Source organism: Trachemys scripta, chromosome 15, assembly GCF_013100865.1.
Source record: "Trachemys scripta elegans isolate TJP31775 chromosome 15, CAS_Tse_1.0, whole genome shotgun sequence".
In the NCBI taxonomy this organism is placed as follows: domain Eukaryota; kingdom Metazoa; phylum Chordata; order Testudines; family Emydidae; genus Trachemys; species Trachemys scripta.
In genome coordinates this window covers 22,616,313-22,687,723 of record NC_048312.1, presented here as the reverse complement: position 1 = coordinate 22,687,723, position 71,411 = coordinate 22,616,313, and the positions used below count along the sequence as shown (strand labels likewise).

Sequence of the window (71,411 nt, the reverse complement as noted above, 5' to 3'; positions counted from 1 at the left end):
TCCTGGCTAGTAGCCATTAATGGACTTAACCACCATGAATTGATCCAGTTCTCTTTTAAACGCTGTTATAGTCCTAGCCTTCACAACCTCCTCAGGTAAGGAGTTCCACAAGTTGACTGTGCGCTGCGTGAAGAAGAACTTCCTTGTATTTGTTTTAAACCTGCTGCCTATTAATTTCATTTGGTGACCCCTAGTTCTTGTATTATGGGAATAAGTAAATAACTTTTCCTTATCCACTTTCTCCACATCACTCATGATTCTATAGACCTTTATCATATCCCCACTTAGTCTCCTCTTTTCCAAGCTGAAGAGTCCTAGCCTCTTGAATCTCTCCTCATATGGGACCCGTTCCAAACCCCTAATCATTTTAGTTGCCCTTTTCTGAACCTTTTCTAGTGCCAGTATATCTTTTTTGAGATGAGGAGACCACATCTGTACGCAGTATTCGAGATGAGGGCGTACCATCGATTTATATAAGGGTAATAATATATTCTCAGTCTTATTCTCTATCCCCTTTTTAATGATTCCTAACATCCTGTTTGCTTTTTTGACCACCTCTGCACACTGCGCGGACATCTTCAGAGAATTATTCACGATGACTCCAAGATTTTTTTCCTGACTCGTTGTAGCTAAATTAGCCCCCATCATATTGTATGTATAGTTGGGGTTATTTTTTCCAATGTGCATTACTTTACATTTATCCACATTAAATTTAATTTCCCATTTTGTTGCCCAATCACTTAGTTTTGTGAGATCTTTTTGAAGTTCTTCACAGTCTGCTTTAGTCTTAACTATCTTGAGCAGTTTAGTATCCTCTGCAAACTTTGCCACCTCACTGTTTACCCCTTTCTCCAGATCATTTATGAATAAGTTGAATAGGATTGGTCCGAGGACTGACCCTTGGGGAACATCACTGGTTACCCCTCTCCATTCTGAGAATTTACCATTAATTCCTACCCTTTGTTCCCTGTCTTTTAACCAGTTCTCAATCCATGAAAGGACCTTCCCTTTTATCCCATGACAGCTTAATTTATGTAAGAGCCTTTGGTGAGGGACCTTGTCAAAGGCTTTCTGGAAATCTAAGTACACTATGTCCACTGGATCCCCCTTGTCCACATGTTTGTTGACCCCTTCAAAGAACTCTAATAGATTAGTAAGACATGATTTCCCTTTACAGAAACCATGTTGACTATTGCTCAACAGTTTGTTTTTCTATGTGTCTGACAATTTTATTCTTAACTATTATTTTGACTAATTTGCCCGGTACCGACATTAGACTTACCGGTCTATAATTGCCGGGATCACCTCTAGAGCCCTTTTTAAATATTGGCGTTACATTAGCTAACTTCCAGTCATTGGGTACAGAAGCCGATTTAAAGGACAGGTTACAAACTTTAGTTAATAGTTCCGCAACTTCAAATTTGAGTTCTTTCAGAACTCTTGGGTGAATGCCATCTGGTCCCGGTGACTTGTTAATGTTAAGTTTATCAATTAATTCCAAAATCTCCTCTAGTGACACCTCAATCTGTGACAGTTCCTCAGATTTGTCACCTACAAAAGCCGGCTCAGGTTTGGGAATCTCCCTAACATCCTCAGCCGTGAAGACTGAAGCAAAGAATGCATTTAGTTTCTCCGCAATGACTTTATCGTCTTTAAGCGCTCCTTTTGTATCTCGATCATCAAGGGGCCCCACTGGTTGTTTAGCAGGCTTTCTGCTTCTGATGTACTTAAAAAACATTTTGTTATTACCTTTGGAGTTTTTGGCTAGCCGTTCTTCAAACTCCTCTTTGGCTTTTCTTATTACATTCTTGCACTTAATTTGGCAGCGTTTATGCTCCTTTCTATTTGCCTCACTAGGATTTGACTTCCATTTTTTAAAGGAAGTCTTTTTATCTCTCACTGCTTCTTTTACATGGTTGTTAAGCCACGGTGGCTCTTTTTTAGTTCTTTTACTGTGTTTCTTAATTTGGGGTATTCATTGAAGTTGGGCCTCTATTATGGTGTCTTTAAAAAATGCCCATGCAGCTTGCAGGGATTTCACTTTAGTCTGTACCTTTTAACTTCTGTTTAACTAACCCCCTCATTTTTGCATAGTTCCCCCTTTTGAAATTAAATGCCACAGTGTTGGGCTGTTGAGATGTTCTTCCCACCACAGGGATGTTGAATGCTATTGTATTATGGTCACTATTTCCAAGCAGTCCTGTTATAGTTACCTCTTGGACCAGCTCCTGCGCTCCACTCAGGACTAACTCTAGAGTTGCCTCTCCCCTTGTGGGTTCCTGTACCAGCTGCTCTGTGAAGCAGTCATTTAAAGTATCAAGAAATTTTATCTCTGCATTTCGTCCTGAAGTGAAATGTTCCCAGTCAATATGGGAATAACTGAAATCCCCTACTATTACTGAGTTCTTAATTTTGATAGCCTCTCCAATTTCTAATTAATACTGCTTTGTTAGCTAAAAGGAAGAGCGCAAACTCAGTGTGACTGCCTATTGCATATAGAGGAAAGATGATCTTGTAAGACACTGGACTAGTGAACAGAAAAATGGGGTTCTACTCCCGGTTGTTATGGACTTCCAGTGTGACCTGAATCACTCTGTGCCTCAGTTTCCTCATCTCTAAAACTGAGAACATTTTGCTGACTCATAAGTTGAGGCTAAATTAGTTCATGCTTATGAGTTGCTCAAATATGCTAGTGAGTACCATAGAAAATCTAATAAATTGATATAATAAATAATATCCAACTCCATCGCCCAGCCTTACCTTCTGCTTGTTAGCAATTTTGAAATAAACATCTCCATTCTGTTCTTGTCGGAAGTATTTGACTATACCAGAAAGGACACCAACCATTCTATTGTATCAATAACAATACTCCTCCTGTGTTTTATTTTAGACATAAAAAACAGCAGCTTATAAATACAGATTGTAAAATAAACACCTCTATCCTTCTTGAATATATTGTATTTTATGGTAAATAAATGTCACTATTATTCTCAGGTACTCTGAAATAGGGTCATATCTTTTTAATTGGAATTTCAGCAGTATGCGTCACCACTGTATTCTGCTGTTTTGTAAAATAGCGGCACTGTTCTGGCATCTTAAAGCGATGTTGCTATATTTGGCTTTAAACATAAATAACAGCAATTCTTTTTTGCGAACACTCGTTAATAAATATCACAGCTCTAGCATTCCCGAAGATAAAACCACAGGGCAACAAACTCCAGGGCATTTGGGACCTGATCCAACTCCTGTTAAAGTTAATGGAAAGACCCCCAGTAACTATATGTATGTTGGATCAGGCCTTCAGTCATTGTGAGATCAAAAGAGGTGTAAAAAGACCAAAGGCCAAGCTGATCTTCTCTCCAGCAAATCAACTCCGTCTCCGATTCAGTGCAACAACAGAGGAATCGATAAAGCCATGCTCATAGCTAGGTAACAAGCCTACAGAAAGCAAGCTGAAAAATAAATTTGCCCAGCAGTTAATTTAGCCAACCAACAAAAGGAAACTGAACAACACAGAGAAAAGAAAAGGCAGAGGAGAGAAGAGACTTAATTAATAAGGATGCAGCTTGTTAGAGTTCTCAGCTGCCAAGTCTTACCTCATTAGAGACAGGAAGCTATCTTCTCATGGCCCTAAAAGCAACCTACAAGAGAGAGCCAGCAGTTCAGAATGAAAGGAAAGTGAGATTAGAGTTGGAGTTACACTGAGGTTTTTGGGTCATCTTAGTCTAGTTCCTGCAGTATTCTCTTTGAGGTGTTTGATGGCAAAATCTGATGTCATTTTAGCTGAGTTACTTTTTCCTTTTGGGAGGAATGAAAGTAGACTCCTTTTGCATTTTGTGCTTGTGACAGCATGGGAGGTCCCTCAGTGAGTGATTTCTCTGTATTTCTGAGTAACGACTTCTCCCTTATTTGACTGAGTTTGCCAGTGGGTCTTCCCTCTCCTTCAAGTGACTGAACTGTCCTTCCCTGGCTCATGTGATTTAGCTCCACCTACTCGACCATCTGACCACCACTCGTGGAGGCAAACGGCAGGACCGGGAGGCTCCACCTTGGCAGAGGAGGGTTTCTGTAGCAGCTAGAACATTGAAAACAATCTTCTGAGCAGAGGGTTGAGGGTGGGGTTATGGTTGTTGGAGCTAGAGCTGGGTGGAGAGAGGAGGCATGGTGCCTGTATAACGTGGATGCCTCCAAGTTTGTGCTCCTCTTTAGCAGGGCGGCTGTCTAGCTGGAGAGCAGAGTGCAAGAGGAGGCTGCAACCAGTAGTGCCAGTAGAAATCATTTCTTGATGGTACGCTGCACTCATGAGAGGGACACAAAGGGGGGTGGGGGTGACCTCCCCCCATGGCTCCCATGTGACTCTTCCCTGCCCCACTCCCAGCCCGGGGGGAGATCAGGGCTCCCCAGAACCGCAGCAGTGAAAGGAGCAGAACATGGGGTCGCCAGGCATCCCCATCCCCAGCTCCTCCGGCGCAGCTGTACTGCCCCCAGCCCTTCCAGCCTTGTCTTCCGGCGCGGCTGCTGTACAGCCCCCAGGCAGGACTTAGGAGACGCAGCTGCGTGGAAGGGCTGGGGATGGGCTCCTCCTTTGTCTTTCCGGTACGCCGTACTGGCTATAAATATCTTACTGGTACGGCGTACCAGACCGTACCGCTGTACTTGCCCCACTGGCTGTAACCACCCCCTCTATGGAGCGCAGCACTGTCTGCAAAGCTAATGGGGTCATCTTACAGGATGGCTGACACAATGGGGATTGAACCAGCCCTCTAGAGCTGCCTACAGGAGCTGCTGCATCTTGAGTGAAAGACCCAAGCCTCCCTCGCTGGGGCTGTAACAGACTCCTGCCCTGTGTGGATGGGCGACCTGTGCCACACTCCCCAGCAGGTTTCACTCGCACTCAGACCGCCACATCCGACATCCTTTTTTTCCACCCACAGGGCAGCCTCTGGGGCATCTACACTTTGGCTCAAACTTCGACTTCTCTGGGCCCAGACTTGCTGCCATAAAGGTCAACGATAAAACTCCCTTTGACTTTAGTGGGAGGCTCATTAGCATTGTCACCTGTCCAAGTATTTCCCCTGATCCTCCCCCTTCGGAGGTAGCTGTCCCGGGAAATCTGTAAATAGGCTTGCCTGGAAACAAATCAGATCAAATAAAATCATAGCAACATTCTACAGCCTAGACTTAATTAACCAGATACTCTTATGTCTAATAAACGGCTGCTCATCCAATATCCCTGCAGCACTTCAGAGCCAGGCTGGCTGAGACCTTCCTTTCATGAGGTAAGCATGCTGTCAGTTTGCCTCCTAGGTGAAGTATTCAGTGTCTCTCTTTGTACTCCAAGGTACACTGGACCAATCCTTTATTTTATTCATAAACAGGACATGCCCCTGCTGTTTGCCTCTTCCTTTGGATTTCCTCTCTTCTCAATTTCACAATCTCTGAATTTGCATCTGGCTCAGTATGCCAACAGGCATACAATGCCCAATATACCAATGGCCTGACAGGGAGCTAGGTGTCAGCTACCTCCCACCTGAAAGGAACATCTCCCAGGTATGTCACCTCCTGGTGACCTGCCTTAATGCCAAGACCTAAAGAGCATAATGTTTAGTTTAGATACCTAACTCCTTAAATATTTCCCAGACACATATTTTGCAATATTTATGATGGCCAATGGGAACTGGCTTTTGGTAGAGACCTCATGTGCCACCCTCGGCTGAACTATTATGCAGCTATTTTTCAGGAACTGCCTAAAAACGGGAGAAAACTTAACTTTTCCATGGCTTCGTACATTCTGAAATCTTTCAAATATACTAAAGCCATTCTTCTCCTACTTCCAACCCCAGATGAAAAAACATACTAAACTATTTATAGGTATCCGAAATAACAGCCCACTTTAAACAATGCAGCAGAGTGAAATGTGGCTCTTTGGTTTGATAATTCCAGCAGGGGTGTGTGAGGAGGCTAATGTCCCAGGTTATGGCTTCACTCGGAGTTTCACACAAATTATCACAACAGTGTCCTGACCCCCCACTTTTTGTGAAAGCCCCAAATCTTCCCCTACCATGGAGACCCTAGTTTGAAAGGTCAGTAGATGCTGTGTCAGAATAGGCGTTAGTGACTGAAGACCCACCTCCCAAGCAGGTGACCACACTGGCTGAGTTCACACTGCGGGGAGTGGTCTAGTTGTGCGCGCGCACGCACACACACACACACCAAGAATCAACTGAAAAGGAGAGAAAAAGGGGGAAAGAATTCTCCTCTGAGCTCTGGATTCCCTTGCTTACTGTGAGGACGAGGCCGCCTTTGCACAGCTCACACAAGTCTTTGCCTCAGGACTGAGCAGAAAAGCCTCTGTAGAACCAGCTGAAGTTAGCTGGCAGGACTCACTGCCTTTTCCCTGGACTCAGGAACTGTCCCAGGCTGGTGCTAGTTATGGCTCCCTGCATGCCTGGCAGCAGGATTGGGCCTAAATCCTGCACTGACAACTTGAGTTAACTGAGGGCTAAGCAGGTAAAAAAAAAAGATTGTTTATCTTTCTTTCCTGTTCCTGTGGTTTTGTTTTTTATGTGATTTATAGGCGCTTTACTTTAGCACAGTCTATTGTAAATTATACCCAACTATAGACGATAGATTTAGTTATGGTGCTATAAATTGTAGTGGATTTTTAATTTTTTTTAAAGAACCCATAATGGCTGCTGGCTGGGGTACTTAATTTCCCATGCCAGACCTTTAGAACAGTAATCAAAACATCATCTGTATACATCATTTATTAGAGACCTTCCTGGAATGTTCTAACCTGGCTCTTTAAGAGATTTGTTTGCTATTCGTACTTTCTCCAGCCCCATCACTGCAGACTGGGGTGGGTCAGAATTGGTAGCTGCAGTGCAGACATTCTGAGACCCCTTGTGTGTCACCCCATAGGAACTGCATCTCCCACACATTTCGCCCATTAAAGGATCTCCTACTGTAGTCATTAGAATAGTCACCAGGGAAGGAGAATTCTGGGCCTGGTTCACCAGTGTGTTACTCCAATTTGAGCCTAGTGTCATTCCATTGAAGTTAAACTGTATAATGCAGTGGTACATCAGACCCAAATTTGATGACTGTTCTCATTAATGCAGGTGGAAAACCTTTAATGAGCAAAGTGGTGGGTGTGTGCGAGATGTAGTTCTTACGGGATCATTCACAATGGCAAAGTGTTAAAGTTATTAATTATTTACAAAATTAGTGTTAGGCCTAACCCACAACGCTCAGCTCAGAATCCAGATCAGAATTTCCCCAATGCCTGGAATGCTAGGATTCCGGCTTTTGGTTCAGGCCCTTCTCTATGTATAACTAACAAAACTGATCCAAACAAAGATCTATACAGAACCAAATACAACAATCAGATTTACTGGGACAAACTCTGCTCTCAGTTGCACCAGAATAAATTGGGAGTTGATCCAGTGAAGCCAGTGGAGATCTTTCAGATTTACACTGGGGTAAATGAGAGCAAAATATGACCTATTGTCTATTTGAAAACTTTGATAGATACAGGGCCAGCTCTAGCTTTTTTGCTGCTCCAAGCAGCAAAAAAAAGCGCCGCCCCCAGAGCCCCCCCCCCCAGCGCCCCCCCCCCCCCGCCGAGCGCCGCGCCGCCAGAGCGCCCCCCGCCTGCGGAATGCCACGCCGCGCTGCGCTCCCCCCACCGCCCCTTACCAGGTGCCGCCCCAAGCATGTGCTTGGGTGCCTGGAGCCGGCCCTGGATAGATAGAATGATACTATTTAAAGAATCCTAAAGAATCCCAGAATAGCAAACCTTCCAATAAAGACCTGCACAAATGGCTCCAAACAAACTTTTCAAAGATACTCGGACAATTTAACTCCCTAGTGAAAAATAGAAAGCAAATAAGCAGGCTGACTTTCTTTGTATTCCAAAACAATAGAGATGCTTTCTAGGTTGTGAAGCTGCTCAAATTCTAGCACTGCAGAAGTGATGTCAGGCAAAGAATTGCTCAAAAATAAGAAATTTTATTAAAACCTTTTTCTCATTTAAAGGAACAGAAAACCATTCAGATCTGTTTGAATCACTGCACCGTTCTTCAGTCAGAACTGAATGAATTCTAACCAGAGTAAATGGGTGGAAAATTAGCTGCACAGTTTAAAAGAACAAACTATAATTGAAAAATTGTCTGATCTTAAACTCCCTAATAATGACTATTGCTAGATGGAAAGAGGTAGAGTTAGATTTAATGTAGATAGCCTTCCAAACACAAATCCTACAGATAGAAATACATATAGTTTACTATGAATTCTAACTAAATTCCATATTGGTACATTTTTTTAAAAACTACATTGAAACAAATGTTCTGTCCACTAATTCTAGCACCAGAATCTCAATGCACGATAATGTTCTCTGCTAATGTAGGTTTAAGAGCGCAGGAAATTAACTCTTGGAATATGCTCAGCTGCAGAAAGGTTTCACAACATAATCAGAGCAATTCAACACATTCTAAATGCATTTAACTAAAGTGGTCATATTCTAGTCCTTGGCAAAACCCAAGCTGACACAGTACTATCAAAGCATCTCAATTACTAATAATTCAATCAACAGCAAATCCAACTGCAAACTCAATCATGTTGTAATTGAATTCTATGGACTTTCTTCTCCCAAAAGATGTTACACCCAAACCTCAGAAAAGCAAAAGTAGTTAAGAATGTAATAATACTGGAACATATTAAGGAGGTGCTTCCTTCCAAGCAATGGCTAATTATTATACATGTTACACACCCGGAATTTACCATGTTTCACATATGCACCACTGAGCACTTAGATGATTGTATTTCCATTGGTCAAATTTCATGCCACAATAAAAATCTCAGCCATGCCAAAAATACGTTTTGATCATGCCTAATCGAACAAATGGCAGGTGCCAATCTAGCCACACAACACCAATGTGGTGATAGCACACAAGTAGCGATGTCATACTCTGTCAGCCTAAATGGCTTGGTACCCACGTACCTGAGGGATTGCCTCGGTCCCCAGGCCATACTGCAGCCGTGGTAGTCAGCCGGGGCACTCAAGTTGGATCCTTATGTGGTAAAAGAGAGGAAGTAGCTGGCAGCATGTTCTCTGGGAGGGCTCCAGGACTCTGAAACTTGTTCCCCATCTTGGTCCGCTATAGTCCAGATTTTATGACCTTTCAGGCAGGCTACAAAAGACCTCTGCTCAATAGGGTTAGGGCTGAGAGAGTTTCGTAAAACAACGAAGCAGGGGAAAGGAGCTTTTTTGTTGGTGGCTAGCTAGGAGACTTCCTGTCTGAATGATTATTTTAATGCTGCAGGTGTTCTGATGTCATGTTAATTATGTGTTTGGTCAGCTATAGCCTTGTATAGGCATCTCATTTCTTTCTTTCAATTTAAATTATAATTTAAGAAGTTTCACGGTGACTGAGACAGTGCTCTCAGACAGCAATGGGGGGCTTTAACTATCACCTCGGCACTTGCTTGCTCCCAGGTTTGTTTATGGAGAAACATTTACCAAAGTGACACCTCATCAGGGCCCATTGACAATGTATGGGAAGCCAGAGCCCAGGATTCTAGCTCACGATGAAGGATGGCGTGCATCTACACAATGACAGTGACACTTCTCTTTCCAACTCTAACACGTCTCTATTTTGAAATGCACATATTAATAGAACTAGCGACTTTGAAAAGGAGACAAGATGAGGGACATCCTGTCTTGTCCCTCAAACCAGGTATAGTATAGAAGAAATAATGCCACTGATACAAGGAGATTTAAGACTGGTTATACAAATGCTAATCCGACTGCAAAAAGTAAGGTCAAATTCAAATATGTTCAACATGGCTGAAAAAAGGGGGCCTGATCCTCTACCATTGAAATCAATGGGAATTTTGCTTTTGGATTCCAATGAGATTACTGACATTATTATTATTATTATTCATGTTTATTACAGGAGTGCCTAAGACTGAGGTGAGGCTCTGTTGTGCCAGGCACTGTACAAACACAGAGTATCTTCTCCACATCTATGGAGAGGCTGCTGAAACGAGGCAGGTGCTAGGCCCATTGAATCAATTCTATCAATATATGCTGCCAGTTACCCCTACCTGTTCCTCGTGGATCCAAGAAGAAATGCCCTTGTTAGGGCAACTGGCCAACTCTCTAGATCTAGTTTTGTATAAGGCCACCTATCACTGTGATACACGAGTGCCTTCCATGACACGTTAACAACCAAAACCACCACCACCTTGGCTACAATACAATACACCTCTACCTCGATATAACGCTGTCCTTGGGAGCCAAAAAATCTTACCGCATTATAGGTGAAACCGCGTTATATTGAACTTGCTTTGATCCGCCGAAGCACGCAGCCCTGCCCCTCCCCCCCCGAGCACTGCTTCACCACGTTATATCTGAATTCGTGTTCTATCGGGTCGCGTTATATCGGGGTAGAGGTGTATTACGTATTAGAGCAGTTGCCGAGGTGTAACCAGTGTAAATAAGTAAAATGTTAGAAAATCTGTCAATTGCCTGTATTTAATTCATCCTCCTAAATTAACACTATCTCAGCACCCTTGACTTGTGGGGATTTGAGGGCAGTCAGTTACTTCCAGGATCAGGGTCCTACCAAAAATAAAATGTATTGGTTTGCCTGTATACAGTGCTACCTATATGGAGATTATTAATCCTCTGTGACATCAGTGCCCCAAACCTTACTTCAGATCTAGGAAACATTATCTTTATACTAGCTGATAGCACAGCCTTCGTCACCTAATAGCCTAGGACGAGTACAATCCAGCTGTTCATTCAGAATCACCCAATGAGAGCTGGGATAAAGCAGCAACTGTAGTTCCCGCAGTTCTCTCCTCTCTAATTCCTTTTAATGCACAAGGAAGCTTAATGCTTTCAGCATGTCCCTGGGTGGGCTGCTGCTTTCCACAAGTTCTGCTGGACAAACACTCTCATCACTAGCTTATGGGGTAGGAGACCACTGAAGCATTTAAAATCAACTGGATAACCATTAACTCCCAGAAATGTTCCAGTGAGCAGTCAGTTAGTGCCTGCGTGATGAACTGGAGTGTATAATATTCCTTTTCCTTTGAGCTTCTTAAAGCTATAATCGCCTTACTGGAGCCCTTGCACTCTTCACGACCGAACTGGCACTCGCATTTACCTGATCTAATTTACTCATAAAATATCCCATGACATTTCCCCTCAAGTGGATGCTAACTTATCCCCTCGCATCTACAAGTGAGTCAGCCGCCGCTGTCAAGGTCCGAGACTGAGTTTCCTTACTCATATAAGGAGTCTTTGTTGTTGTTGTTTATTATTTGTGTGACAGTAACATCTAGGAACCCTGGTCATTGACCAGGACCTCATTGTGCTAGGTGCTGTACAAATACAAAACGAAAAGCTGGTCCCTGGCCCAAGGAATTTATAATCTAAGTATGAGACAAGAGACGACAGCTGGATATAGACAGCCAGGGGGAATACAAGTCAACAATGGGACAATATTGGGAGCCATAGTAGGTTGTGGTCTCTGCACACCAGCAGTCTAACCGTTGTCAAGTTGTTTGTGGGCATCATGGCAAAGGAGAGGTTTGAGGGGTAATAGGCGACTATATAAGAAAAAGTCCCCAAAAACAGGACTGTCCCTATAAAAACAGGACATCTGGTCACCCTAATTGTGAGGGGCCTTGAAAGTGAATACAAGCAGCTTGTGTTTGATGCAATTGAAATGGAGAAGCAAGCAGAGGATGCGAAGGAGGAGGATGTGGTCAAAACACCCTGCTAGGAAAATGATCTTTGCAGCAACATTCTGAATGGAGGTGAGATGTGAGCCAGGGCTGGGCAAGGTCTTGCTGAAGTCAAAGGCATTATTTCTGTTAGAATGATTTGTGTAGTAAGGATTAGAGGATCAGGCCTTCAGTCAGCAGTTTGTTTACCCGTCTCTTTACTCCCCATCCCCCCCTACAACCTGTATGTAGCCTTCGCCAGAATGGGAAATTCCAACTACTCAGAAACATTCCAAAATTTGGGGGTGACTGGGCCCAAGGCATTGGTTCAGCCCATTGTAAAGATAGGGGCCTTTTGCAAAACTGAAATCCAAAGATTTGGATTTAGTGCAGCCATGAAGTTTGGGTATCACTGGATCCAGGGGTTTGGTTTGAGTTCATTATGATCCAAATCACGGTCTCTGACCCAAGCTGAAGAAACATGGAGTGATTTTTGACCCTAAAATGTCTAAAGCCTTGAGAAGAAGGGACCAATCAAAGTCTGAAGAGAGAAAAAAACTTGAGTCCCCCAAAGGCAGCACTTCAAATTTGCCAGTGCCAAAGAGGAACAGAGATATAGAGCCATATTCCTCCAACAGCTGATTGAGTGATACAGATTGTGTGATATCCAGAATAACAACAAGCTATCATCTGCCAACGGCACAATTTTAATACATACGTATGTTAAAGCTTGTCTGGTCCTGTGATAATGGGAGCTATACAAGTATCCTTGGTATCTGGGACTGGTATCTGCATTTAAGGCATTACAGAAAAGTTTAATTGAAGAAATGATCCAAAATTTAATTTCTCTAGCAAACAAAAAAAATTGCCCCAAAATTTTCTCACCTCAAATACAAGGCGAATGCCTCCAGGCACTGAACTCTTGGCAACACTGATGGGTTACCTAATGCTACTGTTAGCTGATTTTCCTAAAACAAAGCCTGTGAATAATCCATGGTAGAACAGGAATTAAGTAGCATGTAAATATTTTAACTCTAATCTTGTTATCTAGGCTTAATAATGAAATTGGATTACATGATTTGCAGTCTTCTAGGTCTGTCTTTTGTGGGGGTTTTTTCTCCAATGTTGGGAATGTCTCCAGTTGTCACAGAAAGAATCCCTAAGGACAAAGTCTAACTGAACATTGGAAGAGGTCTGAGAGAGTGTGCATCTTTCAGAGAGGTATAGAAGTCAACTCCAACTCCATCAGTACGTGAGTCTGACCGGACCGACTGATCACCTGTGCGAGACCTCCTCCATTCACAACCCTTCTTCCAGCCTAGGTGGAGATGGTTCCAGGGAAGGTCAGGGTATTCAGAAAGGTTTGTGTCTTTGTCTTTGATCTGTCCACAAAATAAAAATCTTTGTGACACCAGAAAAATGTTATTCCTGTGTCTCATTTATTTGTTCTTTTCCCTTCTTTCTAGTGTGGCAGGGCCAGCCTTGATCGGAAAAGAAAGCAGAAGGCAGGGAGCGATAGCTGTCAGGAGATGATGAAGAAATTACAGTTACTCAGAGACCATTAAGATGTCTCCATTTGTGATACTGTCAGGCTAATATTCCTTCTGCCATGTGCCCAGTCTCAAAAAACTTCTGTCCGTTCTCCTTTTTTCTGGATCCAGGCCTACTTTCCCTATTGAGGGCATAGCAAGCAATCTTACCTGCACTATAGTCAGGCATTGTGTCTCAAGAGGCACCATCGGTCCTTCCCCAGTTCACCTAGCCGGATCCATGAGCCAAGGCAGGGTGGGGAAGCGTTGGCCCTGCCTCTTCTTTGGCCCCTTTGGGGTGATTTACATCCCTGAATGCACTAGAAGAGCGCAGTCCCCATGCTCTGGGATTGATTGATTGCTATTAGAGCTGGCCCCATGTGGGGTGAGAAAGGTAGGGCGGGGAAAGTGCCTTGCATCTTCTCCCTGCTCTCCTCATGTATCTACACTAGCCCTAGACACCATCGGATCCAGAGCAGACATACCATTACACCCAAATGGGCCAAATTCTGCGCGCACACACAGCTCCCCTTGAAATCACTGGGGAGCTATACACAGGTCACTGAAGGCAGAATTTGTACCAATATGGGTCATAACATAGTAAGTGGCATTAGAGACACCTGAGTTTCACAGTTAATTCTGTCCTCAGGGTGTGATTGGAACGCCCATTGAAATCAATGGGCATGTTGCACACGGACTGACCTGCCAGTTGCCCTAAGAAACACGGAAGGAGGGCATTTCTTAAAGGCTGAACCATGATATTCACTGCCTATCTCAACCAGGTACAGCAGTTCAAATGTAGCCTGTGTTATCAGGATCACCAGGAAAATCGCTGCTTCTTCCAGAAGTGGCCAGATATCAAACACCCTGTCTACGTTCTTTTGCAGGAATTTAGTAAGATTGGTGAAATTGGCTGTACTTAAACATGGTTACTCTGACCTATGTTCTAGGATAGCCTAGCTGGGTTTAGGAATACAATTGCTGGTGAGCTCTGCCATCCATGTGAGCAGTTCCTGAAATTCTTACAAATGTTTTCTCCAGACTTCCCATTCCAATAGGCGTTCAGACCAGGAGATTTCCCAGACTGTCAGGAGTAAACTGCCTGCATCTCCTGAATCGAAGGGATTAATTGTATTTCTCTCTCGCTCTTTCTCTCTGTCTGCCTTGGTAAGTGGAGACAATTTACTGGTATTTAAAAATTAATCAATTTCCTCCTAACAGGCTGCCCTGCTTGCTTTTTAAAGTGCCTTGTGGGGGGAAGGAACCCTGCTAAATTCAGAGACAGTTGCTGCTATTTGATAGAACTTTTGTTTCACAAAACTCTCCAGTGATCTCGCTCATGATTACTAGTGGAGACATTGCCCCAGATAATTTGAAATTTCTTCAATATCTCCTTACAGCTGCCACACTCTGTCTGCCTTTTCAGCTCATTAATATCCTCTAACAAACTCCTGTGCTCCACAAGACTTGAATGCGTTTTAGAAGCAAAAGAGAGGCATCCAACCTCCTCTTTCAAGGCTATATTTCTGAAAACCCAGTCTCCAACTGTACCTGTTCACAACCCACCCCACTCCTCCGCCTGCCTCTGTGCACTTAATTTTGGTGTGTGCTTTCTCCAGTGAACATTCCAACCCCCCAGTAGACATCCCACCCCATGCAAAACTTATTTATTCTTTCCTCTTTCCAATGGGAATTTAAAAACTCAGGTACTTCCTGCTTTGCCTGGACATTAAAAATCCCATGAGGCTTGTACAAGAAAGGGGTTTGCCATAGTGTCCTCCTCAGCCGGAGTTTCCCCTGCTCCAGCTATGGTGGAATGTAGTTTCTGCTACCCTCTCACATCAGAAATGTTTACGACGGGGAGGGGAAGTGACTTCAGGCCCGATCCTTTAGACCTGACAGCCAAAATTCCCAATGAAAGCTTTGCCTGAGTTAAGAGTGCAGGATCGGGCCCTTCATCACAGACAGCCCCAGGAAGTGTGCTCAGGGATTAAAGGCGGATCTTGGAAGGTGCCGATCCCTTTCAGAGACATGCTCAGTGCCCGCAACTCCCATTGAATTCAATGGTGAGCCGTGCTTTAAAAATCAATGGTGCAGTGTGACCCACTGTGCTTTCAGAGAGTGTTAGGCTTCTACAGTACTATGGCTTCCACGTGGTTATGTTTAATTCTGAGGGCTTGGAGGGGAAGCTTTGTCAATACGAATGAGACCATAAGTATTAAGTACCTAACTATTGACAACTGAAATACAGTAGTATTTTATTTTAATTCACGTTCTGACTGCGTGGCGCTATATCTGAAAAAGGAAAGTCTATCTAACTATTCCTGCAGTTCTACTTTATTTATTTATTTTCTTCTTCTCCCCTTTGGAATGAACTAACCAGATTGCATTCAGTTCAGAAGGTAAATGGTGTACTAATAATATTATCCAAAAAGCTATTGTTCTTCATTAGCAGTCCCTTGAGGCCAAATCAGTCATTTTGCAGCTACAGAAAGCCGGTGCTTGAATACTAATGGGAAAATTGGCACATAAATGAACTGGAGTAATTTTTACCATTTCCTAACGATCTGAAATCGTTTCTTCTGACATTTTGATAGATCAGCAGGTTTTCCTTCTACATGCGTTTTATTCCAGGATCCTAGGATAGAGCTCGAAAGATGCTTATTCTCTATATAGGTAAATATTGCATGTATATTACACTGATATCCACATATATATCTTCCCAAACACAGAAATGGTGAACTCCTGGCCCCATTCAAGTCAAGTGCAAAAGTCTTATCGACTTGAATGGGGCCAGGATGTCACACAAAGTATTTGGAACCTCATTTAAACATACATGAATGACTTTTGGAAATGAGAAACCGAATGCAGCCTGGTTTTAGATCCTGTACCTCAAAATGGAACGGGGGGAGGGGGAGCAAGTGGTAATAGATTTCACCCACTACTCCCAACAATATAAAAGTGGCCATTCATTTTTTTTATTTTATTTTTCTGAAATCCTAGCTGTATATGTATTTTCCCGTAGAAGAGCAAGGTCCTTAATCACAGATCCTGGAGGAGGCCTGGAGAATTCTAGAACTCTCTTCTGCAACTCGGAGGTCAGTACTACATCACTTTCCCTTCCGCTGTGCTGGCCAAGATGTGCAGCTGTGTCTCATCAAGCCAGTACTGCCCCGCTAAACACCCAGCAGGAGGTGCTCAAGAGCGGCATACGCACACATTCTCTTGGGAGACGAAGCACACTGAGGAAATTTCCCCACAATGCACAAGGCCTTGTTAAGGGCTTCAGTGGGCTGCAGGAAGTTGTGCGGGCTCTCTGCCCTGGCATATATATCACACCCCTCAAGCATTAGATGAGCCAGGAAGGGCAGCGGATATTTTCTTTGAGTGCTGGTAGCAACCTCGGTCTTGCCACAGGAGATGAAAATATTTTAAGGATAATTCTGCTGTCCAGTCAAATGCTGGGGTGAGTGACCCAGAAAGGAAGTATTAAGGGGTTAAAACAGCACCAAGGGCCAATCCTGCAATCTTTATTCACATCAGTAAGTCCTTACTTACCCAAGTAAGCCTACTGAAGTCAATACAACCAGTTCTATAAATCAGAGTTGCGTGGTCAGGCTTTTTTAGTTCAAATGCACCGTGAGTTAAGTGTCAAATATGCCCCTTTCATCCTTGCTGCACCTGCACCACCAGGCCATCACTTGGACTATGTTGTGCCAATATTGTAAAAGGGTCAATGAGATGACCTAGGTAATCATAGGCCTGTCCGGCTGACATTGATCCCGGGCAAGATAATGGAGCACCTGATATGGGACTTGATTAATAAAGAATTACAGGGGGTAATATAATAAATGCCAATCAATATGGGTTTATGGGAAATAGATCCTGTCAAACTAACTTGATCTATTTTTATAAGATTACAAGTTTAGTTGATAAAGGTTATAGTGTTGATGTAATATACTTAGGCTTTTGTAAGGCATTTGAGTTGGTACCGCATGACATTTTGATTAAAAAATATAGAGAGATAAAATTAACATGGCACACACTAAATGGATTAAAAACTGGCTAACTGAAAGGTCTTGAAATGAATTGTAAATGGGGAATTATCAAACGGGTATGTTTCTAGTGGGGTCCCACTATTTAACATTTTTATCAATGACCTGGAAGAAAACATAAAATCATTGATAAAGTTTGCAGATGACACAAAAACTGATGGAGTGGTAAATAATAAAGAGGACAGGTCACTGATACAAAGCAATATAGATTGCGTGGTAAGCTAGGTTCAAGCAAACAATATGCAGTTCAATATGGCTAAATGGAAGCGTATACATCTAGGAACAAAGAATGTAGGCTACACTTACATGATGGGGAACTTGATCCTGGGAAGCAGTGCCTCTGAAAAATATTTGGAGGGGCATGGAGGATAGTTAGCTGAACATGAGCTCCCAGTGCGACGCTGTGGACAAAAGGGCTAATGAAATTTTTGGATGCATAAACAGAGAAATATTAAGTAGGAGCAGAGAGGTTATTTTACCTCTGTATTTGGCACTGGGGAGATAGCTGCTGGAATCCTGTGTTCCATTTTGATTCTACAATTGAAGAAGGCTGCTGATAAATTGGAGAGGGTTCTGAGAAGAGCCACAAGAATGATTAACGGATTGGAAAACCTGCATTGTAGTGACAGACTCAAGGAGCTCAATCTATTTATCTTGCCAAAGAGAAGGTTAACGGGTGACTTGATTTCAGACCTACATAGGGAACAAATATTTAATAATGGGTTCTAGCAGAGAAAGGTACGACACAATGGAATGTCTGGGAGTTGAAGCTCGACAAATTCAGACTGGAAATAAGGTGTACATTTTTAACAGTGAGAGTAATTAACCACTGGAACAATTTACCAGGGTCATGATGGATTCTCCGTCACTGACAATTTTGAAATTGTTTGGTTGTTTTTCTAAAAGTTATGCTCTAGGAATTATTTTGGGGAAGTTCTATTGCCTGTGTTAGGAGGTCAGACTAGATGATCACAATGGTCCCGTCTGGCCTACGAATCCATAAATACACTGACTGCAACAGGAATTTTAGGTGCACAAAGGAATGCTGGGGTAGGCCTTTCATACAACCCTTTTTCTAAATAGGCCATTATAGCAAACATATCCTGTGGCGATAAAGTTTGCAGGGCTTCTCATCTCCAAATCAACCCAAGTTTCTCAACTCAGAAAATTATTTCTTAGACTTTCTTTCTTCGGTTCACATGGGGGACACTGGAGGTTGAGCAGAGGGCTGGAAGTGAGGGTTGTTGGTTCTGTTCATGATGCTCTGACACTGGCTCGCTTTAGGACCTTGTGATGGGGTATATGCCTCACACTGGCATATAAAAGGGTAACAGGAGCCTGAGGGCCTAGTTAGCCCACCGGGTTACCCCTGGTGGGGGAGTGTCAGGCCCAAATTACTTTAAGGCCCCCCTGAGAAGGGGAGAGAAGGGGGGAGGCCTTCCACAAAGACAGGCTTGAGGCAAAGCACGGGAAGATTCTGGAGTCAGGAGGCTGCCGGAGAGCCTTGAGGAGAAGCCACCCCAGGAGACAGAAGGCCCAGGGTTGGAGTGGTAGAGTCTGCAGCCCTGTGAGAGACCCTGGCAAACAGGGAAAGGTAAGAGCAGCCCCTGGATGGCATGGTGGATTGCATAGCCCATAGGGCTAGCCTTCTTGCTGGTGTGTTATACCCTTTCTTATGGATTTGTTGTTTGTTTTATTATAATAGATTTATGGATTTGTACTAGAGTATTTTGGCAGTAACACAGGGAACCTACAGGCCACATCCTGTAAGATGAGCTAAAGTAAGTTAGTCTACTTATATGTGTGACCTTTGGCATAGATAAGTGGCCGACTGATTGCCCTCCGTAAACTTAACAGGTACACCACAAAGAACATGGAAATCACCACCACCAAACTGGTTCAGGCTAGGAATAACACATGTGAGGATGAGCTAATTGTCATTAATACTTATGAACATGCCAGCCTATACAATAAGCGTACCCTGATATTATGGGGGTGAGGACATTGTTTGGACATGGAGGGTGGACAGAGTGCTCAGGCTCTCCACGAGGAGCAAACCCCCATGTTTAGTTAGTTTTTTAATCAGCTTTTTAATTAGTTTCTCTTGGGTCTTTCTATAGCTTTCTAGCTCCCTCATTGCTCCTAAATTCTTCATCTCCCACTCGAGCATGGATGAACCCGGACCATCGGAGTCTTTGGCATGCCAGAGGCGAGGTTGGTCCTTTGTCTCTCACCACCAAGTTACCAAGGAAGGGTGTGAGTATGTTAATCTAGGAAGCTTTATAGTAAACAATACCACATGTACCTCTAACCATAGGCGCCAACTTTCTCCGGCGCCAGTAGGTGCCCGCACTTTTCCCCGCCCTGACTCCACCCCTGGCCCCACCCCCATTCCAACCCCTTCCCCAAAGTCTCTGCCCTAACTCCGCCCCCTCCCTGCCCCATTGGCTCCCTTCCCCAAATCTCCGCCCCACCCCGCCTCTTCCCTCAGCACGCCACGTTCCCCCTCCCTCTGGCAGCGCGCTCACGGAGGAGGCAGAGGTGAGCTAGAGCTGGGGGGCAGGACAGGACCACGGGGAGCTGCCAGTGGATGCTGAGCACCCACCAATTTTTTTCTGTGGGTGCTCCACCCACGGAGTCGGCGCCTATGCCTCTAACAGTATTATTTCCTTTGTCATTCCGATTGGTTACTAGTCCATTTATCTCAATAACAGTCTTAGAGGCTGTATTTTTGCACTGAGCATGAGTGTCCTGGTCATACAAACCAAGGGTCCTTGCAAAACTCTGTGTAGCCTGATGCTGGGACGAGAACCTTGTTATCTTCTGATCAGATTAATTGGCAAGCCTATTGTATAAACAATCATATTTATGCCCCTAAAATCAGGCAACAAGTGTAAGGAGCAATTCTTAATGCCTAAGGCAGGGTCCCCATCCCCTCCCCCAGCAAGAGGAGTAACAAAATCCCCAGGATAAAAGAGGCAAAGACTGATGAAGGAAGATGAAGGCTGAGCATAAAGGCCATTAAATTTCAGGGGCTTCATCTGTTTGGATTTTTCTGTTACCCCCAAAGTAAACTTGAAAGCTGACCTGGCTGGAGGGTAGGGCCACATAGGCTGGGTCTACACTACCCGCCTGAATCGGCGGGTAGAAATCGACCTCTCGGGGATCGATTTATCGTGTCCCGTCGGGACGCGACAATCGATCCCCCAATCGACGCTCTTACTCCACCAGCGGAGGTGGGAGTAAGCACCGTCGACGGGAAGCCGCAGAGATTGATTTTGCCGCCGTCCTCACAGCAGGGTAAGTCGGCTGTGATACATTGAATTCAGCTACGCTATTCACGTAGCTGAATTTGCGTATCTTAAATCGACTCCCCCCTGTAGTGTAGATGTAGCCATAGGCTGTGGTCTGCTGTAGACCCAGAACATTAGGGGGCATTACACTAGACGAACACCTGAACATTGCATCCTAGCAAGTGGGGGTGGTCTGCCCATGAGCTGCCCGTTACAACCTGATTTTCAGAGGAAATAACACTTCCCTGCCTCGCCCGGCTGTTGGGAGGCAAAGCACCGTACAAGTCTGGGGCACTCTGACCCTGTATACTCCTGATTACCCAGACAGCAGGCAGGATGTGGATTCTCTTTGGATAAGCGGGAGTTCAGATAAGTGAGAGGGCAGGAGCCATTCAGCGGCAGGATGGCCTCCCCAGTGGGTCCTCCTCACACTCCTGGCTGGGGGTCTCTGCTCCGCTCACTCACTCCTGTGCCAACGTGGCTGCAGAGGGCTCCCTTCCATTCTCCTCCTCGTCACCCTCCTGGCTGGGGGTATCTGCTCTCCTCTCCGAATCCCTTCCTTGTCCCCCAGCATGAGACACATGGGGGACGAAGGAGGGATTTGGAGAACGCAGCGGTTTGGCTAGTAGGGGGTGGATACTGTGCTGTAGCAGTACAGGCTCTATCAACACCACATTGCAGCGCTGGGGCCTGGCTTCGGAATGAAGCGTGGATGAAATTTATCGTGTCTCGTCTCATCAGCCTGAAAACCATTATGGCTTTATGGGCATGTTTGAAACAGACCTTTATTCATTAAAAATAAATGACCTTTCTGAAAGTTATCAAATATTCCACCCCAAAAGCGAAATAGTATGGCTCCCATGTGCAGAGGTGGCTACAGCAATCCACAGGAAGAGTCGGTTTGCTGAGACCAACCAAAACGTTTGGGGCCTTCTACATTCAAGGGGTTTGTGTTGGCTCCTCTGAACCATTCAAAGGGGATAAAAGGAAATACTTTTTCCACACAAGACGTTCGACTGTGGGACTCGGGGCCACCAGAAGGCACAGAGGCAAAGATTCCCAAAGGGATTGGACCTTTACGGGGATAACAAGAATATCCAAAATTGTTACAATTCATGGGGATAAAATGGTGGTAGGGAAATTAAACCTTCAGGGTTTAAGACACCAACTTCTGGGGCTTAGCACTCAGCCTAAGCCTCAGTGTGTGGGGCAGATTCTCGCACCCCCAGGGCTCTTACACCTTTCTCTGAAGCAGCTGGTGCTGGCCAGGGCCAAGGGCCAAGGGCCCTGGCTAGACAGACCCTGGCTCGGACCCAGCCCAGCCATGCCTGGGTTGCTAACAAAGTGCCTGTTTCTTGCCGGCTTCTCGCCACGTGGGAGACAAGCCAGGTGCAAAGGGGCGGCTGGGCGGGGAGGGGTTTCCATTTCCCGGCTTTGCCCGGCTGCTCCCCCACGTGCCTGTCCCCCCACGTGCCGGCGGCTGGCCACGTTTGATATTTTTGGCTTCCTCGAAGCTGCTGACACCGGCAGGGAAGGGAATGCGCCGCCTCAGACCGTGTTTCATGGGGGGAGTTTCAGTGACTTACATCTCTAGCGTTCAGCTTTTCGGGCACGGAAGCACCGGGCTAGGATCGTGGCTTTATCGCCACAGCCCCGGGCAGGGGGCCCCGCCAAGGAGACGCACCAGCCCCGCGCGCCGCCCCCCTTTTGCGCCCCCTGCCCCTCTTTCCCCACACGTTCGCCCCCTTCCGATGTTGTCCTGCCCGGCCCCTGGGCTTACTCCCCTTTGGCCCAGGGCGAGCTCCCCCCACGGCCGCTCGCCCGCGGGTCACGAGACGGAGCAGCCCCTGCCCCGTGCCCCGCTCCGCGGCGCGTAGCATGAGGCTCCGGCTGCGAACGCGCCGCGCCGCGCCGCGTGTCTCTCGGGCGGACTTTCTTGGCTCCCTTCCCTGCAGCCGGGGGCGGGGGAGGAGAGATGCGGGGTGAGGTCACGGCTCCCCTGAGCCTGGCGCTGGGATTTCAGACCCTCCCGCGGAGCTCCCAGCCCAGAGAGCGGAGCCTTTTGCCGAGCTCTTCCCGCCCCGGCCGCTGCCCATGTCTGCACCCGCCGCCAACTCGGACCTCAAGCGGGCTTTGCACGGCAGCCCCGAGACGAGCGTCCAGCATGAGCCCCCGCAGGCCGAGCCCATGCCCAAGAACTACCTGGTCCTCAGCATCTTCTCCTGCTTCTGCCCCGCGTACCCCATCAACATCGTGGCCTTCGTCTTCTCCATCATGGTGAGTGGCCGGGGAGAGCCCCTGCCCGGGCTGGCCGCCTCCTGCAGGCAGCTGGCAAATGTCATTGTCCCTGGGGGCTGATCGACGCCCCCCAGCCCCCGGTGGTGTAACCCAGCCCTGGGCGGTCCCGCAGCCACTGCCCGCCACGGGCTCCGGAATGAGATCAGCAGCAGCCGGACTCGGTTTGCTCAGGTCCTCCCTGCGGAGCCCCCCCTTGTCCCTTTGCTCTAGGAAGCCTTGTCCTAGCTCGGCCCATCTGGGCATCAGGGGGAGCATTGCTGGGCTGTGAGAGAGACTTCCCTTTCCCCGGGCTCTGGTCTGTCCCACTGCTGTGCCCGGAGTGGTGACTAGTTCAGTGTCCAGGCAACAACCCCCTTCGGATAGTATTCACCCCTCTCCAGTATGCACAGGAAGGGGGCTGGACTCCCCCCAGCATACCTATGCAAACTCCACAGCGGGCTCCATAGCTGTAAAAGGCCAGCTCCAACTCTGGGGAGCTCACATTTGGCTCTAAATTTTGTTGCTCAAACCTCTCTCGCGTACAGAGGGAATTCCGAACACAGCAGCACGCCTTCTCCTGTCAATTCACCTGTACACTTGGCAAAGGATTTGGGTGGGTGGGTTTTTGTTTCTTTTTAATGTATTCTGCCCCCTTTCCCCCCAACACTGGAAAAACACAATAACGTTCTGGACAGAGTCAGCCTTTGATCTTAAACCTCCCCTCACACTTTACCTCTTTACAACTGCTGAGTAACTGAAGAGGGGTAAAGCAGGAGAGCACACACCTGCATGCCTGTCTTTGAGCTAGTGGATAAGCGACCTTCTTGCAGTATAGAATACAGTCTGTATACTCCTGATCTGTAGAGCCAAAGGGTCAGAGCCGATCTGTCCTTTCCATTAAAGTATTCTTAAATACCCAGTCTGTGATCTTGACTGGCATCGCTATGAGGAGCATGCATGATAAAATACAGCAAAGGTTTCTTTCCCCGCCTCCCCCCATTCTCCTCTCTAGCGCGCTTTCTTTCTCTTGTGTGAGCGAAGCCAGTCTTTGTCTCCTGCGCTGAGGAGCGTCCCCCTGTTGGTTGACGGTTCTGTTGTTTTGGAGGAACGGTACCTGTTGTGGGGGGCCTGGCTGGGAGAGGAAGAAGCAATCTCTCTGGTGGCTTGGGCCAATCCCATGGAGGACTTTGAATGTCAGGACAGAGCCCTTGAACTGCACTCTAGATTCAGTGGGGAGCCAAGGAGACAGCACGCAAAGCAATGTGTTCGTGGGCACCTGTGTTAATAAGCAGAAGGGCTCCTGTGTTTTGTGGTACTTGGCGCATTTGGGGGTATGTGGTTTCATTCCTAGATAGGAGTCACAACGTACAAGCTTGGGGCTTAAAATGCATCAATCTCCGCAGCCTGAACTATGTCTAATGGGACGGAGTGCATCTTCGGGCCAGTCACGGGGGGAAGTGGGTGATTTTTTTTTTTGCCACCATGTCTCTTTGAGCACCCAGTAGCAATAAAGAGGCCAAAAGGACTCCAGGGCTGCAGCCTGACTTGACAATTTGAGGGCAGATGCCCTTGATGGTGGGGGTTGTGCTAGAGAGTCAGGTTCTTCCAAGTGCTCCCCTTGTCCTATCAGCATCTTTGCAGTCCTGCCTGGGGTTAGTTTTTACTCAGCTGGTTTGTTTCCAGATACTAATATTAGCAAGGCCACGAGGAAGCTGGTTCATGACGCTGCTCACAGTGGATATAAAGGAGATTGGAGATTTGCAGTTCTGAATTCTGAAGCATTTTCTTCCTTTGGTTTTGTTGGCAATCCTACTAAGAATACAGGTCCTGATCAGTAAGGTACTTGAGCACATTTACCTTGGAGCACTAGCCCCATTGGAGTCAATGGCACTGTGTGCTGGTTTTAATGTTAGGCATGTGTTTAAGTACCTTACTGAGACAAAACCATTAAGGAGATAATAATGTCAGTGGCATAAATCAGTGACACGGCCTCATGTTCTCCTGCCAGATAAATGAAAGCTGAAACACTTATCAGACCTAAAACATGGAGGCAAAGATGATTCAAATAAAGTCTTCGATGTTCTGTTATCTTGGTCACAAAGTTTTATTCCAATTAACTTTGTCTGTTAAACCAGATAATTCAACATTGTTATCCATTTTACATCTTATTTCCTTGAGTATTTCTGAATGGACCTTTCCACCCATCCTAATTATTTTTCTCTCCTCCTTATTCCTTGCCTCCTTCATAGAACTCATTGCTACACGAGATCAGTGAGTCCAAGAGGAGGATGATGGGGCACTATAATGCTGGAGGTGCTGTCTTTTGGATAAGCTGTAAAACTGAGGTCCTGGTCACTTGAGGTCATTAAAGATTGCTTGGTATTTTTTTGCAAGAGTAGAAGTGTTTACCCCAATGTCTGGGCCAAACTTACATTCTCCCCAACTGTATTCCTTGGCAATTCCAATTGTATATTGTATTCTTCTTTCCTTTAGTGCTTTAAGCTATCGTGTCGTGTTGCTGTGCAGTGTTAAACCATTGATGTGTTCCACCCCACATTCAGCTGTTTTATAACGCTGGATTAAGTGATTTCTATGTATCCCTTACCAGCCTCATAGGGGTGTTGGGTTTTTAATTAATTGGTGTGTGTGAGCTCCTGGGATGAAAGATTCCGCAGAAGTGAAAAGTAGAATTATAATTATTCTCCAGGATCTTCCTCAGCTTTCTACCTCGCTCTTCTCTTTACGCCTGATCCTGAGCCCATTGATTTCGTCGAGCTTGGATCAGATTCTGTGTCTCCTCCTTTAGAAGATCACCTGGTCCAGGTGCCATGGCTAATTTTGTGCCTGGTTCTGCTCCCGCTGCAGTCAATGGTGAGCCGCCTATTGGCTTCAGTGGGACCAAGGTTGGGCCCTTTATGTTAACCCCTCGTTGTCCATTACTGGCAACTCCTCTTCAGCTCTTTTGTTTTAGTGGCCAGCGAGGCAACGTGTGGTTTGATATTTGCAGTGGCATCTCAAGAGCTACTTCTCATCAACTTGTAAACTTTAAGGTCAGAAGGGACCATCATGATCCTCCAATCTGACCTCTTGCACATTGCAGGCCTCAGAACCTCACCCACCCATTCCTATAATAGCCCCCTAACTGCTGGCTGAGTTATTGGAGTCCTCAAGTCATGAATTAAAGACTTCAAGTTGCCGTGGCTCTCTGTGCGGGGTGGCTGTTATTGATTGGACAGGATGAATCCTTCAAACAGGGTGGGCAGCTGACCCACAGACTCCAGAACTCAAGGCATGAGGCTCATAATGGCAACTTATTGGACTCCAAGTCCAGCATTGCTGCAACTGGCTGACTCTTGTCTGCTTGTACGTTACTTTTCTTGAGCAGAGGCATTGCACGAGGTCCATAGGAGAAGTGGTGGGAGTGTGGAAGCAAAACGATGGAGCTTGCTCTCTGAAGCGGGTCCTTCCCCACTCCGTGTTTTTAAAGCACTGTTAGAGGCGTTTGTTCTGGTCAGCGGCGTGAGGCACGTGCGCTCGCATTTCCTTGCGTGTGACGTTATCCCCTTTAGAAGGTTTATTGGGAACATCCAAAGGACATTTTGTTTAAAAAGTAGCCAATAGCTAATTATGCACTAGGGTGCCCAGAGCCTTGTATAGGCAGGCGTGGGCGGGGTTGTTACTTGAATGTAAATAACTAACAATGCTTGGCAGGTGTACTGAAGCACATCTGCTGCTGCTGTTAGCTATACCCACCATATACTTACACAATATAGTCAGTCCATCCCTGTAAACACCGACGTGAAACGGGGGGGCTGTACCAGCGCCCTGGGGTGCAGAGTGGCTTACTCCTCCCTGTGTGCCCAGCTTGCTAATATGGGACAGGATGGAAGGGAGATGAAGCCTCTCACTCCTTGGCCCTTTCTGCTGCCGCCCTGCCCATTTGTTGATGGTTTGGTAGCGTTGGGCAAGTATGTCTTGCTCACCTCCTCTCAGCCAGAGTCAGTCTGAGCAGGAGAGCACAGGGAGCCTCGCTTCCCTGCAAAGCCGGGGAAGGGCTCTGCCAGGCAGCACAGACTGTCTTCAGGTATCTATGCTCACCACTATACCACGATGCTTCTGAACAGGATAACTCTGTCTTCAGGTATGTCAGCTGAGGCTGTTAAAAGTCATAAGTGTAGCGGGGAGGCTGACTTCTAAGGTATTTGCCATCTGTAAAACGCGGAGGGTTCTCCAGTTTGTTTTGCTTTGCAATGAACAGCCAGATTTCAGACTAAGGAATTATGAGCAAGCACTGTACTGTGGAAATGCTTCACAGAGTAAGCAACTTAAAATGAATTAAAACCGTAGGGCCCGATCCTGCTAACTTCTATGCCCATGAGTGCAGGACGGCCAGTTAGGGAACAGAGGAACTCTTGTATGTATAAATGAGTGAGTAGTCCTAACTCACATGAGTAAAGCTGCTGACAGCAGTAGGGCTGAAAGAAACAAGGGTTTGCAGGATCAGGCCTCTAATTGGTTTATGACTTCAAAATGAACAAGAGAGGAGGGATTTGAGAGATTTCATAAGGAATTAGACTCCAAGTGGCTGTGATTTGCTATTGAAACTAGATAAAGACTAAGAGGTTAAACACAGATAGACATATTACCCTAGACATAGTGGTTAGCCCTAGAAATAAGATTGGGGTTGGGTCGGTTTAGATCTATAACAGCTGGAGGTGTCCTAGGGGTGGAGAACCAAGGGCCTGATCCAAAGCCCTTTGAAGTCAGTGGAAAGACTCGCATTGATTTCTGTGGGCTTTAGGTTTGTCCCTCCCATATATCCATTTTATCCTTGAATAATATCTACTTAATGCTGTTCAGTATAAGCCTCCTGACAAAGGAGCCTCTCTCCTGCCGGTCTCTTAAATCTGGTGCTTGCCCCTTCGTGCTAATTGCCTCCTCCTCACCCAGGGATTTTTATTAAAATAACATTATTCAAATAGCATGATTTATTTAAGTACTGTATGCAGTGTGAATTATTTATCCATCCGGTGCCCACGCAGGTCACCTTGAAGCTTTCCTTCATGCTTCCGAAATACATTAGAATAGCTTTATAGAGCCATGACTTGTAGCTCCCTGCCTTGCCAAAAGCTTCATTTCAGCCTGCATCATGTGTTCAACAGGAAATAATTATGCTAGAAGTAACAAACCACTCTAAGAGTAGGATGAAGTTTTTATTTTCCCCTTAGGAATCGAGGCCTTTCTTGCAAGCAGCTAAGAAAATCCAACCTGGCAACTTTAATAATAATAACCATTATGTTTTAATAGTGATTTGTACTTCTGTAGCATCTTCCATATGAGGATCTCAAAGCACTTTAAAAACACTAAGATATTACCCTTGTGAGGTAAATAAGTAAACATTTTTAGACTCATGTTGCAGATGGATACAAGACATTAAGTGACTTACCCAAGGGCATTCTCAAAGTCATTAAATTAATGGAGATATCCTATCTCCTAGAACTGGAAGGGACCTTGAAAGGTCATTGAGTCCAGCCCCCTGCCTTCACTAGTAGGACCAAATAATGATTTTGCCCCAGATCCCTAAATGGCCCCCTCAAGGACTGAACTCACAACCCTGGGTTTAGCAGGCCAATGCTCAAACCACTGAGCTATCCCTTCCCCTTGGCAAAGACCAACATAGAGCCCAGCAACCCTGACTCCCAGTCCTTTGTTCCAACCCCAGGATCTTCCCTTCCATATAAACCACTTTTAATTTAGCCTCAAGAGTGTAATTTGAGAAAACCTGAGATTTCTTTTGATAACATAAAAGAGTGACAAAGTTAGTTCCCTGTTTCACTTTACCATCCCCTTGTCTCCCCGCCATCCTTCTAAATAGCTTAGCAAGCCAACCTCTGCTTGCTCTGCTCATGCAGATAGTCCTGGTAAAGTCATTGGAATAACTGCTTGAGTAGACAAGCAAGATTTTGACCAACATGACATAATAATAGAGAGACCTCTCAGTGAAGCAGGATATCCCTCTGCTAGTTTAAAGACAGATAGACTGGGCATTTCCCCACTTGGGCACAATAGCCGAGTCTCAGGACATATCGCTGGATTTCTGCCAGAATGATCAGTTGGGCTGGTTTCTATTAGTTGAAGGCAAGTCACCTGAGTGCCATAGCTCATCTCTCACCAGCTGTTTCCAAAGTGACTTCCATACATCCGATTTGACTCTTGCCCCTGTGGAATGAAGCGTGGGTGTCCAACTATTGTTAGAACAGATGAGAACTTCTGAAGCGGTTGGAAAAATCAATCCACTCTTGCTGAGTAAACTGTGAACTTTTTCTACATGGGCTTTTGAGGCTGCCATCCAGGGCCCCGTACACAGGGCAGATGTGAACTCACGGGGCTAAATTGTGGCTTTAAGCTGCAATCTGCACTGGAAGGCACTGCAGACGCCACATGTCTAGTGGGAACTCCCAGATATTTTGTGCCTGAGGGAGAGACAAATGGCTAGTGCCCAGGTTGTGGGGAGGAGCAGAGTCACTACTACAGCTCTTGAGAGGACTAGGTGCGACTTTTCCCACTGCTGGGTAGTGCAAAGGGCTTAGGGTCAGCACCCCATTTGGTCTTTATGGGCTCAGTTCTGCCACCCATAGAAATCAGAGGGACTACTCAGCGTGTAATGAATGTATACGGAACACATCACAGGACACCGCCAATACCACACTGAGTAACTGAGACCGCCGACCAGGGAAATAACCCACTTCCTTCCCTGACGAACCAAGGGACACACCCCACCCATGTACTCATTCGCTACACCGATACTGACTTGGACTCCTTATTCATTCCATGGGTGGCGTACCCAAGCCCACTTATCCACTGACACTTGAAAAACTCTTGCACCCCAATCTGGGTCTATGCCGGTTATGTGATATGTATGTATCTCTTCACCCTGGCAACCGACACCTGTAATCCCTCATAACCCAAGCCTGACCCCAGATGTACAGTACCTTCCCTCTTAACTTGTGTATATTTCATTTTAAACACTTTAATAAAATTTTTATATTTGATGTGAGTAAGGGTGACGGGATCCGGCACTAAGGGCGTATAAGAGCCTGAATGGTGTCTGCCCCTTGCACCTAGATACAAGGAGGGAGGCTCCTTAGAAGAGCTGTTTCGAAATCTTACGATTGCATGTTTTTCTGCTGGAAAATGTCAATTAATCGAAGTGAAACATTTCCTGGGAACATGGTGATTTCAATGAAGTTTCGTTTTAAAAAACCCAACACAACATTCAACTAATGTTGCCAGGATCCAGTTTGATGTTTCCGGAGAGGAATGCTTTGACTTTTTGCTTAGAAATGACTTTTTGTTTCAAAATGTATTGTATTTTATATATTTATTTTAAATGTCCAGTCAGGACACAATGTTTTGATTGACCCGACATGAGAAAAATGTTATAATTTCATTTTGCAGACCATGGAATGAAAAAGAGAAAATGATCTTGCAGAATTTCCCCCTTGGAAAATCCCGTGCCCACCTAGCGGTTTTCTTTACACTCTCACTAATCCTGGCACACCTACACAAGGCCAACCATAATCTGGTCCATAAGGTCAAATTCCTCCTCCTCCCTAGTTGAATTCCTCTGAGTTCAGAGACGTTACATCACCGATGAATTTGGCCCATAAAGCTTGGCCTGTTCACTAATAAACAGAGCATATACTGTGTCTGGCAGATGATAGCCCCTAATTATGTTGCTCTGTTTCTAATGCTGAATGCTGACTGCTGCTAAATCGATCCAAGATTAAACATCAGGTCCTTGGGGAACAAAGGTAATGCAGTAACATTTGGTATCCCCCCAGTTCTAATTGCACTTCAGTGGCCTGAAAGCCTTTGTATGGAACAGTAGACAAGCTACTAGTAAAGGTGTTATGGTTTAGTCACGGAAATGTTTTCTGACACCATCACATTGACAGCCAAGTTCAATCTGAATTAAGACTGAGAGTGCATACCAGTACATTGAAGGTAAAAATTATTTAAAAAGCAAAAGAATGGGAGGAAGGGGAAAATAAAAGAAATGCAGACTTTTGAATCTGGTAAATGCCCAATAAGTCACCCAACCGTAACTGTTGCCACCAGCACCACCTTCAAAAAAAGAAAACAAACACTGAGATACCTGATCCTCTAACAGTCATAGACTCATCTTGTCACTGACCACAAAGACTAATGGGTCCTATGATTACCCCAGCTCCAGCCTTCTTTACAGTTATGTGCAGTCTATAGCAAAAGATATGCTTTATAAATTCCCTGTCAGACCATCATTCCCCACTCTTCACTGAGGGCCTTATCCAAAGGCCATTGAAGACTCTTTTCATTGCCTGCATGGGGCTCTGGAAAAGGTCCTTAGATGCCATGGGTCATAAATGTGACCCAAGTGTCGTTAGGCATAGAATAGTGCTTCTTAGGCCCAGATCATGACATTACATTTGTTTTACATAAAACAACAAATGTCAGTATGGGGCTTAATTGTCAGATTTAGTATCAGAGATGTGTTCATGAAACTTTACTGTGGTGGAAATGTGCGTTGGTGGGTGCTTTAAGGCACTGTAGTTGAGCCAGGCAACTCAGCTCCACAACGATCCTCCTGGATGTGACAATCTTTAGGAAAATGCCTGGATTCTGCAGGTCCTAATTCGCCAGTGAATGACTTCTTTTATACGCTATCCAGTGTCTCAAATTTGATCCTGTGCACAGCATCTCGCCGAGCTCTTTCAAGTAAACCTCCATCTGAAGTCTCCCAGGTGAACCATTTTGAACTAGGACATGGCAAAAAGCATTAGAAGAATTTTCAAACTATGAAGGACGCCTATTTTTTCCCTCAGTCCTACTGCTTTAAAACCACTTGTCGGAATAATCTCAAATTAGGTTAAAAACTACTGACTGCTGGCCACAAAACACACACAAGAGTACAAGCATTTTTACTTGGAATTTTACAGTGTGTGGGGGGTGGCGGGGGGACGACACTGAGCTTTCAGTGGGAAAATGGGCATAATCGGGCTTTCTACCTTATCTACAGAGCAGCTGCTATAGTTAAATAAGTGGCTACCAAATCATGGCACCGTATATGTGTATTATATATCATTAATAATATATATATATACGTGTGTGTGTATAAACAGACTATTATTATGCCATATTTTTCAGAGTACTATGGATTTGTATTATGTTAATTATTAATAATATGCCATGCTTTACAAAAACCTAAACGCACAAAATCCCTGCGCAATAAGCATCCTCTTGAATTCCTATTATTGTGCTACAGTAGCTCTCTTTGCTTTGCCTATCCCGTTAACACCACAATTAATACTTCAAAATTTGGCTTTGAAAAATCAACACTGGGAAAAAGTCAGAAATTGGCAAGGTTCATTTGAGGCATTTCTGACAGGTTCACCTCTTGTTCATGCTGCTGGCTATAAATAACAATCCATTTCTCTTCCTAGTTATGCTCTCTGCATTTCAGTTCTTGTTCACAAACAAGGTAAGTGTCACAATAACCTATAACAGTCAATGCTGATGAGAAAAGGTGCAAATAGGAGACAAAAAGACAAACAAAAAGACTTCGTGATATAACTCAAGCACTGCTAAAATCATGGCTGATAAACAATACGTGGGACTGGAAATCGGTGAACCAAAATTGGTGTGTTGGAAATTAGGCCTTTGGTGGACACAGTAATGAGCGGACGGGCTATTTCACCAATCACTCCCTTTTGGGGTATGTAAAAATAAAAGAAGAGACTTTGAGGGAAAAATATGGACGGACGGATGGATGGAAACGCTTCCTGACCGAAAGAAGAGAGAAGGGGAAGGAGCAAGCTTCAGCATCATGGCCGCCACCCCCACCATCTACCGGGGACCCTGGAAGACCTTTGTCATCCTGAGCCTGAAAGTTAGCCTGACCAGACAGAGCCAAGAGAGAGAGGCACCCAGATGGCATTGCCACCTCCACCAGCCCCGACTAAATCCTGACTACTGCATGGGATGTAAGACTTTGTCATATACCCCTCCACTCACCCCATGTGTCCTTTTCCTTCCCCCACCTTATTTCTCTCTCTCTTGTCCCTCTCCTTTTTCCTTCAGTCTAATAAGAGTCTGGCTTAGCCAGCCACATCTGTGTATTTCGCAACACTGCTGCAAGCCTGTGACCAAGGAGGAAACTTTGAAAGCAGTGCCCTGAGCAGCCAGATACTGGCCCAAGTTTGCACAAGTTCAGAGTGGCTAATGAGACAATGTGCCGGTCCTCTGTGTAAGCAGAGTCAGGATGAGCTCTACCCTGACATCTGGTGGTGAATTATGGTGAGTGTGGAAAAGAACTCCAGGGGCTGATCTTGTTTGCATAGGCACACCCACCCGCCTGGCATGAAACAACAGGAACTGAAAGTGGTTACTTTGGCTAGTGTGGGATCCCCAGTTTCTCTGTTATTGGGGCAGGAAGAATAAAGTTTTGTTACCCTGATTCTGTGAATCAAGGCCAGTGGAACTGTTGTATGACAGAAGGACTCACCATTACCTAAGTAGCACTTGCTTGACAAGGGGCATGGGTTACAAAACCCAGTGAATTGAGAAAAGATGGGGCTAGGTATTTATATCTGATGGTATTGGCCCTCTTTGAGGGCTTGAAACACCAATTACACCACTTCATTTTTTCACTGTTAAATGTCAGAGCTAACTTTGATTCTATTAGAAGTCTAGTTACAGGCTGCTGAGCTGAATTCACTTTGGGCCAATGGTGCACCAGCACTGGGGCTCCCCTACTATGAGCTGAAATTACAAAAGCTGAAGATATTAAGAGCTGAGTGCTGTGTTAACTAGTGGGGGAGCCTGAAGCTATATTGCTAAGCAGCTGGTGGAGCAATTTGCGGGGACGACCGGAGGAGCGGCGCGGAGCCTTGCGGGGCCGGTTGGAGCGGTCCAAGGAACGGTGAGCAGAGCTGTTTGCAGGGACGGTTGCAGGGACGGCTGGAGCGACTCATAGGGCTGTGAGCGGAGTGGAGCAGCTCGTAGAGCAGAGCAGTTCGTGGGACGGCAGGAAGTGGACTGACTCGTGGTGAAGGCTGTGGCGGAACCCCACGGAGAGACGGCCGGCCGGCCTCAGATCACATAAGGTGCCCCTTAACACCCTGCGTGCCCCGCCCCTTTTACTCTGGGGCTGCACTGACCAGGGACAGAGACTTTGGGGGTTGTTGGACTTTTGGGACTTTGGGTGGTTGCTGGAGCCAAGAAACTTTGGGGGTGTTGGACTTTGGGGACTCTGGGTGATTTTGGGGTTGCTGGATTCAAGAACCAAAGGGAAAGGACACAGCCCAATTTGCTGGGGTGGGTCTTTTGCTCATGGTTTGTGTTATGAATCCTGTTTGTGGTGTTTTTCCAATTTAATGCTGATGTCGTTTACCTCATGTTATTAAACATTTTCTGCTACACTCAGACTCTGTGTTTGCGAGAGGGGAAGTATTGCCTCTTAGAGGCACCCAGGGAGTGGTATGTAAATTGTCCCAGGTCACTGGGTGGGGGCTCGAGCCGGTTTTGCATTGCATTATTGAAAGGGAACTCCTAGATACAGAACCCGGCCCTTGTTGCTGCCAACTTAGATGGGCAGAAGGGTTACGTGTGTTTTTCCAGCAGTGAGGCTGCAAGTGAGAATCAACACCAGAGAGAGATGCTGCATTTTCTACCTGTGCTGTTCATTTCTTTCCCCTGTTGTGTGCGATTACCTTGTTGGTTAGGAAACAGGATTGGATTCTAACAACAACAGCTCCAGTCCATTTCAGTTCACGTCTTCTCTTTTCCCCAAGAGGACTGTTATTGCCAGCTTTAATACCATCTAAGAGTCTGTGAAATGGCTGGGGGGGGGGGGAAGGGGGTTCATTCTAAAACCTCTCTCCAACTAAAGGAAACGGGAACAAGGGACGTTGCTAAAATGAAAGCCTTCCTTAATACTTTACATTGCAAATGCTTGAATTGTGTTCCCTTCTTCTTCTTTCTGTATCTTTAAAAAAGGGTGACAAAGATTTTTTCTGGTGTGTTTGCCATGGTACTAAGCAGGCTGGGGTCTCTGTGTAACCAAGCCTTGTTTAAAACTGCGTAAGTCTGGACAGTGACAGGGTCACGTTAACACCTTTGACTTTTTGGGCCCATTTATTCCATCTAATGTAATACAACAGGCGTAAACAATACATGAGATCGGTTGGTTTTCTTTTAGTTTTTGGGGTTATTTCATTGCTAACGAAACAGCCAATTTCTGCTCAAATGCAAATCACAATTCAAATCAAGCTGGAAAAAAAGGTTTTTCTAGGATAGTGCAAGTCAGTAATGCATGGGAATGAGTGTGGTGGGCGTTGATTCAGTAATCCTTATGTTGATGACTTCAGTGGGGCTACTCACTGAAGTAAAGGCTTGTCTGCCTGGGAAGTTATTCTGGACTAGATGTTCCTGATTAACTATTCCTGATTAACTCCATGTGTTATTCTAGAATAAGAGTGCCTTATTCCAAATTAATTAACTCCATGTTTGGATGCCAAAATGGATTAAATCAGGAATAATTAATCCACTTTGAATTCACATGCTACTTTATTCTTGATTATTTTTTATGTGTAGACAAGACCTTAGAGTTGCACAATTGAGACCTAAACTAGCCAAGAATAAGCCCTGAAATTTTGTGAACATAGAAACTGGAAACCAGAATCCCTTGTTACAATGAACCTCACTTAGTACAAATATGTGTTCTAAAAATAATGCTCAGTATTCTGAAGTCTTGTCTATGGTCCCAAAATGCAGGGCACTAAACGTAGTGACATCAATTGAACTGAGGGGTGGATTGAGTTGTTTAACAATAGTCACAAATTCTGTTTCTGTTCTGCAGGCTTTAAATAGTTATAGTCAAGGAGACATAGAAGGATCAAGAAGACTGGGTCGCAATGCACTCTGGGTTGCTGTGGCATCAATCATGATTGGCCTTCTGATTATTGGGATCTATTGTGTCGTTCACTTCACAACGGTAAGAAAAGTTTGGTCGTTTCCAATACAAGTAGTTCTTCCTTGAACAGGAGCTTCATTATAAGAGATTGACGACTATGGCAGACTGACACTATTCACAATGTTCATGTTATAATTCAAGGGTTCACTCTCATTAACTAAAAGCAATTTTTGCATTATTTCTTATTTAGAAGTAAAGGAGGTAGTGTTGTCTGGTGGTTAGAGCAGAGGACTGCGTGATAGGCATACTGGGATCTCCTCCAACCTTCGCAACTCACTCACTGTGTACCTTGGGAAAGTCACTTATTGCTCCATGCCTCAGTTTCCCTACCTGTAAAATGAAGTGAATGGAGCTCCTCAGATGCAAAATTCTAGTGTGTATAAATACCAAATCTCAGGATCAGAAAAGAGACACTGGATCTATTGTAACATTGCCAAACAGGAGAAGAGATGTGATTACTGATTCATTTTTTGGTATTAACTAGCAATATCATGCCAAAAAGCAACCATCTGTTTCTCATTGCCTTGCTATAAGTGAAAGTTGTCCACACACACTCCTATGTACAGATGATCAGCTTTTATCTTTTTATAGCCCTGGAGGAGAAACAAGTCCTTTTTTGTCTCTCTAAAATGATTTATCCAGGCAGAGGACACATTTATAATGAAAACAGGACAGAAATCATTAGGACAACAATATATTCTCTTCAGGCAGAGCAATAATATGTTCTTTTCTCTTTAGCAATGTGCATTCCACACAGTCAAATCCATTTATTATCATCTAACCTCTACAGAACCCCTTCCTTCCCTAAAGCATCCAAAATGCTTTACAAGCTAACGTACAACCTGTAAAGAGAGAGCACCTCAGCCACCACTGAAATGCAGCCATCTCTGGGGAGTGGAATGCAGTGGCCGTTTAACAGTGCACAACCACTTCAGACAGAACAATGACTGCAGGGAGAAGTTAAGGAAATAGACTGTAATTACATAGGAGGCTGGAGACAGCACACCTATGTTTATGAAAAGTGACGTGAGGTCAGGGACTTAGCTGTCTAGCTCACTGGAAGGAGAGAACCTCCAATAGCACAGTGCCCTTTAGCCGCATACCGAGATATTGATTCCTGTACTGACTCAAAGCCAAGAGTTTCCTTAGAGGTCTCCTGTCCAAATAGTTGCCCAAACTTGCCTTGCTTTGCTTGAAACCTGATAGGATCACAGACTCCGGCGGTCGGGTTCACTGGGTTCCCCCGTCTCTCTAACTGCACAGCCCCTCCATTTCTTTTCCTTCTCCTCTCTCTCGTCATTGAGGAATCTTTTGACTGGGGCAGCAGCTCTCCTTTTTCTTGTATAATGAGAATGTGCAAACAGGCTCACCCAACTGACCTTTTCTGATATCTGCCTGATATGCCTCTTTTTCTTCATAAGCAGTCATGGGATAAGAGGGCAGGTCCTCTCTTGGATTGGTAAGTGGTTAAAAGATAGCAAACAAAGGGTAGGAATAAATGGTCAGTTTTCAGAATGGAGAGAGGTAAATAGTGGTGTCCCCCAGGGCCCCAGTCCTATTCAACATATTCTTACCAGATCTGGAAAAAGGGGTAAACTGTGAGGTGGCAAAATTTGCAGATGATACAAAACTACTAAAGATAGTTAAGTCCCAGGCAGACTGTGAAGAGCTACAAAAGGATCTCTCAAAACTGTGTGCAGATGTGGTCGTCCCATCCCAAAAAATATATATTGGACTTGGAAGAGGTTCAGAAAAGGGCAACAAAAATATTAGGGGTATGGAACAGCTGCCATATGAGGAGAGATTAATAAGACTGGAACTTTTCAGCTTGGAAAAGAGATGACTAAGGGGAGATATGATAGAGGTCTATAAAATCATGACTGGTGTGGAGAAAGTAAATAAGGAAGTGTTATTTACTCCTTCTCATAACACAAGCACTTGGGGCCACCAAATGAAATTAAGAGGCAGCAGGTTTAAAACAAACAAAAGGAAGTATTTTTTCACACAATGCAGTCAACTTGTGGAACTCCTTGCCAGAGGATGTTGTGAAGGCCAAGACAAGACTATAACAGGGTTCAAAAAAGAACTAGATAAGTTCATAGAGGATAGGTCCATCAATGGCTATTAGCCAGGATGGGCAGGGATGGTGTCCCTAGCCTCTGTTTGTCAGCAGCTGGGAATGGGTGACAAGGAATGGATCACTTGATGATTCCCTGTTCTGTTCATTCCCTCTGGGGCACCTGGCACTGGCCACTGTCAGAAGACAGGATACTGGGCTAGATGGACCTTTGGTCTGACCCAGTAGGGCCATTCTTATGTTCTTCACTTCCCAGTCTTCATTTTCTAGTGTGAAAACCTCTAATCTCTCTTCAGTAGAAGTCTTCCCATGCATCTACTCATTGTTGTTGCCTTTCCTTGGACCATTTCTATTGAACACTAAATGCTTTTCGAGATGAGGGTGCCCACGGTGTTTCAGTGGAGAGTGTAACATTGATGTAAATAATGACATTATAATAGTCCCCATATTATCTGTCCGGGGCCTGAGTGTCATTTACAGCAGGGCCATGTTACACTGGTAATGGAAAAGGACCTGTGCGGGAAACCTGCTTTTATACTGACTTTAAGGCCCCTTTACATTGGTGCAAAGTAGCCTGGAGTTTGCTTTATTTGACGACTGCTGCTGTGTGTGGAGTAGATGTATTCACGGAGCTGTGTACTATGACGTGTACTGTTTTTTCAGCCAGGATATAGTTAATATAAAAAGCTGGGCCAGTAGCATGTAGAAGTAGCATTAACTTGTGTTTATCAACACTGAATTCCACCTGCTGTCATGTTATCCCATCATCGGTCATTGCTGGCTCCCTCCTAAGTTCCTCAGTCTTGTCAAGACTTGAGTAGCCTAAATGATTTTGGTCACTGGTAAATTTTGCCCCCTTACGGTTCATCTCCTTTCCAGATAACTAATAAAGATATTTAATAACAAGTCTCGTTATGGATCCTTTGGGATGCCCCACGATTAACCTCCTGGAAAATTCCTCTTCTTTGTTTATTGTTTGCAGCCAGTTTTACCTCTCCTCTCAAGACTACTTGGTTTCTTGAGGAGCTTGCAGACAACTTCACTTGGGCGTTCATAAAGCTTTGATGAAATTATACCTGCCTCTTCTCCTTATCTACTAGTGTGCTGATTCCTTCAAAGAATTTGAACAGATTAAAGAGGCATGATTTTTCTTTACGGAAGCCAGGCTGATTTGTATGTTCGGCTCAGTGTTTTATAATTCTTTCATTATTGCTTCATCCAATTTATCTGTTATTGGCGTAATGGCTTAACTGACCTGTAATGCCCAGGATCACGCCTAGCATTTTTTTTAGGACACATACAATATTTGCTACTCTCTGGTCCAGTCGCTGATTTAATGAGTCCCTGTTTTTGGTAGAAGCTCAGCCCTGTCATGCTTAAATTCTTTCAGAATGCTTTGGATTAAGACCATCTGGTGACTTGCACTTTACAACAGAGGTTTTCAAAGGACCCTACTCCTTTTGAATTACACCTGATTCCGTTAGGTCCCTTTCATAATCCCAGCCACTGTTATCAGTTTGTTCCAGCTTCTCCTCTTTTGGCCCCTCCATCCCTGAAGATACACATGTGCTCAGTCCCTCAGGAGAGGGAGCAAGCCCTCAGGCTAGTGTTGGATCAGAGTTATAGGAAGGCTCCAGTGGTACCCACACCAAGCCATCCTCAGCTGGCTGGAAACTCCGAGTAATGCAGGGCTGGGCTGTTGGGGGTAGTGATGGTAGCCGTAGCAGAGGGGGAAATGAGGGATATTCCACCCCAACACAAAACAATGGCAAGAATTGTACTTTCTATTAACTGCAGGCCCCACCTTAACTTCAACGGGGAAACAGGATTCGGTAGGTGTTCTTGGGATTCCCCTTGAATTTTCTAGCCAAGTCTGGCATTTCTGAACTGTGGCATGAACAGAAATGGATTTGGAGTGACCACTGCTAGGTTTGTCATTCTCTGTGACAGATTATGGGCCTGCTAAGGCAATGTGCCTGCAGAATCAGGCTGCCCCTGGGCCCTCGAATTCTGCTCTCTGTGACAAGGGCCTTGTCGCTCCTGCAGATGAGCTCAAAGATCAGACCCAGCTGGGAAGAACTAGAGCATGTGGCGAGGTCCACTAGCAGCTTGCGTATCACAGGAACTGCCAAAGATTGTTCTGCAGCAGACTGAAAATAGATCAGGGCAGGGGACTGGTGGATTCAGAAGGGAGAAGAGCTCTTTATATTTCAGTGAGCTCCTACCCTCGGAGGAATCTTGCCCTTCTCTGCATAGCCTGAATAGTTTTATTCAATCCCTCTGTTGAGTCCTGAGGAACCAGTCGGAGGGTTAGAGCAGCTGGGAGGCTGGCCCAATATGTTGGGAAATGTCTAGAGTCTGTTTTCATGGTAAAGATTTACCAGGAGGCAGACACTGAGCCAAGTTCTGGGCTTGTACGGGTGACCCTCAGAGCAGAAGTTGTTCTCCTGTCTGTCAGGATAGCACTTTCTCTCTAGGGGGCTGTAATGGAGCTCACTACTCACTGCTGGGGTGCCTCCTTTTGTGGCTTGTCTGGGGACTAGCTCTCAACTGGTCTGAGGCCCCCTCCTTCGGTTGCTTGCCCCGCAGTCTCTCTCTCTGGACTCAGGTTACGCCCTCTTCATCATTCAGTCCTCCGGCCAGATCACCTAGTCCTCCCATTCTGAGGTGTCAAAGGCCCTTGGCCCAGACAATAGGGGAACCTGGGCCCACCCACCACTCTGGACTGCAGCCAGAGACCCTACGCCCAGCCACCACTATCTGCTCAAGGTCCAGTCTTGTTGCTGTTTCCCTGGGCTCTTTCCTACCTTTCTGCCCTATCATCTGGCCCACCTCTGGGTTACCACTGCAGCCCCCTCTGCTCCCCATGGCTACTTCCCCCTCTCAGCTACTTGTCAGAGTCTGTAGTCCAAGACTGGTTCCCAGGGCTCACTCTCCACCTAGTTCTCCTCCTTGTACTGAGCAAACTCCCCTCCCCTCTAGGGAGTGACAACACAGCTCCTCCCTGCAGACCTCCTCCTACCACCAACTTCCTTTCTTTATAAGCCTGTCCCAGCTCCTCCCCCAGCTGAGCTTCATCAGCCATTCGGCTTTACCAGTCACTCGCTCCCCTCCAGGGGCAGCCTGTAGATTAATGGGCCTATTTTAGCTGTGCAGGCCATGTGCAGGGTGGACACCGCATCACAAGGACATGTGGGAAACATCCATTTTAAGCTGGGAAATGACATCTGACAGATAGTATGAGGTACAGCCTGGTTAAGGGAGTATGGAGTCCCTAGACATAATGTTCGGTAGGACACTGAGAGGCTAAAGCGCCCCACAGTTTGGAGTTTCTAAACCAGTGCTCCGTCTGCCCAGTCATTAGCCTGGCCCTGGGGTCACTTTAGCTGCATTAATAGATTTCACAGCAAGTACATGTCGAATGAGACGTGTTTAGATTCACCTTTAAATTTTGCACGGAAATGTTGTTTCAAAATAAAACAAATGCACAAAGTGTTTAGAGGCCAAATTGTTAGCAGAATACAGACTTAGCAGCACCAGCCTCAGAGGAAACAGATTTGTGTTTGGTTTAAATTGGATACTTTCAAAACTAGATGGATTTACTTTCTCAATTCACTGGGGCAACTCGAGAGAAGATTTCAGAGTAACAGCCGTGTTAGTCTGTATCCGCAAAAAGAAGAACAGGAGTACTTGTGGCACCTTAGAGACTAACAAATTTATTAGATTTGTTAGTCTCTAAGGTGCCACAAGTACTCCTGTTCTTCTTTTCGAGAGAAGATTGAAAATCTCATTCGGTATAAATCCAATCCTCATCTGGAAATCAATGGCGCTTACTCCAAGTTATACCAGCTGAGGAGCAGGCCAAATCAGATTTTGAGTTTTGTTTCTATATTTGCACGATTGACATTTTCACTAATGGTGCAAGGGTAAGACTTGATTATCTCAATCGGTGCAAACTTTGGCCTGTCCTTGTCTATGCTTTGGAGCCAGTGCTAGTTGAACTACTTTGACTACTGAATCGGGGCTATTCCCAATGCAGACAAAGCCAAACAGAAGGTGTAAGATAAAGAAGGCCCCTTCCCTGCTATACCTTGTACCCTCTCCTGTTAGTTTCCTTCCCTGTATGCACAACCCCTTCCACTCCTTCGGTATGTAACTGACACTCACACTGACTTGCTAAAATGTAACTTAAGCCACTGCTTACCTCACCACCAAGTTTAGCCCCAAATGTGAAGCTAAAGGCATTTTATCTAGGTGAAAAAAGCTGTGTTTGCCCTGCAGGAGCCAATACGACCTAAACAGGGCAGGGAGCAGTTCCCTTCACACTGCGTTAGGCCATAACTACGCCGTAATGGGGCTAGTCAGAGTGAACGGTAGGTGTGCCAATGTCGGACCTGCCAATGTCATCATGGGCCTGAGCTAAAGTCCATTGAAGTCGATGAGACTTTCCACCGACCTCACTGGGCTTTGGGTGAGGATCCATGTTGCCTGCTGGTGAGTGCAGCCTTCCAAAGCTCTCCTCTCTGCCCCAGCTATAGCGAATGGGGATTCTTCTTTGGTGCAGCTGACAGAGACCTGGATTTGTGGAGCAGAGGGTCTTACAGTTGTGTTCCTGCTGACAGCTGTGGAGTCCAGGGAGCTACAGATTTCATTCCGGTCTCACTAGCTGCAGCGAGGACACAACTCCTGAGCTCAGGTCGCAGCAGTGAAATGAGGGAGGCCCCAGTTTTTCAATGTTTTTAAAAGCATATTTATTTGTCATATTTATACTATGCTCCCAGGGGAGCCCCCTCACCCTCTGCAGCAGGACTGGATTTGCTCCCGATTCTGTGAGTAATCTGTGATTTTTATACAGCCTTTTACAGTCATTATTTTTAAAACCACGTCAGTTTGACTCGAACATGTGTGCAAGTGGTGGTGCAAGTGGTGATGCGGGCGCTGTTGGGAGCAGAGTTAGAGATCAAATTTGTTTTGTTTTCCCATTAAGCACAGAAACACGTCCGCTAACGACCAGTTCTTTGGTATGGGGCACCAAAGGGATTTACTAGTCAAAGTAAGTTGGAGAGAGCTGAATAGAAATGTGGGGAACCACTAAGCACTGATACAGCAAAGTAAAAACACTCACCCAGCTGTATAGACCTGACTGTGAAATACAGACAGCCCGAGGATGAGGAGGGGTGGCCAAAATACTAAAGGGAAGGGATACAAGGGGTGCCTGCCAATGGACAGGCACTCGGAGCAGTTTTCATTCACATCAACAGCTCATCCTCCCAATTTGTCAGGAACCGAGCTGCCAAAGGGCGAATCGAGTTACCAGCTGACGGATACACACATGAGGAGGGCAGTCTGTATTCAGCTCCTTTAGAATTTCATCCCAACTGTTAGGATATTTTAATATTGATGCAGAGAAGCGTTTTGACTCCCCCTTTTATCTCTGTTTAGACGGCGCTTCACCCCATGCAAGTCCCAGAGAGCTTTCAGGAAATAACCTTTTCCCGTGGCTCATAGAGGAGATATGGGAACAGTCAGGCTTTCTAAAACCATTGAAAGTACTAGTCCCTTTCTTTTTAACAATCACAGGGCCTCAGCTAACCCCCAGACATTATGATTTCGTGTTGGGCAATCCTTGCTGGAAGGAAGAGGATTAAGCAATTGTGCAATCTGCCAGGCACAGTGTACACTGAGATCTTTTCTTACTAATTTCTCAATTACTCTGTGGAAGGAAAAGATACATAACGATAATACTCTTCACTTCTGTAGCATTTTCCACCTGCAGACCTCCAGGTACTTGACAATCAGGAGTGTATTAAGACTCACAGGACATGACCACGCAGCCCATGGCAGTGAGCTCCCAACCCAGGTTGACAGACTTTGGGCTTGCAGGGCTCATGCTAGCGGTCCAAAAATAGCCCTGTAGACAGTGCTTCGAAGTTGCTGCCAAGGCTGGAACTCGGGCTCGGCATTTTAGAGCACTAGCGTGAGTCCTGTTAGGACAAGTCTCTTGACGAGGAGGCTGGGAGGCTCACTGCCGCAGGCTACGTAAACATACCCTTAATGCCCTGTGAGTCTTGAAATTATTATATTCTCCATGTTCCAGATAGGCTAAATTAAGGAGTCGCAAGATGACTTGACTTGCCCACGGTTACACAGCGAGTCTGTGGCAGAGGTGGGCACAGGACCCAGATCTTTTCACTCACTGTTCTGGTCTCAGACTGCATGGCCATGCTTCCTCCTCCAACACTAATGTGACTGTGATGTTAACCGCACAGCCATCCCTCCACAAAGGCCTTCTCCCAGCCCACAGGCATCATGTTAAAGATATTTATAAACCAAAGAGCCCCATGGCAAGCAGAGTCCGGATTTGTTCAGTGTTATCAGCATTCTGACAGGAGGATAAAGAACACACCTAGGGCAGGGGCTCCAAAGTTTGGCTAATGATTATTATTATTTGCATTCCTGTAGCACCCAGAAGCCCTAGCCAGTGACCAGGACCCCATTACGCTAGGTGCTGGACAAACACAGAACAAAAAGGCGGTCCTTTCCCCAAAGAGCTTCCAATCTTAGACAAGACACAATGGATGGAGACAGACATCCTACAAAATGGCCTGCAGCTTCCCTCCTATTTATTAATGGAGTGGCCTATATAGCCTGAATGCTCAGACCTGTGAACTCTGCAGCCTCACGAGGCTGGCTGCAACCTGCTCTGTTTTCCATAAGCTAAGGGCAGCTCCAGCTCTTGGCAGATTGGTAGCGAAGCCCCTTTGATTGGGCACAATTTGGGCACCCCAGCAAAACTTAGGGCAAGCCTGGAAGTCCTTATTTATCTTTGGCCTGGTCCTGAGAATGGCAGAGAATCCTCTAAGTCCTGACTCCGATAGCCTTCTCTCCAGCCTTAACAGGAGATTTCCCTGAGTAAGAACTGAATAAAAAATGATGGCCCAATTGTTCCCCTCAGACCTGTGCATGGAGGGGACCTTCTGCACCAGCTTTTGCCCTTTCCATTGAGGACCGGACTTAGTCCTGCTCAGTTCCCAGCTGTAAATTTGCTAAAGAGTAAACACAGTCTGAGGCTGCATTTACTGTTTAGTGGAGCTCCCTCTTCCATGCTTTGCATCTCCTTTAAGGCATTTCTGGGGCAGCTGATTGCGGGAGACGTTATGGAAATTGTCCAGAAAAGAGGGAGGGGGAACAACAGAGAGCCCAGCACCCTTGAGTATTCTGTGAAATCAGCAGAACCCTTGAGGGAGTCATGGGTTCTGAGGGCCACACCTGCTGCTTCTCTGGGGGGCAGGCAGGCCCTGCCCCCAACACAAGAATCGGCAGGAAACTCCATAAAGGGAACCTCTCAGAGTTTTCCTCCCCTACCCACGGCCCACAGGAGGGGCGATCAGGCCTTGAATAAGGACCTTGACAACCCATAATGCATTGCCACAATATCAGACATTGGTGTCACTTGCAAAACCATGTTCTTGCCTGGCTGATTTTTACAGTTTGAGGGGAAAGAGCTCCTACTGCCCTTTTGAAAATGTTGACTGACCCCTTAGCAAACATCAGACTGTTTCCTGGCAATCAGACAATCCTAGCCTACACTGATTTAGGTAACCCTGATTAAAAATTCAGGTCTGACTGAGAGTAGACTGATGCCAATGGAAACATAATGCTTTGCTTCAAAAGTATATTGAACCACTAATCCACTGGGATGTTTGTTTTTAATAGGAACAAGTGCCATTAAATAATGCATCCATTAGGCCTGTAGAATGAATAATTTAAATGCAGATCTCTCTCTCTCTCTCTCTCTCAAAAATACATATTTTTGTGCCATTGCAGCATGCTATCTGAAGACCAGGACTGAGCATGAAGGATTATCGTTATCTAAACTCTGGGAAGGAAATGCGTGAAGAAGGGGGAAAAAAATCCTTCATTCCAGACTGTTAGATTTGACCCTCCAAGTCCCTCTCCAGAGGCAAGTTGCTGGTGGATGAACTAATAGTCCAAAGTTAGCACATCAAAGCAGCGTGACCAGATGTGCAAAGTTATTTATTTGAAAAAGAATCTTGGTATAGAGCAATGCACACCCTCCTATCCTAATGTACAGTGGGTTCTTGGCCCGTTGTGACCGACTTTACTTTCTCTCTTATGCAGAGGGTGCCCTGAATCCATGGGTGTTCACTGGTTGAACTTAGTGACACAAAACCAACTTGTCTATACTGTTTACAGCATATGATTCATGGCCTCATCCTAAGCCCGGTGAAGCTAGTAGTATGACTCCCATTGACATCATGGGGCTTTGGATTGGGCCCTGAAAGATTTGTATAATATTTTAAAATTGCCTTAGCATGTAATCATACTAAATAATGAATTTATGGTCAGTTTTTCTCTGCTATAGAGTCACCAAGTTCTTTCCTTCTTAGTCATCCCGAGCTTTTCTATCACCTTGTTTTTTTTCACCATCTGAAGGCTGATTTCAATCAGTTGATTATGAAGGGAATCTCTTGTCCCATATTGTGAATCTATATGCATTTCTTCCAAACGACCTCTCACATCTGTTGTCTTCTACTGTTGAGCCACCTTGCATTGTCCCCCCACAGACACACTTTGAACGTGCACTAAGCATATTTTCCTCTTCCGTGCTGTGTCTATAAGAACATTTTCTCATTTTTTTTCTGACAAAGTAGGTGCATTTTAGTCAATGTGCTTGTCAATCCATTTTTTTACAGTGTCTCTAGCAAATCAGTTCATCAGATTGTGCCCCACTTCATTAGTGTTTGTGTTTGATTCACCAACTCATCCTGCCGCGATCGTTTGTAAGTCAGCGCACTCGGTAAGACACAGATCCTGCCACCCTGAGTTACGCTGAGTAGCATCAGACTAATAATACAACAACCTGCTCAGAGAGTGAGGTACTGATCAGTAAGAGTGAGGGCACGTCTACACAGCCCAGGGTAGAGAACCTCTCAGCCCGGGACAACACACTTGGGCTAGCACGGCTTGCACTAACACTGTAAAAATAGCTGTGTAGACAATGCCTTGAAGCGGCAGCTTGGGCTGGAGCTTGGAGTCAGAAGCCTAGGGAGGGGGCGGGCTTGCTGCCAGGGGCTGTGTAGATGCACTCTAAGGAGGGAAGATGCTGCCCCTAAGCAAACACCAGAACGCAGGACAATACAACTGCACTTTCTTAGCTGAAAACTTAAGAGAACAAATTTGTTTTTGTAAGCAAAATAATCGGTGCTCAAGAAGGACGAAGTGCAGTAAAGATTAACATGGAGGGCCACATCCTCCACTGGGGTAAGTCGTTGTAGTTCCGTTGGCTAAGTTATTATTACAACTTCAACGTACACTCATTCTCCTCTCATTCACAATGGTGTAACTCAGGAGTGACCCCATTGAAATCAGTAGAATTTTATTGGTGTAAAACAGGCGTCAATGAGAAGAGAATCATGCCTGGAACGAGTACAACTATGCTATTGCAAAGGAATAATCTTCAGAAATCTGTGCCTGTCAAAGCAGCTATCCGGCAACAGAGTGTATTTTCTGTGCACTGAGGTTAGGTTTTTAACAGAATTGTACTGTGGGGGGGGTTGTTTGTTTCTGCCTTCATGGTGGCCAATTTCTGATTTTTCATTGAAGTCAGTGATGTAAATTCTGTTCTTAATGACACTAGTATAAATCTTGAGTCATTCCACGAAGGTCAGGATTTACACTGGTAGAATTTGCCCAGTTTGGAGTTTGTTTGCCACTGATTTCAATAACCCCAGGAACTGCCCCGTTCTGAGCACGTCTTAATGATTTTTGGATACTGTTTCACGGATTACAAATGTTTTGTAACTTGCATTATTATCAGGTGTAACAAAATTGTCATTGAGAGGCAGAATAAAATTGGTTTTAACTAATCATGTTCACACTGGTGTGTGGGAAGTGTCTTTCCTAAGGTTCCTTGTCACTCATTTTTTTTATTATTGTTATTTTAATGATTAGTTTGGTTTTTTTTCAAACCACTTCGGAGAAATTAGGTTTCAGAATAAAAGGAACCAGGCCAAGAACAAAGGGTGGCCTGGCTTAGTTGGTGCTGCTCACGCAGGCCAGGGTGAAGAGGATCTTCTGTTCCGTTTTCACGGCAGATGTAAGTTTTAATTATTGCCGTATAAAATAGTCCAGTAAAAGATCAACACCATGGTGGGCAGTAAGGGTTGAACTCTGCTCTGTCATTCGAGTGTAAGTTCAGAGTAAGTCTACTGAATTGAGAGGAGTTATTCCTAGTTTACACTGGGATAAGCAAGAGCAAAATTTGGAGCCAAGTGCCTGTTTTTCCACGTGCAGCAGCAGTCTCGAATGGTGGCTCCTAGCAAGACTGACGGAATAGAAAATACCTAGTTAAAAAACTTTGGGTCAGATACTGCTCTCATTTTCAAGGCAGTAAACCTGGAACGACAATAGAGTTGTACCTGCTTTCTCCTGATACATTTTGGCCAATTAAAGTTAACGTGTTCCGAGGTCATTAGTGTTCCGCGAGCAGCAATGGTGAATGTGTTCAGGGAGAGTGGCTAATGAGAGAGCTGCAGAAAGTCCCTCAATAAACAATAAAGGTTAGATTCCAGTAAATCCAGAGTAAATTCCATTGACTTAGTGGAGTTAGTCCCGATTCACACTCATGCAATGGAAATCAGAATCTGGCCCTAACATTACCAAATATTCAAGTGCAGTGTAGTGAACAATCTGGGCCTTTGCTTCTCTGCTCAGGGACCTTGAGGACAGATTTTCAAAGTCACCTCAAGGCGCAGCTAGGCACCAAGTGTGATTCTCAAAGGTGCCTAAGCAGGATTGCAGTCAGTGGGACGTAGGCATCTAAGCTGCATACTTGCTTTTGAAAAACCCAGTAGGTGCCCATCTGCAATTTTTGGCACCTAAATATCTTTGAAAATCTGTCCCTTAGTGTAACTGGGAGTTGGGCCCCCATTTCTGCAGTGATTGTGAAGATAGCAAAGGTTGCTGACCTACAGTACTATTGATTTGTATAAACACACAGACTTTTATATTAAACCACTTGAATCATGTGAAAGAGAGAAAGGAAGAAACCCTGCAATTTAGTATGTCTAAGTTTTGCTTTACTGATGTGCTGATATCGCTGCTCTTCATTTATTCACGTATGTTCAATAAAGCTGTGCCTGACCTAGGATTTTCAGCCATGTTTGACAACTGGTGTCAAACACAGCTCCCCCAGCAGCCCCACTCAGCCGATGTCAACAAGGACTGTGCTGCTGCTGGGCTGGGTCAAGTTCAGTGCCTCTTGTAAGAAAGTGGGAGAGACCCTGATAGAACGAGTGGTCAAGCATGTGGGTGCTGGACAAAGTTTGAACCTATCCACACCAATGAGACAGCAGCTTTCAGCAATGGGTGAGGGGAGTGGGTGGAGTCACATTTGGCAGAAGAGGCTGAAAATATGAGGCTAGTGCCTGCTTCTCCCCTGCAAAACCTTCTACGGGCATGCCCCTCCACCCCCAGTGGACCAGTTCTAGCATGTGTTACAAGGACTGGAGACTCTCCAATGAAGGCCTCCCTTACAAGGGATAGCCCCTATTGGCCACCAGGGGCTGAAACACTGCCCAATAGGTGGGTCCTTCCTCCTCGCCCCATAGACTTACCCCTTGTGGCCTGAGCAGCTAACCAAAAATTTGGGGTCTTGCAAGTTGTTCCACTTAGGAGGAGAAATTGAGGGTGGAGTCAGGTACCTTTGATGCAATCCTGTTTATTCACAAAGTCCTGTTTCCCTGAACACAAGCAGTCCCAAACAACAGAAGAGCGTTTCCTTGCCCACAGCCCAGACCACTTTTAGCGAGTCCTGGACCCAAAAGCTTTCTCTCTCTAAAGGCTTTTCCAGAACCACACATCTCTGCTTGTTCTGGCTGTGTCTGTAGCTTCCTCCTCTGTTTGTGTGCACTTCTTTCTGCATCCATCGCGGTGTGCTTCTTCCCCCAACATGCACACATTTACCCAAAACAATACCCAGCAAAGCCCTCCACCCACATAGTTCCGACTCCTGCCTGAACTTGCATATGCCTTTTTGAGGTGGAGGCTGCTATAAAGGAGCTTAATTGTTTCTTACATCTGTCTTAAATGTAGGGCAGCGGTTATAACCACCAGCTTCAACCCCCAACAACGTGTACTGGCCATGAGGACAGACACATCTAGGTCTTTTTTTTTGTTTTGTTTTGCATTTGTTTTCAGTTCAGTTGGGCAGTGTGTGTTGGTTTTTTTGCTGTGTTTTTCATGAATGACTGTTAATCTCAAATGTGGCCACACTACACTAGCAGCATGTGGATGAAGTTTAAGCAACATGCTCTTAACCTGCAGTTACAGAAACAAAAGACATGGGGTGTGCTTTTTCTGGCCCTAACAGATAAGATCAGTAGCGGGAGTTTCCAAGTGATCTTCTTGATGAAAGATACAAGCCACTGCTGGCAGTTTTCCCTGAACAGTGACAAATATTTGCACAGAATCATTTTCAGTAATCTACAAGGGTTTCTTGATTGTTTGGGGGGTGTTTTGAGAATAAAAATTAACTATGAAAATGGAAAAAGTGAATGGGAAAAGCTGCCATTTGCAGTGTACATCAACGAGCTTTATTGGTTCTACAAAACCCAGGGCCATCTATTAACTACGTACATTGACACAGACACAAAGCACCTAGGTAACAGAAAGAAAGGAGCTGGATCTACAGACACCCAAAACAACTTGAGGTTATGCTGAGCTACAGAGATATCAGTGACATCAATGGAGATGGTACCGGTGGAGCTGCTCCAGGCTGACCCTGTTGTAACTGAGAGAGGAATTGAGCCCCGTGGCTAAGGGACATGTGAACTGCTGCCCCCATGTTTCACAGCGCAATGGTAATGCTGAAGTCTATTTATGACAGTTTAGATGTCAAGATTATTAACTAGTTCATGGCTGATCATTTTACTAGAAAGATCTCTAGCTCTTCTGGGAGTGTTGGGTGGAAGCTAGTTACGCTCAGGTCAAAACAGATTGTATTTTTAATAAGTTACGTTTATCAAAAATTCTTGTTTTATTTTTCACAGAAAGTCAGTCTTATTTATAAAAAAAAAAAAAAATCCTGTAACAACGATGTACTTTTCTCTGGACTACTTCATAGCCCATCTTCATTGGGGAGATTGTGTTGCCTAGTGACTAGGGGGCTGGGATTCAGCAGGTCTGAGTTTTGATCCCAGATCTGACACCAGCATGCTAGGTGACATAGCCATGTGACTTGACCTCTCGGAGCCTCAGATGCGGTGATAATGATACTTACCGCCTTTCCGCTTACGTGCCTTGAGATCAACTGCTGAAAAGTACTATATACGAGTTAGATATTATTATCATGCTATTGATTTTTTTACTATTGATTCAACTGAGAATTTTGCTTGAAAGTGTATGTCACAATATTGCCCTGTGTAATTTTTAATATCTGTCTTTCTCAGAACAGAATCTCAGTGCTTTGCAGATGACAGGTGCAATATTAGAGTTCAACATTCCTATCATGTCTGGGTGGGATCTTGCCCTGTTTACTCAGTTCTTCATAAAACTCCCACTGAAATCAATGGAAGATTTAGCCACGCAAAGGCTGAATAAGAAAACCAGGTTTGTACCAATAAAAATAATGCTTAACTCTTATCTGGTGTTTTACATCCGTTAACTAAGTAATCTTCACAATCTCCCTGTGATGCAGAAAAGTACTATCCCCATTTTACAGACAGTAAAGTGTGGCAAATGGAGGTGAAGTGACTTGCTCAAGGCTACAAAGAGAGTCAGTGGCACAGCTGGGATTTGGAATCAGTGACTCCTGGCTCCCAGTACTGTTCTCAGATCATTAAGTCACCCCTCTTGTTTTACAATGGGGCTTTTGTCTGAGTCAGCACCTGCTAGGTTGGGCCCATTATGAAGATGCATTACACCCTGCACAGTTGGAGGAGAAAAACGGGCAGTCAGGTTTGCATTGTAAAATGACGTTGGAGTCAGTGAAACACAAGAGCTGTAGGAAATCCAAGGAACATGAGATGCCAGTACAGAAACTCCAAGCAGGACAACAGAATCTTCCTCCTGCTGGCAAAACTGCCCCAGACCTGAGATTTTTCTCTGCACCCTTTTTGCATCCTTCAAGCACTTGCTGCTTCTTGAAAGCAAGCCCTCTTTTCCTCCCTGCATGTGTTACAGGCAGAGACAGATGGAAACTTTAAATCGCTGGCCTCAGCTCCTGGATCGGATTAAGATCTTTCACTTCTTACAGGACAGCTGCATTCTGCAAAACAGCAGTGTGCATGTATCCTGATATGTAACTCTAGAGCAAGGCTTCTAAATATAAGAGGCATTTCTGCTCTGCCATACTAAGTGTGTCAGACGAATATTTAAACAACACGCTGTATATATTTCATTAGATTGAGCGGCAAATTAATACCAGTAGGACCATACGAAGATGAAGTCCTGCACTGCCGCTCTGCTGGGATATCAGCAAGCTTCACAATTCGTGCACTGAAGATTAGCACTGGAGCACCCAGACGATTTCAAGGAATCACTTTAAGAATGATCAAACACACACATCCGTGTTAATGGGGAATTAAAAGCTGCAGTAGCATAAATTCAGCCGGTCCCCATGTGATGACACGGGGTCTGTGTGTGCCTCTGGAGTTCGCCTGTCCCCATGTGCTCACACCGTGTGTCTGGGTGTGACCCCTGAAGGCAGCCTGTCTCCCCCACATGCTCTCTCACTAGGTCCGCGTGTGCCTGGCTCTGCAACTTCGTCATGCCTATGTGTTCTGGAGGCCATGTGCACTCCTGTTCTGTTCTGGATGAGAGAGGGAGGATGTCCACCTCTATCCCTGGAAACAGTCTGTACTTGTATGCTGTCGCAGTGTCTGTCTGTCAACAGCCTGTGGCTATGGGCTGTTATAGTGTGTGTATCTATCTGACTGTATGCAGACTGTACTCATCTGTTGATCTGGGGCCTGATTCTGCTTTTCTTTATAGCCAGTGACTTGAATGGACTTACTCCGGATTTGCACTAGCAAGAGGAGAATCAGGCCTGTTGGCCAGGATCCTTTTACGGTGCTTAAGCACCCATCCACCTCTTTAGACACCTGAGTCCACCCTCGGGGATCCACTGCCATTTTCAGAACTGCTGCTCAGCTGCCACCTAACCCCACGGGTGCTGCATTTCCACCCGTCAGCATTTGCAAAGTCCCCTAAGCGCTGGTGCCGACGCACAGCTAATGACTTGCTGAGAGCCTTTGCTCAAGCCGAAGCCCCGGGCGCCCCCAAGCAGGATTCTCAGACTGGGCAGGAACATGCCTGGCTCACCGGTGGAGCCTGGGCCTATTGGCATGCTCAGAGCACACCTAACACCTGTTACCTGCCCCCCCCCCAATCAGGAGGGCCAGAGGGGCAGCAGAGCACCTGCACAAAAGACAACTAGGGGCACCGGGCAATGTCGGGCGAGTGTGAGAGAGGTATGGAGTGTGAACAGAAGATGGTTTGGGCTGCTAGGGTACGGGCTATTTAAGTGGCTGACATGGCTTAAGTGCCTGGTTCCAGGAGAAGGTCTGCAGTTAGGATCCCAAGTGAAAGGAGGCCCTTGTCTCTGGCCCACCAGACAGATGCGCCAGGTCAGAAGCATAGATGCCTAAATCCCCTCTTCTCCCTGCCCTACCCTCAGCATGTCATTCCTGGCTAGCTCAGGTGGCTTCCCATTCAGCTGACCAGCTTCTGAAAATCCCTTTGTTAGGTGCCTAACTCTTCCCATGCACTGGCTGGGGAGCCTGGTTGCATAGCTCAGGGCTGAGGGTTCCACTAACGACAGGCCACTTCAGGTGCATCTACACAGCAATTAAACACCCACGGCTGGCCCAGGTCATCTGACTTGGGCTGGCGGGACTCCGGCTGCAGGGCTATAAGATTGCAGTGTAGACATTCAGGAGCCTGAACTCTGGGACCCCATGAGGTACATCGAGATTGCAGCTGGGAGTGAGCCTCCCAGCCCAGCTACACAGACTCATGCTAGCTTGGCTCGAGCTAGCATGCTAAAAATAGCAGTGTGGACATTACAGCTCGGGCAGCTGCTTGGGCTCTCAAGCCCAGTTCATGGGAACCAACAGAGGATGTTTCCAAAACAAAATATGCTCCCAGAGACCCCAGCAGCTGCTGACTGAAACTGATATTCTTGTCAGTTTCACTCCTGCTGTTCTAGCTGGGAGCCTAGAGCCATGGATTCCAGGGCTGCCCAGCTTCTGGCTCTGTCGCATCAAGCTTGAGAGCCCCCTGGGTTTCTAGGCTGCTGCTCCATGGCAGGAAACCTGGCAGCTCTAGAAGCCCTGGCATGGAGGGGCTACCCCAAAGCTGCAGACTTATGAAGCCCAGGCTGTCTGGCAGTGGCTGTTCGCAGGATGGGCTGCTCAGAGCTGGAGGCCCTAGGTTTGCATTGGAACCCTTCCTGAGGCTCACCAGAAGTTTGTCAAACCAGAGAGATTTCTGCAAAACATCTCAGGGCGATAAATTGGCATTTTCTGACAAAACTCTGTCAGAAAATTCCCAGCCAGCTCTAATTATGACATCATTATTCTGGATAATAAAAAAAATCCTTTTAAAAATTAATTTCTGAATGTGACGCTGCTTGTCAGTTTTAATAGTAGGGCCATGTCCTGCTTGCTTTACTCACCTGAGTATTCCCCTTGACTTCAAACAGGCTACAGACGGTAGTAAAGGGAGACAGATTTGCCCCTTTCTTTTTGTTAATGACGACATAAAAAACATGTACCTCATGTAACACTTTATCTCGAAAACGTTTTACAAACATTACCTAACTGAACCTCACACACCACTTATGAGATGATAAACAGCTGAGTGAATAATACTTAATAAGTAATATTCAATTAATTTTGCTTTTTGCAACTTGTGGAATGTCTGTATGTGGATTGTGGTTTTTCTCAAATGGATTTGTTATTCAATGAATTTTTTCAGCCATTTCTTTCACCTTGTGGTTTACCATTTGAAATCCAAGCTATGTTGCTTAATTATGATTGGTCAACTAGATCACATGGTATTGTTTCTGTTCCCTGACTGGACAAGTAGTTCTCTGTAAGCATTTGAATGTCCAAGCATAACATTTGCTTTCCATAAGCAGTTGGGAAACTCTAGCTCATACATGTTAATGGACAGTGAAGACAAAGGGACTTAAACACACCTGGAGCAAATTCATTTAAAAATCTGAATTTATATTTAAAGAAATGTTTGTGCAATATTCACCTATTTTTACTAAGTATCATTATCTGAAAAGGACAACCTAGGTATACTTAATACGGCCTCAGGGCAGGGGATGGACTACATGACCTCTCGAGGTCCCTTCCTGGCCTACATTTCTATGATTTTTGCCTAAGCAGGTTTCTCACCTATATTCAGTTCCCAGAGTCTTCAACCCTTCCTTTCTCAGCTTGCAAGAGCTCTGGCCCCTAGTGTCTATCTAGCGATGGATAACTTGGGTGTTCTCTGCCCCTCCCTTTATGGACCAGTAAACCTTTGGAAAGCATCTCTCTTAAAGTTCATTGACCTTGCTTCAAGAGTCTGGATGACCTCATGCTGTTCTTCCCTTCCTGTGGTCTTCCCAGCCCCCTGCTGATTTCTATGTAATGGGACTTCAAATGTTTTTGGTCACGCAAGAATATTAATGATCAGTGAGTTATTAGTTTTTCAATGACTTCTTGCATGACACCTTTTGGATACAGATTATAACCACACTGCATTGGGTACACTCCATTGGTCAGGCCAGCTGAAACTCATTACCTGGTACCACAGGCACTGATTTTTGTTTTTGCCAGTGGGTTCTTTCCACCTTCCTGCCATTTACTGGTGGCTCGTGGGTGCTGAGCACGCCCTATTTTTTTTCTTCGGTGGGTGCTTGAGCCCTGGAGCACCCACCGAGTCAGCAGCTATGCCTGGTACCAGCGAGTCCCTTTCTCTCTGACACTGGGCTGCTTTAGGGTCACACAGTCCAAGGCTTGGAGGCTTTGAATTCCTTGAAAGCAGGCATGTGGAATAGCTTGGAAGTCTCATTCAGACCCAGCCAGAACACATACAACATAATGATATCACCCAAATGATGCTCTAGCTAGCTGAGGCTTGGACAAGCACAGGATCAGATGTTTAATTTGCTATTGATTCCAGAAAGAGGTTTTATTTTTTTAACTTGACAGAGAACAGAGGAGTTAAGTTGGACTATGAAGGAGAAGCAGAATCTAGAGTGGGGGAACCTGAATAGTTAAGGAACGTAAAAAGTCACAGGGGAGCACTAGCTAGAGTTAAGAAAAGCAAAGAAGAAAGTGTGATGAACTAAGTAGCCTACAATTCTTTTGTAATATTTTTATGAGATGTTAGTGCTGCTGTAAGAAACGCTGGAGACACCTGTCCTCTGTTTATGCTCAGGACAGCAACAATGCAGGTTTATCCACCTGTCCCCACCAATGAGCCATAATCCTGAGTTGGAGGGATTGGGTAAGAGGGGGAATTTAGTATCCAGGGCCTGTTCAGCCCTTGGTCTCTCTGCTGAGACTGTCAATGAAGGGCAGCAATTAATGCCAGCTGTGGTGGTTGGGCCTGAGCTAGAAAATTCAGATCTGGATCCAAGCTCTGGGCATGTTTGAGTTTGGGGTTTTGATTCAAGTATATCCCTACAAACGAAAAACTAACTGAGCGTTGGCCCTGGCAAGCTTCCACACAGCTCCTGTGTCAGTGTGCCACAGCCCTGACCTGGAGGAACCTGATGGACATGAACCCAAGAAAGTAAAATCAAATAAAGGTCCATTTCATATCACATGTTAATGTCAGTATATCCGCTGATTTGGGTTTTGAGTGACTCATGTTTGTGAGATGTGTGGGCAGCGCTTCTCTGCTGACTTTCTCTTTGCTATGGTGACACTTCTTTCCATGTGACACTTCAGAAGTCTTTAAGGATGCCACATCCCTGACACCAACAGCCAAGAAAAGGGTATAAGAGCTGCTACAGTAGCTCTGTGCCACTCAGGGTTCCCCTAATGATGAAGCTCTGTGCCACTCAGGGTTCCCCTAATGCTGAGGTTAAGCCTTCCATAGCCATGTAAACTGGTTGCAGTGGAGAACATAGCTTTTCTGGCCCTACAGAAACTACACCTGATCTTGCTCCCAATTAAGTGAGTGCAAGTTATGCTGTTTCCCTCAATGAGGGCAGGATTAAGCCCTAAAGCCTTTGCAAAATTACCTGCTGCTATTTGACTGAGCCCAGACATCTGCCAATTTGGAAAGTGAGAAACTCTTCTCACCAGGAACATTTTTAATTACAATTGGCATTTTGGATCTTCTTGCTAATTAAATTTTTTAAAGGAACATATGTGTGACCCTACAAATACAGGAACCTGTTATGCAAGAATCTGAAGTAATTTCCATTCTGCTTTAAATCAGGTCTAGCAATGAGAAAATGAATCTTATGGCGAATGTGCTGAGGCGACGGAGGGTTCCCTTTTGCACCAGCACAGGAGGCTGGCACGGGGGGGTGGGAGTTTTATGCTGTGCCCTGTGCCAGGCAAATTGGAAAAATCACAGAGGGGGGCCCATGACTGTATTTAAAAGGAAAGGGAGTAATTCCATTGCTGTAATAAACTAGTGGGTGGAAAAGCTCTGCCAGACTCTTTCAGCACTATTTCAGATAAGCTCCTGCTTCCCAGGTCTCCAGCCTTAACAGCTGTAAGAAAACGGGGCTCCAAACACAGGCTTTATGGGACAAAATTATACTTTGGCACATGGGAGAATCCTGGATGTGGACATGCTGGTCAGGAAATGGGATGATGATTTATAATACATGGACAGCACTGTTATGGCCCTGCATAAACCATACCAGTCACCGGTGTAATGTCAGCCAGGCCTCCTAACTCACGGGGAACGCATTACCAATAGCTCTGAGCACAAAGTAAAGTGCTCCTACTCATCCCTAGGGATGCATGAACCCTGAAGCCTACTGCTGACAATTTCAATGGCGACCTTGTTAGCTGTTGCACTGCTGAGCAGAGGCCCAAGAAGGAGGAATCGGATTACGAAAAGCGGTGCACTACGCTGCAAGCCGTGGTGCCACGGGGGGCCGAGGCTTGGAGAACATCCCCACCCCCACGTATCCTCTTCCACCCTGGCTACCCCACGCAGCCATTTGCTGTGTCACGGCACGTTGGTAACGCGACGTGGGAGCCGCTGCACGGTCAGATGCTACCGAGGAGCGGGGGTGGGCCCTGAGGCTCCCGATAAGGGGCATCCCTTGACCTGCAGAGCCTGGGATGGGCCCCGCTCCTGGGGTCAGGGGAGTGGGCCCCGCTCCCGGGGTCAGGGGGGTTGCCTCCCCCCCCGGCAGTGCGCCGCCCCCGCTGCTGCTGCTGCTGGTCTCTCCCCCACGCCCCGAGTCCTGCCGGAGCGCGGCGGCGACAGCCGGAAGTGCAGGGACGAGGGGAGCAGAGTGACCGGAAGTTCGGGGGAAGGCGGCGCTAGTGACCGGAAGTGCAGCTCCGGGGGGCAGGTTGGAGTGTTACGCCGCGGGCGGACGGAACGGTTGTAGCGGAAGCGCGCCGCAGGGGGCAGGGAGAGGGGGGCACAGGGGTCGCCGGAAGCGGAAGTAGCCCGGGCGGGAGAACGGACGGGGCAGGATTCCGAAGAGGTTTCTGAGGCAAACTCGGGCGGCAGCCGGTGAGATGCGGGTGGCGGGTCCCGTCGCTCCAGCCCGGACCCGCTGGGTATCGCCGTGAAGCGGGGAGTCTGCCCGGGGGCGGCGGCCTGGGGAGGCGGTGCCAAGCGGCCGGCCCGGCCCAGTGACCTTGAGGCGATGGGCGGCGAGGCCCCGCCCTGCCCCGCCCCGGAGGCCCGTGGAAAGCGGCTGGGAGAAGGCTGGGGGTGGGGCTGAGGGGAAGGAGGCGCGGCCTGTCCTAGGCCCCCCAGGCGGTGCCGTGACCTGCGTGCGGGGCGGGCTCCCAGCGCTGCCCGAGAGGAGCCGGGGTTCGGGGCGGAGTTCCTGGCGAACCCGGGCTCGGGGGCTCGCGGCCCCTTTATCCGCGCTGGGGCGGGGCGGGGGGGGGGGAGGAGGGAGATCCGTGCCCCACCTAGCGAGTTCGTGGGTCTCATTTCTGATAGACACGTGACCACACCCACCAGCGCTGACACGAAATCACCGCGGCCAGGGGGCCAGGGAGCGCGAGCTCTCCTCCCACTCCCGGGAGCCGCCCATGGGGGGCCTGGTGGCGACGCACGGCAAGGGAGCCCTTTGCGGCCGCTGCCAATGGTGCATCGGTTCTTGAGGGAGGTGATGGCTGGGGGCTGTAGAAAACCACCCATCAGCGATGATCTAGGTATACGTGGCTCAGCTTCACTAGAGGGGGCTTGACCAGATGACCTCTAGGGGGCCCGTCCAAGCCTGTGTTTCTATGGTTCTATCCCAGAAGACTAAAGGGGCAGCGTGAAACTGACTCCATGACTTTTTACTCTACAGAAACAGCCTGCCACCAATCACTTTTGAGGCTGGAATCTTGTTCTTTGCTGCCAGGGTTGGGGTGCCGGGGCTTGCTCCACTCTGCCCGCCTGGTACTCCAGCCAAAGAGTGGTGTTGGGGTGCCGGGGCTTGCTCCACTCCGTCCACCTGGTGCTCCTGCCCGGGCAAGCCCCCACACCCCGGCTGGAGCGCCGGTGGGGCAGATGGAGTGGGACAAGCGCCCGTGCCCTGGTTGGAGCACCAGGCGGGTGGAGTGGGGCAAGCCCCTGCATCCCGACCCCAGTCCCAGGCTGGAGCGCTGGGCAGAGTGGGTAGGGCCTGGGAGCGCCCATTTTTCTGGGGCCCAGGTTGGTCCAGTGGCTAATCTGCTACTGGGAGGAGAGCGAGCAGGTGCCTAGCGGCGGTAGAAAACTTAAAAAAAAGCCAGCCCCTGCATGGGGTGGTGGGACCTGGAAGGGAGCCAGGAGCCATGCACGCTTGAGAGCAGCATCTCCTGCCGGAGCTGGGTGAGTGCCTGGGGAGCCCCTGGCCAGAGGGTCCATCCATCACCCACTGCAAGACCAGCTGCAGGGGGGGGAGGGAGGCAGGCCCTCCCAGCCCCCCCATAATTGCCCACTCACCTGAAGTTGGGGCCCACTCAAATATCCCATGCTGGCTACACCCCTGGCTCAGGGGAGGGGAAGAGGTGGTGTGGGGCCTTGGGGGAAGGGATGGAGTGGGGGCTCAGCAGGAGCTTGGGGGGTCCTTGGGTTGCTAAAGTTTGAGAACTGCTGAGACTATGGGGTAATTAATGGACATCTTCCAGGTTTGTTCTGCTGGGAGTTTTTGTTCCTTGAGCTTTAAAAAAAATAACACTATGAACACTTAACATACAGAAATGATTGGCTATTGTGAAATAAAAGAAAAAGTAGTTGAAACTTGAAATAATGAGTTAATTACTTAAAAAGGTTGTCCTAATGTGGCAACACTCATGTTTTAAATAGATTAATAGTAATTATCAAGTATTTAAATTTTCTTATACAACTTCAGTGTTTCTGTATATTGATAGTTTGTATATGGATAGATGGGATGGGAAGGGTTCCTACCAATATTACAATTAGTAATTGAGTTGGTGAATTGGCAGATTTTGGAATTTTTATCTGAGATACTGGAGTCTGGATATTGTAACTTTATGGGATTGCTAAAAAGGGAGATTGGAAGAAGTTCTTAACAGTGTATCAATGAATTGTTGATGAGTATTATAAGGACTTTCAGTTATAAATTTTCATAAGAGAAAACTGACTCAGTAAATAACTTAGTGACTCTTAAATTGAAGGTTAAATCTAGACTCTCACACTTGTTACCAGCAATAGAAAAGGCTGCACTTGTGCAGTTTGCTATTAGACATTCAACTTTATCATTCCAATATATATCTGATGGCAATAAAATTTGGATGGCAAGTAGAAATAGGAGGCTCCCTGTAACCCAGACTTAGGTGGGGCTTTGGACACACCCCTCTCATCAGTCTCTCCCATTTACTAGCATAGGCAGCTCTCTCCCCAGCCTTTCTCTCCCCATTCATTGTAAAGGGAGCAAAGGCGCCTAATCCAGGATTTGTGGATTTCAGTTATTTTCTTCATGCCTCAAAGGTAGGCATTGCAATGCTTAAGACCCTTTGTTTGTCTGGGCCCTAGGCATTTAGGCGCCTTAGTCTCACTGAAAACCAATAGAACTGAGAAACAGAAGTCCCAGAAGCCCTTATGAAAATTTTACCCCAGATCTGGGGCTGGCTTGGTATGTTGGTGGGATCCCTGACCTGAGGTTTAATAGACTTGACACCTGTTACGCTTGGAATGAGGTTTAAAAAAACAATCCAAGTAATTAATGAAACTGATGAGTAAACTGAGGATGAAATTATCCTCTTCCCTCTTTTTCACAGTTACTGTGGGTAAATTCATCAGACTGCTTCTGTTAGTTTTAAAAATAAACCTTGATTAGACAAATGCACCAGCTTCAAACATCTGTCTCCCTCAATCTCAAAAAGAACTTATCGCCCCTGTAAACTTTCTTGTAGTAGGTAGATCTTTCTGAAAACTACTGCACTGGCTATGTTTGAAGAACATTTTAATTAAGTAAAATTTATTGATATTTTTGTGGATAGTTTTGAGCCCAGACAAGTTCTTATTGACATCAATATTTGTGTGGGTTTTCTTTTTTTTTGCCATTGACTGTAGTATGAATGTGTGTGCCTATATTGGCTGGCTTCTGCATAGAAAGAACATAAGGCTTCGTTAACAGGAAAAGAAAAGAAATCTTCCTTTAGCTCAAATTGTAGAGATGTTGGTTTTGGGGCTCCAGGACTAAGCACCCTGATATTAGCATTTTTTGAGTGGTACAATAGAGGACCTTATCTTATGATTAGTATCTCTGAAGGATCACAGGAGAGATTGTGCTTTTGTGACAACTACCTGCATGCTGAGGCTTCAAAGTTGTCAGGATTTATTTTGCAACACAAACAGGCTATATGCAAGCTTTCCTTATAGTTCTCCCTTTTGCCTTAGGAGCAAGCTTGTTGTTCTAGGCATAGTATATTTTAAAGATGTTTGTAGGATAGAGTAATTGAATGATTTTCTTCAACTCCGTACGTCCGAAGACAAGGCTCTTATTCCTAATTCCTTGCTTAGTGTCCTATCCACTGGTCTATGCTAAGGGTGTGGAGTCGGGTCAGGGGGTATCTGTATGTTCCATTCCTCCAGTGTCGCTTATAATACAAGTCAAGCTGTTATGGTCTACTAATTACTACGCTGTCCGTCAGTACTGTGTATGCATGAAAGGAGTAGAAATATCTTTCTACTGTTTTTTATGGCTGCCTTTGTATTGCTGTGCGTGTCTGATTTATCACTGTCTGTTTTGCCATGGGTTTATTTCTGTAGTCTCTTCTACAAGCAAAATGGCAGAGCTCAAATTTCACTAATATGTGTGTGTCACACTGGATAAGGCGATTTCTTTTCTTTTCAGGGCCTTAAAATGGGGAATACAAGCAGTGAGCGAGCTGGTATGGAGCGTCATGGGGGCCATAAGACGCCCCGAAGAGACAATTCTGGTGGAGCCATTAGTACAAAAGAAGGTGATAGACCAAAAATCTTGATGGATAGTCCTGAAGATGCAGACTTGTTCCATTCTGAGGAAATAAAGGTATCATAAGTTATGGCGGCTCCTTCTGTCATAACCCGACACTGGCACCTTGTAGCTAGACATTCTATCAAGCTGTATATTTGGAAGTGATATTAGTGATATTTTAGCCAATTTTCTGTATAAACTCAGTTTTAGAAACTTGAAGCATTACTGACTTTCTCTCTTTTTTTTAAGGGAAGAAAACCTTATTTCTTCTTCTAACCTTTTAGAAGATTTCTGTGAATGAAATACTACGTTTTTAACAAAAATTGTAGGAAAACTAATAAGAAATTGGCTCTAAGCCCTCGCCCAGTGTTGTATATTAATACACCACTTTCCTTTGCCATATCTTTTAAGCTCTTTTTATGCTTTTTTAATCACCAAACTCAGTAACATTCCAGATGATGATTCTTTCCATTTTAAAAGTTCTGTCAGAGTTCCCTATTTAGTATTAATTTCTAATAGTCCTAATTTTGGTCTGTTCCCATTGTTGGGTGGAATAAGAATGTTTAGCTCACGGTCTTCCAACTTAATTCATCATATGTTGCGTTAAGCTGTACCCTGCAGACAGCAATAACCTTCCTGTGGTCCAGTTGCAAGTTCTCTATGGAAGGCATTTTGCAGGGTCTAACAAATGCCTTATACAAGAAATTCCTTTTTAATTTATTTTTTACCCCTCAGTTTAAATATATGCAGCTACTTTGTGTGCTTCTCCCCCTTAATGATAGTTACTTCTCTGGTTTAATTGTTTTGCATTCTGTTTTAATATCATCTGCCAATTTGGAAGGCTACTAATCTTTCCACTTATGGGTTATTTAAAAATATTTACAAGCTGGCTTGCAAACTGTTGAGATACCAACTTCTGTCTCTGATATAACAGTGGCTACCTGCACTTGTTTCCAATTTATGGGAATGTTGAAGAACACACATAGGGTTGAGGATACCTTTAGTCAAATGTTACCTTTCTCTAAGCTTACCTCTCCTTTCACAGGGCAAAGGAGCCAACGTAGAACTTCTGTTGAGTAAAGTTTTGTGCTTCTAGGCTCCACGAGAGAGAGAGGAATTTCTAGCTTGGCAGCAAGATCTGGAAGTGAGTGAAAAAGTCCCGGTTCAAAATCGGCCAACAGTCTTTCGCTGGACTGCGGGAGGGAAAGAGGTTTATCTGTCAGGTTCCTTCAACAACTGGAGTAAACTTCCTCTTACAAGAAGGTAACAAACTTGTTACATTGCATCACTGGCATTCTATCTAAAGTTGGAAGCAAATAGGGTCATGTTATTGTTACACTTAGATTATTGCATACCTCTGTTAGCTTTGAGAGCTCTTAAGAGGAGAAATCTTAATGTATCATGCTAACTGTCAGTATTTGAATGGTGGGACACTCTGACTGCCGGAGGTGAAAATTGTCCCATGGAAATAGTTATTTGCTTGGCACTGTGGAAAAGACACACCACAGTCCCTGCCATGCAGGGTTTACTGCCTAAAGGTAGATGTAGAAGATGGGACACAGTGGGAAATCCACAAGTGTTTTTAGCTATATTGCCCCAAAGTGTTTTTTAGGGACTTTAATAAAGAGGGTGATGGCTTGGTGGGTTTGAGAAGGGCATTCCATCCATAAGCAGCGTGGGAGAAATTATGGAGACAGGAGTAGGGAAAAGGGGACCAATGGAGCATCAATACTAGGATAATTTTCAGACTGGACAGATTGAGTGGGGAACGTAGTGGGAAGCAAGGCCAAAGACACATGCCAGGATGGAATTATAAGGGGCTTTGGAGGGGCAAACGAGAAGCTTAAACATGGTGCAATGCTTCAAGGGGAGGCAGTGGAAGGATTCAAAGAACTGGATGCCAGGGTCAGATCAATAGGCGAGGGAGGTAGTTTTGGCATGGTGGTCTGTAGTGTTTGTCTAGTCTCAGATTCCTCATCTGACAACTTAGACCTCTCCTAGCAAAAGTACAAAGAAGTAATAACCGGGGGTGGGGGAGAAAAGTAGGTTTGTCTCCTTCAGATGTAATGTTTAGAAAAGAGAGACATCTGTCCCCCTTTAATTTGCAATTGGCAGTCACTATAGTGAATCAAGTAAACTCTCCTACAAAGTCCCTTTCAACTAGACACACATTCCAAACTCAAACAGCAAAAACTGCCTCTCTGGACACTTTCATCTGCAGACTTTGCCCCCATCCCTGGGAAGAAGTGAGGAATGGAGGACTGTTAGTGTTGCAGGACTTCTCTCTGAGCTACTGCGAAGACCTCAAAACAGGCAGGAAGCTCGTAGCACAGGGATGGCAATCTGCTCAAACTGCCTCTACTCAGCAGTTTTTCTGGCAGTTGCTGCTTTCATTTTCGCAGTTCTTGTTCGTTTGACGGCGAGATTTGTGATGGAAGGTGCTGAAAAGCAAGTTCACTCCAATATATCCTTATCTTGTATGTGACGCTCTGGCTGATGGGCCAAAACTAGTGTGCTGTCACGTTGTATTGAGTAACAAAGATGCAAGAAGAATGCTTTTCAAAAAACACAACATTAACCCTTTGACACCGGGAGCCTGGATTTTCTGGTGATCAGTGTTAACGTGAAACAAGTTGTGCGTATGAAGAGATGGGACTCGGCTGTCACTGAGGAGGTACTCATTAGCTTTAGCTTGTTGCGGTACATTTAGATTATTGCATTGGATTGCCTCGCATGCTGTCTTAAAAGGGTCATTACCTTCAGGAATTTTCTGAAAGATTCCGTTTGAGATCTTTGCATTCTTTATCTTATAATAATTGTAGCGAGTCTGTAGATGGACAGATTTTTCAGAATAAAAGGTTAATTGTTCGTGTATTTTTCTGAAATCACAGCCACAATAACTTCGTAGCAATCCTGGATCTTCCAGAAGGAGAGCACCAGTACAAGTTTTATGTGGATGGTCAGTGGACGCATGATCCTTCGGAGGTAACATTTTTATGTGATCCTGCGGGTTTACAAGATGATTCATGCACATGAATGGGAGAAATGAGTTGGCTTCCATGCTAACCTAAAGGAAAGGGCCTTTGCTAACACTAGCAATTGGTTGTTTGATCGGGTGAAATGTTCCCGGCCCCAGCCGGCCTAGGTAACTGAGCCAGTCTGTTAAATAACCAGAGACTAAACAAGAAGTAGGCGATGAGGACTGTGGGACATTGGTTTTTCAAGTCTGTAGAATATTATTAACCCTGCATACCTTCTGATTTGTGACTTTTTGCCTCTGTTTCTTCCTAGCCAGTAGTAACCAGCCAGCTTGGTACGGTTAACAACATCATTCAGGTGAAGAAAACTGACTTTGAAGTATTTGATGCTTTAATGGTGGACTCCCAAAAATGCTCAGATATGTCTGGTATGAATCCATTTGTAAACTTATACCACGTGCTTGAAGTTACGTAAATACCCTCTACATTTAATTCCTGGTCTTGAGTTAAATCCCCAAAGTAGAAGAATCTCACTTTTTATACCCAAACTGTTGGGGATATGTGTAGGGATCATGAAATGTAAAAGGAGAGAAGCTGGAATGAGTGAGGAGATTGTAGCAGAGTACAGGTCACTGATCAAACCCCATCTAGATCAGTAGTAAGTGGTTGCCATTTGAATGCGTGACATGAAATGGTGATTTCAGATTTCCCTGGTGAATCAGTAGCTACCTCAAAATTGATACTGAGGTTGACCGCCTTGACAGCAGTTTGAAGGTCATGGAGACTGACCTGCCTCTGATCCCTTTTTTCAGGATTGTTGTGTACTTGTGGGGAATGCCATGGCAGTGTTCTGGGTACCTGGAGGATTCTATTTGCGAGCTTGGCCTCTTTTGTATACATGAAATAATTTCAGTAATATTTTGTCACCAAGAAGGGGATTTATTCTGCTGTTTGTTAGGACTGCCAAAAACTAGCATAAAAGCAAATAATCTGTGGTAGCACTTAATACTGAATGTGTGCTGCAGAAATACTGGGCAAGGAAATCCCCCCCCCCCCCCCCCAAAAAAAAAAAAAAAAAGCTTCAGGACCAACCTTTGAAGTTCTGACTGCTGACCCTACCCAGCTGGTCTCCAGTAGGCAGACTCTGGAGTCTTTAAAATCATCTCTTGGGCTTTTTGCTACAGATCTTTGTGCTTGAACTTCACAAAACTTCCCAAATTCTGAAATGTGGGTTCCCTTTGCGTTCTGTCAGCTAGTAGTGTTCCCATATTTGTGTGCTGTTGGAGTAGTATCTTGCTGATGAGCAGACCAGTGTCAAGATTAACCCTGTGTTATGAACAGGAACTAATTTCTGAAATGATGTGACAGAACTTCCTACTGTGCTGTGTAGCTGCAGCTTGCAAGTGCGCTGGGTGATGGTTGTATTTTTTAGTTTGTTTCTGGCCCAGCAGGAAATGTCTCCCAGGAAACCAAAGACTTCACCTAGGGTGTACAGGAAGTGTGGCATCTCTCTAATTCCTGGAGGATTTACTTTATAGCGCAATTAGCTTCTGTCATACACATGTTTCTGAATGTGAAATTACTACTGCAGCTTAATGTAGCTGAAGAGTTTATCTTCTTTAAGGTTAAATATTTTAACATCTCCCTAACAGAGCTATCAAGTTCACCCCCAGGACCCTACCACCAGGATCCCTATGTTTCTAAGCCAGAGGAACGCTTCAAGACTCCACCTATTCTTCCACCACACCTGCTGCAGGTGATCCTGAATAAGGACACTGGCATTTCTGTGAGTAGGCAACCTTTTTCTTTGGGTCAGGGTCAGGTATTTGAGAGGTTGGACATGCACTGGAGCTGCTTGTAACAATCCCAAACCTTGGAAGCATCCCCTAACGGGTGAGATCTTTATTGCCCAAGTTCAAACAGTTGTAATTATCTTCTTTACTGATCCTTTTTCAAAACTGGAAGAAGAATAGTAATACCGTTTCCCCACCCATAAATCCTAATCTATACACTGCAAAATTATCTCAACTTCTGAGAACATAGCAAACTTGTAAGAAATGAGAAAAGGCCCATTCCTAGGTGGAGGAAAGGTATATGGGACCATATATACCCTTGGTCCCACCTTAAGTGATCTTTGATTATATTGGAATTTTGACGGGGAGCCAATACAAAGATTTGTTGAGTGGTTGCCTGTGAAAGACAATATGCCATAATTTAGTTTTTCCACTTTCTGTCTCCTCCTTTTATATGCTTTTCAGTGCGATCCAGCGCTACTTCCTGAGCCCAATCACGTCATGCTGAACCACCTCTATGCACTTTCTATCAAGGTAAGGGAGTCTGACCTTATCACAGCAGTTACATTTAGTTAACCATTACATTGTGCTAACTTGTTTTCCATCTTCCCTAGGATGGAGTGATGGTGCTCAGCGCCACTCATCGTTACAAGAAAAAATATGTGACTACATTGCTGTACAAGCCAATATGATTAGACCAGGTATCCTGGGGTGATGAAGTGCCAGAGGGAACAAATTCTTCGTTAAACCAAAACATATGCATGGTCTAAGCTATTGTAAACAGACTCTGATTTCATACGGTTTTAAAGACTTCACAGTTGTTTCAGATTTGCCTTGTTCTCCCAGTCCCATCTGGAAGTTTTCAGACTCAGCCAGGACCAGGCTGGTGGTGCTGTCACTTTTTCATCTCAATAACTCGCCTGGGATCTACCAGTGAAATGAGGCTGGGAAATATGGGGATAGTGACAGCTCAAATGTCATTCATGAGTGATACAGGCTGTAGAAAATAATATCCTCAGAAGTGCAAGATCCTTGCTGGTCGAGTGGCTGTTTTTATCATAAAGCTCAAACATTCAATTATATTACCACTGAGCTCCACAAAGAGCCCATTCCCTGGCTCGACTACATGTGAAAAACGGCATTCTTTCTGTTGCAGCTTTTCTGGGCGAAGCCAGAGATGCTGCCACTACCACACTCACTGTTTCTTGTTTTTGTTTGGAAAACGTACTCAACCCGTCTACTGATTAAACAATGTGAGGGATGCTCCAGCATTGTTTCTCTTATGAGAACTCCGAAATAACTTTTCCCCAGTGGAATTGCTGATAAAGACAATTGTTCTTTATTGCTGGGTTTTGTGTAGACCATATAATGCACCCTGCAATAATCTGTTCTTGTAACAGATTTGTAATTCTCTTGCCGATAAGGACTGATTTAAACTGGGCTGGGTTCCTATAAGGAAATTGACCAATTTAGCATAAGGGCTTTAATTCTTCAGTATCAGCTTTTATCAAATTGATGGTTAGGTGACTCCCAAGTTACTTTAAAAACTGTCTAGTAAATGAGATATTGAGGGGAAAACTCATCTGCTGATGTAAGCGGCTGCGGCCCCTGTGAAGTGGCACTGCACCCACTTATGTCAAGGGCTGGATTGGCCCTGAATCTATATTTGCATTTGACTCTGCCAACTTAGGTTCGTGTGGTCTCTGCAGCAAGGACTCCCAACAGTTTCTATCACTTCCTGCTTTATTTATATTTATGTAAACGGATGTCGTTCTCACAAAAGGTGCCAGGTTGCCTTTCTTAGAGACTGATGATCTATTTGATCCCAAAACGAATGCAGTAGGGGCAACGCAAAATTCCCTGCCAATGTGCCTCAGGCCTGACTTGGAGGGACCAACTTGGGGAATGCGTAGTGCCTGTCCATTTCCTGGGCACCTTTGAGTGCCAATAAGAATGACGAGAGTGACCTCCAGTCCATGACCTACTACACAGGGGTACAAATTACAAAAACCACCAGGTAGCTAATCAGATGGTGACTTTGGTGACCACGATTAGATGTGATACAGTCAATGATAAAAGACTCCTTTTGAGTTTTCTGAACTGTTCAATTGTATTGTTACAATATTTTGAGTAGTTCAGGGTACATTGCTATTGGGTTTTCTTTGAAAATGTGGAATTCCTGTCACTGTCTGACCTCTTCAGAAACAAGTTAAAATATAAAGCATTTTAAGGAAAAATGGATCATGTGTTTTTTGTTTCCTGTCAGCCCCACTGTCCACGACCATATGGGGTTGGCTGGCGGCATAATGCTTGGCTAGTTGTGCAGTTTCTCTCCCTGGTTAAAGTGGTAGCTACTCTACTTTTATAAAACCCAGTTTTGACACACATCCTCTCATCACACACTGGTACAGAATAATACACTTTAAGAGGGGTGGAGGGGGAGTAAACCAAGCTCCTAATGACCTTTGGCAATTGGAAAACCCAAGGATTTCACTTCTGGAAAACTGACTGCTCTCCACCCCTGTTTTTGGTTTGGTTTCCTTTTGTTTAAGGCTGTCACAGTTCAATCTCCATTGGTTGGCCTCTGTGATGCTGGGTATATGTGACTGCTCGGAAAGGTCGGTTTTCAGTTTGTTACGGTTCATGACAACGGTGAGGCATGATGAGAGTGAATGTCTGTACCTAGCACAGCCTGCACATGAATATTTATGAACAGGGGCCAACAGGAAGTCTGGGCCCGGGGTGGGCTCTGAACAGCAAGGAGGAAGCATTAAGTGCCCCAGAACTCCGTATTACCAGCTCCAGCAGTGCAGATTAGCTCAGCTGGAGTCCCAAAGTATATCCATTGCTTTCACAGCGTCTGCCCACAGCAGGGCAATGAAAGGCTGCCTCAAAAGTAAGGACATTACCACACCAAAAACTTGATGCTCATGTTGTAAAGACAGCATTAACTTACTTACATTAACGCACTCACGCTTTCTAAAAACAAAAAATAGTACTTTGTCATTTGAAACACCTAAATCCCTTAGTGTGGAAATACTTAATTATTAGGGCTTTCGAGTAATTGCAGTTAACTTAATAGTTAAAATTAAGTGTGCTGTTACACAATAGAATACCAATTGAAATTTATTAAATATTTTGAATGTTTTTCTACATTTTTAAATACACTGATTTCAATTCCAACACAAACTACAAAGTTTGCAGTGCTTGCTTTATATTATTTTTTATTAAAAATATTTGCACTGTAAAAATGATAAAAGAAATAGTATTTTTCAATTTACCTTATACAAGTACCATAGTGCAATCTCTTAATGGTGAAAGCACAACTTTAAATGTAGATTGTTCGTTTGTTTGTTACATAACTGCACTCAAAACCAAAACAATGTAAAACTTTAGAGCCTACAAGCCCACTCGGTCCTACTTATGCAGCCAATTACTAAAAGAAACAAGTTTGTTTACATTTATGGGAAATAATGATGCTTGCTTCTTATTTACAATATATCACCTGAAAGTGAGAACAGGTATTTGCATAGCACTTTTGTAGCCAGCATTGCAAGGTATTTACATGCCAGACATGCACCTTCATGTTTCGGCCTCCATTCCAGAGGACATGCTTCCATGCTCATGATGCTTGTTAATGTGTTTACTAAATTTGTGACACAATTCTCCCCCAAGGAGTTCAATGTCCCCTGCTTCGTTATACCCACAGTCTGCCATATATTTCATGTTATAGCAGTCTCAGATGATGACCCAGCACACGTTCATTTTACATCCGAAGAAGTGGGCTGTAGGGTGACCAGATTACCAGTATAAAATATCGGGACGGGGGCGGAGCCAAAAAAAGGGGGGGCGGACGGAGGGAAAAAAAAGTTTTAAAGGGCCTGGGGCATTAGCAGGCCCCGCACGCTGCCCTCCCCGAGTCCCCGCGGAGCGGCCCACCACGGGCATATGCGGGGCGCAGTGGGTCTGGGCGGGGGCAGCGCGGAGCGGGCAGGAGCCGGGGGGGGGGGGCGGCAGGGGCCGAATCCCC

General features: G+C 45.5%; 2 protein-coding genes across 5 annotated transcripts; both read left to right on the top strand.

Annotated features, from left to right (window-relative positions):
* Positions 1–22,707: 22,707 nt before the first annotated feature.
* Positions 22,708–47,842, top strand: TMEM233 (transmembrane protein 233). Its single transcript, XM_034791298.1, has 3 exons — positions 22,708–22,890; positions 35,789–35,923; positions 45,807–47,842. The coding sequence occupies exons 1-3, from the start codon at positions 22,708–22,710 to the stop codon at positions 45,816–45,818; spliced, it is 330 nt and encodes a 109-aa protein (XP_034647189.1). The 3' UTR covers positions 45,819–47,842.
* A 10,375-nt stretch (positions 47,843–58,217) lies between these two features.
* Positions 58,218–69,620, top strand: PRKAB1 (protein kinase AMP-activated non-catalytic subunit beta 1). 4 transcript variants are annotated; one of them, XM_034791222.1, is made up of 8 exons: positions 58,218–58,236; positions 62,509–62,685; positions 63,707–63,873; positions 65,502–65,595; positions 65,902–66,016; positions 67,241–67,374; positions 67,847–67,915; positions 67,996–69,620. In XM_034791222.1, exons 2-8 carry the CDS (start codon positions 62,518–62,520, stop codon positions 68,071–68,073), a joined length of 825 nt encoding a protein of 274 aa, XP_034647113.1. In that variant the 5' UTR covers positions 58,218–58,236; positions 62,509–62,517; the 3' UTR covers positions 68,074–69,620. The 4 variants fall into 4 exon arrangements, with proteins under 4 accessions (XP_034647113.1, XP_034647112.1, XP_034647110.1 ...); XM_034791221.1 differs by lacking the exon at positions 58,218–58,236 and adding an exon at positions 58,426–58,548; XM_034791219.1 differs by lacking the exon at positions 58,218–58,236 and adding an exon at positions 58,604–58,715.
* Positions 69,621–71,411: the final 1,791 nt, after the last annotated feature.

Coding starts and splice junctions, on each gene's coding strand:
- TMEM233 (XM_034791298.1), top strand. CDS start 22,708: ATGTCTGCACCCGCCGCCAACTCGGACCTCAAGCGGGCTTTGCACGGC. Junction 22,891..35,788: donor CCTTCGTCTTCTCCATCATG/GTGAGTGGCCGG, acceptor TCTGTTCTGCAG/GCTTTAAATAGTTATAGTCA.
- PRKAB1 (XM_034791222.1), top strand. CDS start 62,518: ATGGGGAATACAAGCAGTGAGCGAGCTGGTATGGAGCGTCATGGGGGC. Junction 62,686..63,706: donor TCCATTCTGAGGAAATAAAG/GTATCATAAGTT, acceptor TTGTGCTTCTAG/GCTCCACGAGAGAGAGAGGA. Junction 67,375..67,846: donor ATAAGGACACTGGCATTTCT/GTGAGTAGGCAA, acceptor TATGCTTTTCAG/TGCGATCCAGCGCTACTTCC.